Below are 60,948 nucleotides of genomic sequence, written 5' to 3'. Positions count from 1 at the left end.
TGCACTGGAACTTTCCTTTGGGCTAAACGTGCCTCAGCTGTCCCAGGCACCCGACACAGTTGGCGACTCCGCCTGACCTGGGAGCGCCCTGGGCCCTACGCACAGGGTCCCTCCTTCCTGACGACCCCCTCGTGGGAGTGCTGAGGCCAGTCAGCCCCCAGCTCTGGGGGGTCAGCGTCCCCTCGGAAGTGACTGCGAGTCAAGCTCCCCACCGACCCCCTCCCCCCAGGTCTCCCTCCAGCCAGGGACGCTTCGTGCGCGGTGCCGGTCGCCCCTCCTCAGGGGGGAGGAGACCCGGGCCGACTCCGCTCCACTGACCTGCCGCTGCCCATCCGGGACGTGGCCGAACAGCCGGTGGGTGTCGGGGAAGCCCTGAGGGCGAGCGCCCTCCCGCACCCTCACGACTCGGTGCTGCTCTGGGTGGAGCCCGCGGCCCAGGGGGCAAGAGGTGCGATGGGGGTGGGAAGGAGACGGGGCCATGGGAAGCCCATGCCGGGCCAGGGCGCAGAGGCAGGAGGCGGCGAGGGGGCCCGGCCCAGCTGCGAAGCCCGTGCCTCCACCCCGCCCAGGCCCGAGCGGCCCTCAGACCTCCCTGCTGGCCCCTGGGCTCGGGGTGGGTGACGGGTGCGCTGAAGAAGCCGTCCCGCTCGAGCCGTCCGGAGAGGCCGGCCCAGGGTTTGTGCCTGTTCCCGGCATGGGGCGAGCACCGGGGCCTGAGGGTGTGGAGCCATCTGGCCGCAGGTCACAGGCTTTGCCTGTCGGAAAGGAGGGCTGCGATGGGGCTGTGCCGACGGAAGGGGAGGGTGGAGCCGCCGATAGTCCCCGTTTGCCAGGCAGAACTTCATCGTGGACCCTGTTCTCAGCAGCCGTGCGCAGCAGGGACACCCAGGCCTGGTGAGTCTGCGCCCCACCCAGGGCCGCTGGGTTCCTGAGCAGCAGCCCGGCATCTCCTGCTGAGAAACCCCAGAGACTGTGCTCCGTCCCCCAAGCCCACCGCAGCGCTGCAGAGCCCAAGGGGACTGGGGCTTCACCCCAAACTTGAGGAAGCCACACCTGGGGGCCGCGGCACAAGCGCGGGGCCCACCATCCCCGCAGGAGCAGACCCCGCGGAGGGTCTATGTTTTGGAAGTAAATTTAGAGTAACAAGTTTTAAACACAGAATCTTAGAGCTGGGAAAATCCTTTGTGTCATTCATGTAGCTACATAAGATTTTTTTTTTAATGAGAGGATGGATTTCCTTGAGCAAGAGTGAATTTCCAGGAATGGGTCCCTGGATACCAAGGACTGTTTTGGGGAAGAAAGACGAATCTATTCTGTGAACGCCTTATAGAACTTATTCTATATTGTAGTTCTGTCTGGAAACACATGTACCGTTGATCTTTGTAGCAGCCCTTAACATCCTCAAGAGAAGCTCTCATTTCCCCATTAGTACTTGTTATAGACGGAATATTTGGGTCCCCCCAGCATTCACATGTTGACACCCTACCTCCAATGTGATGGTATTAGAAGGTGGGTCTTTTGGGATTTGATGAGGTCATCGGGATGGAGCCCTCATGATGAGATTCTTCCCCTTGTGAGAGTCATGAGAGAGCTGGCTTTTTCTCTCTGCTCTCTGCCCTGTGAGGACACAATGAGAAGTGGACGGTCTGCAACCCAGAAAAGAATCCTCACCAGAAGGTGATGATCCCGGCACCTAGATCTAGATCTCAGACTTCCAGCCTCCAGGACTGAGAAATACACTCTTGTTGTTTACAAGCCCACACCCCGCCCCGTTTATGGTACTTTGTGACAGCAGCCCAAACTGACTTAGCACTCTTTTCTTCAAGTAAATGGAAGAATTTGTGGAGCCCATCCATTTTATGATACAATTTCCCAAATAACCAAGATTCTCTCTATGCACTCTGATTTGTCAACTTTTTTATTTATCAAAATTGTTATAAAAAAAGTTTCCATATTTTTTCCTAATAAATTGTTTCCAATCCATGTTGTCACTATAATGGTTCTATGATATTAATAATTTGAGCCCTAATACCCTGCTTAAAATAATCATTTATTTGTCTTACGAATAAGTTCAGGGTTCAAATGCAAAAGTTTTAAAAGGATATACTGTGTAAAACATCTATGTCACCCCTCTGAAGGAAAGAAGGAGGGAAGAAAGGAAGGAAGGAAGGAAAAAACATTGAATTTGCCCTCAGTTTAGCTGCCACTTCCTAAGGGAAGCCCTTTCCAACTCCAGACCCCCAGGCATCACAAATAAGCTCTCATGGGACACTGTCCATACTTTTGCACGTCATGTTTCCTGAAAAGCTGATTCTGAGACAAGGACAGACTTTCGGGAAGTTTCTTGGGGTGTGTATTTTGGGATAAACATAGAATTACCGTATGACTCAGCAATTCCACTCCTAAATCATTAAAAACAAACACTCAAACAAATCTGCATACACACATGTTGATAGCAACACTATTCACAATAGAAAAATCATGGAAATAACCCAAATGTCCATCAATGGATGAACGAATAAACAAATTGTGGTATATACCTACAGTGGAATAGTAATTCAGTCATAAAAAGGAATGGAGCAATTAAATATCAAACAATTACACGGCCAAAAACATTCTTTAAAGAAATGAAATACTAATACATATTACAGTGTGGATGACTCTCACAAACATCATGCTAAGTGAAAGATGCCAGACACAAAGGTCACACATTGTATGATTCCATTTATCTGAAATATCGAGAATAAGTAAATCGATAGAGAAAGAAAGCAGATTGGTGGTCTTCAGGGCCTGGCAGAGAGAGCGAAGTAGTATCTTCTTAATGGGTACAGAGTTTCTGTTTGGGGTGATAAAAATGTCTGTGGGAAGAAAAAAATTTTTAATTGGAAAATGATTGATTAAAAACAGAAGTCTGTGGGGTATTTCTTGGTACTGCCTTTCTCAATTTCAACAGTAAATGGTCAAGTACACAGTAAATGGTCAAGTGCAGCAGCCATGGTTTGAGAAAGAAATGATGACCAGGGCTCAGAACACTCACTCAGGGACGAGGGTGAGGGTCACCCCACCAAGTAAGCCATCCATTTTAGCAGAGATAATATCCAAGGATGAGGGGACTTGAGAATGGATAGCACAGGAGGGAGACAATGACTATCAGTTGTGGCCTTGAGGCCACCTACAGTAACAGAGGCTATAGTTCGACCCACTGACCCTCCTTTCACTAGTAGTTCATCTCAACTCACCCTCTCCCCTAAAAACGATCCATGGAAACTATGAAAGAGTTGTTTCCAGAACTTATGCAAAGACGTTGATCCCAGTAAAGGCAACAAAAGCAAAAATAAACAAGTGGGGCTATATCCAACTAAAAAGCACAACAAAGGAAACCAACAACAAAATGAAAAGGCAACCTACCGAATGGGAGAAAATTTTTACATATCATATATCCTATAAGGTGTTAGTATTCAAATTATATGAAGAACTCATACCAAAAAAATAGAAAAAATATCCAACTAAGAAATGGGCAGAGAGTCTGAAAAGACTTTTTTACCAAGAAGGTACAGAGATGGCCAGCAGATAATTAAGAAGACACCTAAAATCACTAATCAGCAGAGAAATGCAAATCAAACCACAAAGAGATGTCACCTCATACCTGTTAGAATGGCTAATATCAAAAAGACAGGAACTAACAAGTGTTGGCAAGGGTGTGGAGAAAAGGGAAGCCTTGTGCACTGTTGGTAGGAATGTAAATTGTTGCAGCCACTATGGAAAACAGTATGGAGGTCCTCAAAAACTTAAAAATAAAAGTATCATACGATCCAGCAATTCCACTACTTGGTATTTGTATGAAGGAAACAGAAACGCTAATTCAAAATGAAATCTGTACCCCCATATTCATTGCAGCATTATTTACAATAGCCAAGACTTGGAAACCCTTGTGTTCATGGATGGATAAATGGATAAAAGACATTTGGCATATATATATGCCAAATTATTTATATATATATATATATATATATAAAATTCAGCCATGAGAAGGAGGCAAATCCTGCCATTTGTGACATGAATGGACCGTGAGGGCGTTATGCTAGGTAAAATATGTCAGACAGAGAAAGAAAAATCCTGTATGATCTCACTTTATATGGAATTTAAAAAAAAGCTCATAGATACATAGACTGGTGGTTACCAGAGGCAGGGAGTGGAGGGTGGGTGAAATGGGTAAAGGTGGTCAATATGTACAAACTGGCAGTTATAAAATAAACAAGTCCTGGGGATGTGGCTATAGTTAATAATACCATATTGCATATTTAAAAGTTGCTAAGAGAGTAGATCTTAAAAGTCCTCATCACAAGAAAAAAAGATTTCTACCATGTATGGTAATGGATGTTAACTAGACATACTGTGGTGATCATTTTTTAAATTGAAGTATAGTGGATTTACAGTATTATACTGTAATAACAATATATTAGAACACAGTGATTCAATATTTTTATAGATTATACTCCATTTAAAGTTATTATAAAACATTGGTTATCCTTATAGCTCATTTATTTTATGCATAGTAGTTTGTGCCTCTTAATCCCCTCCCTTACCCCTATCTTGCCCCTACCCCCTTTCCTCTACCCACTGGTAACCACTGCTTTGACGTCTATATCTGTGAGTTCATTTCCTTTCTGTTACATTTATTCTTTATTTTTTAGGTTCCACATAGGAGTGATAACATACCGTATTTGTCTTTCTGTGTTTGACTTATTTCAGTAAGCATAATAGTGTTGCAGCAAAAATAGAAATGAAGTTTTTCCTCTCCTGAAAATAAGGAAAGTAAAGGGGACAGTGAACAGGCTAGAGAAGACACATAAACTGGCCTGAAAGGGTTAATCGATCCTAGTTTTATTTAAACTGTTACTAATCTGTAGTGTCTGTAACTAGGTTTATCTTTCGCAAAGCTAAATTACATTCTGTTCCTATCACTCCCTAGCTGTCTATGTAAATGACATCCTGCATCTGGTGCTTAAGCTCCCTGCCCTCTCTTGTAGCCAATCACCCTGTGTAGCTGTTTGCATTTCAGGAAACAGATGGCAGGCAGATAAAGCCGAGGCAAATGAACCCAATTACCAGTCCGCCGGACCCAATTACCGGACTGCCTGACGCCAGCGATGCCGGTTTTGAAATAATGCAAGAAGAAGAAGAATGCAGGACTTTTACCACTTTGCTCCTTATTGTGACTCCCTGGACTGCGGTGGCCGCCCGAGGGGCGGGGATGCCAGCTGGGATCTCCAGGCGTGTGTGGGCAACGTGTCTGCAGCCAGCGTCCCCGAGGCCGCGCTCGGCCCATAATCACTCAGTGAAGCTGCGCCGCGACAGCGCGGCCGACTTTTTCTGGCACTGTGAGGACCTGTGCGCATTGCAGGATTCTGTGCCTCTGCCCGCCTTGCGCGCCTCCCTGCGGGAGGGCCTGCTGGACTTCAACGCCGACCGCCTCCGCGGGGTGGACTGGGCGCCGCCCCTGAGCACCCTCTGCCTCCGATCTGTATCCAGAGTTTCTTCCAGCCACGGCTTGGCGAGACAGGTTTGTAGTTCCCGCTTCCAGGGGCTCTCGTGTGGGCGCTGCGAAGCGGGGTTTTAGATGGTGCAAGGTGGAGGTGGGCACTAGAACCGGTGCCCAGTGCCTGGGTGTGCGTGCACTAGATGGGGCGTGCGGCCTAGGACTCCTGCCGGCTCGGTGACCCCGGCCGAGTGCCTTAAGGCTTCTAGGTCTCAGTGTTCTCATCTGTAGCATGGGCTGAACAGGACTCACTCTCTGTGGTGGTTACAAGGTCGCATTCTGTTAATGCTTGTAGACTCTACAATGTAGAACACTTAGCGCAGTTTGGAGCATCGTTACTTGTTCCACAGATGTTACCTGGTCTGTTGAACGACTTTGCCTGGTACACGCCAAAGCGTTTAGGAAATGGATATATCCCAGCTTCATTTCCTTTCCATTAAAACAGGGCTCAGGAAAAAAAAAAATCTTTTTTTCAATAGTCGTATCATATAGTGGAAAGAGCACCGGTGTGAAGGCAGCTTAGGGTTTGAATTCCAGGGCTTATGCTCTCTGTGGCCTGGGCAGGTTACTTTTGAACTGCAATCCCCACACTTGTAAAATGACATGAAAAACCACTCTTTCTGTGGGTTCTTAGAATTAATTAAGCAGGTTATGTGTGTAAAGTATCCTGGCACTTGAATGAGTTGTCAGAACCAAGGGCTGCTGGAGACGATGCTTCTGCCCTAGGTAATCTTCCCTTCTACTGGGCAGCAGGTAAACACAAGCACAGTAGTCAGTGCTGTGGAAGAAGTGAGATCTGGTGCTACAGAGCACAGAATCTTTTTTTTTTTAATTTAATTTTTATTTTATATTGGAGTATAGTTGATTTACAATATTGTGTTAGTTTCAGGTGTACACAAAGTGATTCAAAGTGATTCCGTTATACATATATCCATTCTTTTTCAGATTCTTTTCCCATACAGGTTGTTACAGGATATGGAGTAGAGTTCCTTGTGCTATGCAGTAGGTCCTTGTTGATTATCTATTTTATATAGAGTCGTGAGTATATGTTAATCCCAAACTCCTAATGTATCCCTCCCCCCACCTTTCCCCGTTGCAGAGCACAGAATCTTGGAAGGGAAAGTTCAGGGTAGGCTTCTTGGAGGGGGTGCCATCCTTTCTAAGGATATGTAGAAGCTCCAGGGGTGGCAGGAGGGAGCAATGTGTGTCAAAGTTTGAGAAATATAAGAAAATATGGCAATACTAAGGTACAGGACTGGAACTCCGGGTTTGGGAAAGAAATGAGAGTTGATACTGGAAACCTAGTGGGGTCCAACAGAAAGGGGCCTTGTTTGTCCTGTCAGAAGTTTAGATGTTTATCCTGAAGGCTGTGGGAAACCCTAAAGAACAGTGAGATGGACTTCTGGTTTAGAGACTCACTCGGACCTCCATGTGGAAAGCACTTGATTGGGTGCAGGGTGAATTGTAATCTAAGGGTCCCACTTAAGTTATAAAATGTTGGACTGGATTTTGCAGATCCGAGAGAGAATGGGTGGGGCCTGGTGACCAGTTAGAAAATGGAGGGCAGCAAGTGTGGGTGACAGTTTACAGCTGCATCTTTTTGTGAGATACAGAGCACAGTACGAAGGGATTGGCGGAGGGGAGAGGATCTTACTTCATCTTCAGTGCTTTAGAGGGGCCTGGTAGACAGATCTGGGCCCAAGGTACAGATCTGGGCCTTTTGGGAGGACAGGTGTTTGAAGGCATGGGAGAGACTTAGGTTACCCACAAGAAGATCCAAAGAATCATAGGTCTGAGGGCTTTTTAAATGGGTATATTGAGGATGTTTATAAGCTGAAAGAAAGTAGCCAGCAGAGAAAGGGTGTGAAGATCTAGGAGAGGAAATGATTGTTATTTGTTTTCAAAAAGCTGAATACTTATCGTGTGCCTGGCCCTCTTCTAGGATCTGGGGTTCTCGCCATGTGTTATCTCTTCTGCAAGGACAGTTCAACTCATCCCCGGATGAAGAGAAGTCAGATTATTCTTTGCATCCCATTCAGGTGTAAGAACTGTTCTGTACCTCTGAAGGGACTTTACTTAAGCAGGGTAATAAGTTAGAAATCAAAAGAAATTAGAGCTGGAAGGGACCTTAAAGGCCACTGTACTTAATTTTGCCTAATATTTAACCTTGATTGTAAGAAAAATTTATGGCAGAGCCCATTCTCTTCAGAATTCCTTCACTGAACTTTCTTTATGTTTTTCATCCAGTGGATCTAGCTTGTAGATTTTGGCCTCCTCCTAAATTTGCTTCTTCATCCACATTACATTTTGCCCGGACTATGGCAGAAGCTCCTGGGTGGTTTTGCGGCCCCTGGACTCAGTTCCTCTAAGTTCATCTGCCTACTCGGGTTGAGTGATCTTCTAACATGAAAAGATACGCCTAAAATAATGCTGCTAATGACTTGCCCACACAAAGTTAGTGCATACTAGCCGCCCAGTGTGTGCTCTGCACAGAGGCGTGTAGTCTGAACTGTGCTCTGCCAAGCCTCCTGGGGCTCTTTGGCCCTGAGGAAGGAGAGCTTTTTGTGATCACTCCCTTTATCTAATTGGTCCTTCAGCAGCGGGGCACCTTTTTCTAATCAGCGGAGGCACCCTTACTCAGCCAGTGGTAGCCCCAGGGCTCATCACCTGTGGGATACAAGCCATGCTGTCTCCCAGGCTTGATTCGACCAACATCTCTATTTTCTGTCCCTTCTCACACTTGGACCCCTGGCGTTTAGTTATCCCCACCTGCAGTATTTACAGTGCGCAGCAGGTGTCAGGCTTGAGTGTCTTTGCACCTCCTCCTCCAACTCTGCATAGCCTCATCTTTCTCGATTGTACTTCAGGGTTATCATGAAGCCGTCACTTAGATATAACTTTTTGCCTCCATAGGAACCTCTGTGCATAAAGGTTATGGTTCTTTATCTCATGTGATTGAAATTTTGAGTTTATACATGTCCCTCCTTAATGAGGCTTTAAGGGCAGTGGTCGTTTCTAATCCTTAGCACACAGCAGATGCTGTTTTTTCTTTTTAGATGCTTTTTAACGGTGATAAAATGTATGGTTTAAATCACTCATTTTACAATAATTTTGCTGTAGGTTCTGACAGAAATAAAGTTTCCAGAAGTCGTGTTCCTGCAATAAGAAATAAAGATGTGACCTTCCAGTTGTGTAAAGCTCTTAAATGCTGTGTAAGTGCGTCGGGTGTGCTAAGGAACCTGGAGCTAAATGGGCTAGTTCTGAGAGAGACTAAACTACGTTAACAAAGGTAAGCCTTCATTGTCTCCTGCCAACATTTGATAGTTGCGTTTGTGTCAAACTAAATGGTTAAAATTTTAAACTGTTCCTCCCCATTAAAGGGACTGAATAAATCGGCCACTTTGGGGCACCTGTGTCTTGCGAATTGTCCAATTGGAGATGGAGGTTTAGAAAGTGAGTTTCAGTCTTGTTTAAGCCTCTACCCATCAGACTGGTCTCGTGATTTCCTACACACCATGTTACTTGCTGTCTACCTTTTCTTGGTGTTGTTCATGCCTGGATTGTCTCCTGTACGTGCTCAAACCTTGGTCCATTCTCATTTGTACCGTGGAGGTTTATCTTGCTGGATACTGTCAGAATTAATTTTACTTAAGTTTGTGTTAAGCTGCAAAGCGCACATTTTGTATATTTTCTGTTTTTTGTGTTTGTTTATATTTTTATGGTTTCTCTTCAAGAAATATTATGAGAAGGGAAATAGCAAGATGTAAAGAGCAAAAAAGTCATCATTCTCTTTAAATTGTTAGAACATCTATCTACAATCATAATTATAATGCACTGTGGTATGTGTTAAAATAGGAAATATATGTAATGTCCCGTAGGAGCAGCAAAGTCAGTGGTGTTAGTGGGGGTGTGTCATGGAAATAATCACAAAGCAGGTGACTGTTGGTTGGGGTCCTGGAACATTAGTGTGTGTTCCCTGTGTCCAGTAGTGGCCTGGAGGGGTCAGGAAGCCTGCCTTTCAATTTGAGGGAAGAGAGGGTTTGAGGTCCTCTCTCTCATATTGCTCTAATATACTACATAGCACCTCATAACATACTGGGTTTATAGTTGACATTTAAATCACTGATTGATCATCAAGGTTGGGATGTATGATTGGAAATGAAAATAGGAAGAGTCTTATGCTTTTTAGGTTTTTCCTTTTTTTCCTATGTCTCAAAAGGTACGTAGTACTTTACTGAGTGGTTGGGAATAAAGTTTCCAGTATTCAGTGTATTCAGTTTTAGTATCTAAAAAGAATTAAACTGTTTCTGTAAAGTGGAATAACACTTTGTTACTGACAAGTTTTAGAATGCATCTGTTCATCAATTACCTGTTTGGGAAGATTGTAGTTAATGATTTTAAGAATGTGGCTATAAACTTCCAATTGACCTAAGAAAAGCAAATAAGTTAAGACTGACAAATGTATAGGCTTTTCATCTTATTGTGCGTGTAGTTTTTTTTTTTTTTTTCCTTTCAGTTATTTGTCAAGGTATAAGGAACTCTATCACTCTTAAGACAGTAGACTTCACGGGCTATAATCTGAAATGGCAGGGAGCAGATCACAAGGTCAAGATCTTAAAGGTGATTTTATGTTTAAACTTCCATGAAAACATATGTGATTGAAGCACATTAACATATTGATACAATTGGCAGTTAATTTTTGTCTTTTAATACATGTGAGTGCAGCTTTCATTTTGTTGAAAGAATATGACCAGTTTTCAGTTTGGGATTCTACCATTTAGTAAAGATAGTCCACTTAATTTTAGAAATAAGAGATTTAATATATAATACATAATAATACTTTTATGTATTTTTAGTTACTGAAAACTTTGATTGTGATACTGTGAAGAGAGTATGCCATTATAGTCTTCAAGACTTAAATGAATCAAGTGTTTATTAGCTGCTGTAGTTTATAAAGTCATAAAAATCACTACATCAGCAATTTGTAAATACAGTTTTTAAAATAATGCCTTAACAACTTTACAGTGGTTATAATGACTGTATTTAGGCCTAAAGTTATTTAATAATTTGACATGAAGCCTTTTTAATAGTTTGATGGTGCAGATCAGGGATAGGTAAACTATGGCTGGTGGGCCAGATCCAGCCCGTCGCCTGGTTTTGTAAAGAAAGTGTTTTTGGAACATAGTCGCACCCATTGTTTACATGGTAGTTGTGGCTACTTCCACCCTACACCAGCGGGGCAGAGTAGTTACACCAGAAACTGTAAAACCCAGAAAGCTGGAAATGTTTAGATTTAGATTTGAAAAATTGAAAAATTATTTGAGCCTATACAGGGCAAGTCCATTAACCCCTGGGGTAGAAAACAGTCAAGAACTTGGGTGCCAAAGCCAAATGGCCTAGGTTCAAATTCCCTTTCTCCCTTTTCATAGCATTTGAACATGGGCAAATCACTTAACGTCTATGCCTCATTATGAGGTTTAAATGAACTCATTTGTATAAATAGTGCCTGGCACATACTAAGCACTGTGTAAGTGATTGGTGTTATTTCTGCTTGGAGCTTTTATAAGTTATTGTTAATAGAAAAATGACACTAATGATTTTCCTTTTAGAGTATCAAAGGCACTTTGAGTCTTTTATTTTTTCAAGAATGTAATAAGACTTTTTCCATTTAAAGTCAGTTTTCCCTGTTACCCAAATTTATTTTATGAATATAAAGAATTGAATGTCTTTAAGACAAGACTTGTGGTTAAATGTCAAACCATTATTTTCCCAAGGCACATCAAACTGGCTCTGCATAGTCCAGGCCTCTAAAGTTTGTGTGCATACCCTAGGTAGCATGTGAGATCCATTTTGTAATTATAGTTTTTAAAATAATGCTTGGGACTTCCCTGGCGGTCCAGCAGTTAAGACTCTGCGCTCCCAATGAAGGGGGCCTGGGTTCGATCCCTGCTCAAGGAACTAGATCCCACGTGCCTGCCGTAACTAAGAGCCCACATGCCACAACTAAAAGATCCGGCATGCTGCAACTAAAGACCCGGCACAGCCAAACAAACAAATAAACAAATAAATACATATTTTTTAAAAATAAATAAAATAATGCCTTAGGAGTTAGGAAAAGAAAATATTAGAACCTATTTAGCTTTGTATCATTTAAAAAATATCTGTGTAGTTTATAATGTACATACATTATATGTATAGAACTTCATATATATAATTTGTTAAAAAATAAGATGTATATTAAAAAGTTTTCTTATGGGTTGCCCAGTCAGGTGTTTGGAGACCACTGGAGGACAGAATGATGAAATTTAGAGCCTCAGCAATGATAGAATTTAGAACCAGTTCCCTGACTTAGAAGATAAGAAAAATAATTCATAGACTGTAATTGAGTTGTCCAACTTTACATAACTGTTCAAAAGCAGGTCATCCAGTGGCTGGAATCTAATCACTGACCAACTAGAATCTGGGTCACTGGACTCATAAACCAGAACTGACTGTTTAATTTCTCAGTTTGATTCTCCTGGCATATATGCTTGATATGTGTGTGTGTAAATCTCTGACATAATAAGCCATACTCAGTAGGCACACCCTGTTTCCTTATTCAAGCACCGTAATTTCATCCCATTAAATCTTTGAAGTATCAGACTACCAGAAGGCATGAAGAAACCTGGGCTGAGAGTCTTTGTTCCAGGAGACCTGATCTTGACTGTATGGCTGATTTGAGGCGCATCACTCTGAATTGCAGCACGCTCATTGGTGACCTGGGTGCAAGTGCTTTGGCAGAATCTCTTAGTGAAGATTTGTGGCTCAGAGGTAAATTCTAAAATTGAAAATATTGAATTTTTAATATGATATATGCTTAGCTTTTGGCATGATACTATTGTGATAGGATTTTTTTAAAGCCTCATTTTACTGATAGCTTTTATTTTGCTTTTAAACTTTCTCTAAGAGTTGCATATATTCTTTACAGAAAATACAGAGTAACAAGAGAACAATTACCTATAATCTTAATACCCAGACATAATCACTGTTCATTTTGGTGCATACACTTTCAGTCTTTTATTTTTCTATAAATATATTTGTACACTTAGGGATTACAAAAATAGAATTGTAGTATACTTGCTATTTCATATTCCTGCTTTTTTCACTTAATGATGTATCATGTAGTATTCCATCATATTGATGTCCCATAGTTTAATCAATTCTTTGCAATTAGATTTAGACAGTTTGCTTTTCCCTGTCAGAAACAATGTGAATACGTTTTATATACGTCTCTGTGTCCATTGGGATTACTTCTGTAGAATAAGGTCCTAGAAGTGGAATGACTAAGTGTGACATATTTTTAAGACTTTTTTTTTTAATACTGCAAGTTCTTATTAGTCATCAATTTTATACACATCAGTGTATACATGTCAATCCCAATCGCCCAATTCAGCACAGCACCATCCCCACCCCACCGCGGTTTTCCCCCCTTGGTGTCCATACGTTTGTTCTCTACATCTGTGTCTCAACTTCTGCCCTGCAAACTGGTTTATCTGTACCATTTTTCTAGGTTCCACATGCATGTGTTAATATACGATATTTGTTTTTCTCTTTCTGACTTACTTCACTCTGTATGACAGTCTGTAGATCCATCCACGTCTCAACAAATGACTCGATTTCGTTCCGTTGTATGGCTGAGTAATATTCCATTGTATATATGTACCACATCTTCTTTATCCATTCGTCTCTCAATGGGCATTTAGGTTGCTTCCATGCCCTGGCTATTGTAAATAGCACTGCAATGAACATTGGGGTGCATGTGTCTTTTTGAATTATGGTTTTCTCTGGGTATATGCGCAGTAGTGGGATTGCTGGATCATATGGTAATTCTATATTTAGTTTTTTAAGGAACCTCCATACTGTTCTCCATAGTGGCTGTATCAATTTACATCCCCACCAACAGTGCAAGACGGTTCCCTTTCGTCCACACCCTCTCCAGCATTTGTTGTTTGTAGATTTTCTGATGATGCCCATTCTAACTGGTGTGAGGTGATACCTCATTGTAGTTTTGATTTGCATTTCTCTAATAATTAGTGATGTTGAGCCGCTTTTCATGTGCTTCTTGGCCATCTGTATGTCTTCTTTGGAGAAATGTCTATTTAGGTCTTCTGCCCATTTTTGGATTGGGTTGTTTGTTTCTTTAATATTGAGCTGCATAAGCTGTTTATCTATTTTGGAGATTAATCCTTTGTCCGTTGATTCATTTGCGAATATTTTCTCCCATTCTGAGGGTCGTCTTTTCGTCTTGTTTATGGTTTCCTTTGCTGTGCAAAAGCTTTGAAGTTTCATTAGGTCCCATTTGTTTATTTTTGTTTTTATTTCCATTACTCTAGGAGGTGGATCAAAAAAGATCTTGCTGTGATTTATGTCAAAGAGTGTTCTTCCTATGTTTTCCTCTAAGAGTTTTATAGTGTCCGGTCTTACATTTAGGTCTCGAATCCATTTGGAGTTTATTTTTGTGTATGGTGTTAGGGAGTGTTCTAATTTCATTCTTTTACATGTAGCTGTCCAGTTTTCCCAACACCACTTATTGAAGAGACTGTCTTTTCTCCATTGTCTATCTTTGCCTCCTTTGTCATAGATTAGTTGACCATAGGTGTGTGGGTTTATCTCTGGGCTTTCTATCTTGTTTCATTGATCTATGTTTCTGTTTTTGTGCCAGTACAATATTGTCTTGACTACTGTAGCTTTGTAGTATAGTCTGAAGTCAGGGAGTCTGATTCCTCCAGCTCTGTTTTTTTCCCTCAAGACTGCTTTGGCTCTTCGGGGTCTTTTGTGTCTCCATACAAATCTTAAGATTATTTGTTTTAGTTCTGTAAAAAATGCCATTGGTCATTTGATAGGGATTGCATTGAATCTGTAGATTGCTTTGGGTAGTATAGTCATTTTCACGATATTGATTCTTCCAATCCAAGAATTTGGTGTATCTCTCCATCTGTTGGTATCATCTTTAATTTGTTTCATCAGTGTCTTATAGTTTTCTGCATACAGATCTTTTGTCTCCTTAGGTAGGTTTATTCCTAGGTATTTTATTCTTTTGGTTGCAGTGGTAAATGAGAGTGTTTCCATTATTGCTCTTTCAGATTTTTCATCATTAGTGTATAGGAATGCAAGAGATTTCTGTGCATTAATTTTGTATCCTGCAACTTTACCAAATTCATTGATTAGCTCTAGTAGTTTTCTGGTGGCATCTTTAGGATTCTCTATGTATAGTATCATGTCATCTGCAAACAGTGACAGTTTTACTTCTTCTTTTCCAATTTGTATTCCTTTTATTTCTTTTTCTTCTCTGATTGCCGTGGCTAGGACTTCCAAAACTATGTTGAATAATAGTGGTGAGAGTGGACATCCTTGTCTCGTTCCTGATCTTAGAGGAAATGCTTTCAGTTTTTCATCATTGAGAATGATGTTTGCTGTGGGTTTGTCGTATATGTCCTTTATTATGTTGAGGTAGGTTCCCTCTATACCCACTTTCTGGAGAGTTTTTATCATAAATGGGTGTTGAATTTTGGCAGAAGCTTTTTCTGAATCTATTGAGATGATCATATGGTTTTTATTCTTCAATTTGTTAATATGGTGTATCCCATTGATTGATTTGCGTATATTGAAGAATCCTTGCATCCCTGGCATAAATCCCATTTGATCATGGTGTATGATCCTTTTAATGTGTTGTTGGATTCTGTTTGCTAGTATTTTGTTGAGGATTTTTGCATCTATATTCATCAGTGATATTGGTCTGTAATTTTCTTTTTTTGTAGTATCTTTGTCTGGTTTTGATATCAGGGTGATGGTGGCCTCATAGAATGAGTTTGGGAGTGTTCCTTCCTCTGCAATTTTTTGGAAGAGTTTGAGAAGGATGGGTGTTAGCCCTTCTCTAAATGTTTGATAGAATTCACCTGTGAAGCCATCTGGTCCTGCACTTTTGTTTGTTGGAAGATTTTTAATCACAGTTTCAATTTCATTCCTTGTGATTGGTCTGTTCATATTTTCTGTTTCTTCCTGGTTCAGTCTTGGAAGGTTATACCTTTCTAAGAATTTGTCCATTTCTTCCAGGTTGTCCATTTTATTGGCATAAAGTTGCTTGTAGTAGTCTCTTAGGATGCTCTGTATTTCTGCAGTGTCTATTGTAACTTCTCCTTTTTCATTTCTAATTTTATTGATTTGAGTCCTCTCCCTCTTTTTCTTGATGAGTCTGGCTAATGGTTTATCAATTTTGTTTATCTTCTCAAAGAACCAGCTTTTAGTTTTATTGATCTTTGCTATTGTTTTCTTTGTTTCTATTTCACTTATTTCTGCTCTGATCTTTATGATTTCTTTCCTCCTGCTAACTTTGGGTTTTGTTTGTTCTTCTTTCTCTAGTTCCTTTAGGTGGAAGGTTAGATTGTTTACTTGAGATTTTTCTTGTTTCTTGAGGTAGGCTTGTATAGCTATAAACTTCCCTCTTAGAACTGCTTTTGCTGCATCCCGTAGGTTTTGGATCGTCGTGTTTTCATTGTCATTTGTCTCTAGGTATTTTTTGATTTCCTCTTTGATTTCTGCAGTGATCTCTTGGTTATTTAGTAAAGTATTGTTTAGCCTCCATGTGTTTGTGTGTGTTACGTTTTTTTTCCCCTGTAATTGATTTCTAATCTTATAGTGCTGTAGTCAGAAAAGATGCTTGATATGATTTCAATTTTCTTAACTTTACTGAGGCTTGATTTGTGACCCAAGATGTGATCTATCCTGGAGAGTGTTCCGTGCGCACTTGAGTAGAAAGTTTAATCTGCAGTTTTTGGATGGAATCTCCTATAAATATCAGTTAAATCTATCTGGTCTATTGTGTCATTTAGAGCTTCTGTTTCCTTATTTATTTTCATTTTGGATGATCTGTCCATTGGTGTAAGTGAGGTGTTAAAGTCCCCCACTATTATTGTGTTACTGTCGATTTCCTCTGTTATAGCTTTTAGCAGTTGCCTTATGTATTGAGGTGCTCCTATGTTGGGTGCATATATATTTATAATTGTTATATCTTCTTCTTGGATTGATCCCTCGATCATTATGTAGTGTCCTTCCTTGTCTCTTGTAACATTCTTTATTTTAAAGTCTATTTTATGTGATATGGGTATAGCTACTCCAGCTTTCTTTTGATTTCCATTTGCATGGACTATCTTTTTCCATCCCCTCACTTTCAGTCTGTATGTGTCCCTAGGTCTGAAGTGGGTCTCTTGTAAACAGCATATTTTTGTGTCTTGTTTTTGTATCCATTCAGCAAGCCTGTGTCTTTTGGTTGGAGCATTTAATCCATTCACGTTTAAGGTAATTATCGATATGCATGTTCCTATGACCATTTTCTTAATTGTTTTGGGTTTGTTTTTGTAGATCCTTTTCTTCTCTTGTGTTTGCCACTTAGAGAAGTTCCTGTAGCGTTTGTTGTAGAGCTGGTTTGGTGGTGCTGAATTCTCTTAGCTTTTGCTTGTCTGTAAAGCTTTTGATTTCTGCATCGAATCTGAATGAGATCCTTGCCCGGTAGAGTAATCTTGGTTGTAGGTTCCTCCCTTTCATCACTTTAAGTATATCATGCCACTCCCTTCTGGCTTGTAGAGTTTCTGCTGAGAAATCAGCTGTTAACCTTAAGGGAGTTCCCTTGTATGTTTTTTGTCGTTTTTCCCTCGCTGCTTTCAGTAATTTTTCTTTGTCTTTAATTTTTGCCAGTTTGATTACTATGTGTCTCAGCGTTTTAATCCTTGGGTTTATCCTGTATGGGACTTGCTGCGCTTCCTGGACTTGGGTGGCTATTTCCTTTCCCATGCTAGGGAAGTTTTCGACTATAATCTCTTCAAATATTTTCTCTGGTCCTTTCTGTCTCTCTTCTCCTTCTGGGACCCCTAATGCGAATGTTGTTGCATTTAATGTTGTCCCAGAGATCTCTTAGGCTGTCTTCATTTCTTTTCATTCTTTTTTCTTTAGTCTGTTCTGCAGCAGTGAATTCCACCCTTCTGTCTTCCAGGTCAGTTATCCGTTCTTCTGCCTCAGTTATTCTGCTATTGATTCCTTCTAGTATTGGTTTCATTTCAGTTATTGTATTGTTCAGCTCTGTTTGTTTGTTCTTTAATTCTTCTAGGTCTTTGTTAAACATTTCTTGCATCTTCTCGATCTTTGCCTCTATTGTTTTTCCGAGGTCCTGGATCATCTTCACTATCATTATTCTGAATTCTTTTTCTGGAAGTTTGCCTATCTCCATTTCATTGTGTTGTTTTTCAGGGGTTTTAGCTTGTTCCTTCATCTGGTACCTAGCCCTCTGCCTTTTCATCTTTTCTATCTTTCTGTGAATGTGGTTTTTGTTCCACAGGCTGCAGGATTGTAGTTCTTCTTGCTTCTGCCTTTTTAAGACTTTTGATGCACATTGCCAAATTACCATCCAGAAATGCTATGCCAATTTGTAGTCCACCGCAACAGTGGATGTGAAGCCTGCCTCACACAAACACTGGCTTGTAGCACTTTTAAAAAAGTGTAAAACTACAAAAGTGAGTACCTCTCCCTTTTTCATGCAAGTGGGATTACTCCAAATGTCATAACTTTTTTCAGTTAATTTAGTGTGAGCATCTTAGCAAGTCAGTAAATTTGCATCTACTGCATGATTTTTTGTGACTGTTCAATGTTCCATTATATGAATATGCCACAGTACACATAGCTTATCCATTCTTGTATATAAGCTATGTCCAGTTTTTCAGTTCCAAATAGTATTCTGATATGTATCCTTGCCTATATCTCTGACTATTTCTTTTGGTTAAATACTTAGAAAGAGAGTTGTTGGATCAAAAGGGTGTACACATTTTAAAGGCTTGGCTTAATCTGATAGGAGAATAACCACATTTTGTTTTATTTTGTATTCATTTGATTTACTGGTGGGTTTACTGGCTGTTTGTATTAATTTGGCTACTTGGTTAATTATACCCTGTGTCCATTCTTCTGTAGTGAGAGTTTGTAACGGTTGTATCCTATCCTGTCAAATCCATATTTCTGACTTTTGATTTCTGTGTGTCGTGGGGTGTTGAAAGACTCCAGTTATTTTAATGTGATGGTCCACACAACACTTTAAAAAATGACTCATGATAGTTGCCTTTCATGTAATATGTTTTAATACCTGTGCTTTTGTGATGATCCCTTTTGTTTAAATGAGTAGGTTGTTCCACCTCAGAACTACTAAAATTAATGATCATTTGTTCTAGTTTTTGTCTGACCTTTTACTGAGAGAGTTCTTGACCATCATACTTTCATGATAGGTTTTTAGTATGTATTGTGTATTCACACATTGTTAGAATTTGTTATTATTTGTATCCTCTTAGACTTGTCTTTTTTGTACTAAACTAACAGTTATTACATTTCTTCTCTTTCGTTTTCCCCTTTTAACTAGTTTCAAGTGTGATTTGAAGCTCATGATCATGATCAAAAGAATGCAGTGCATTTCTGAGCTCCACCAGTTTTTGCTTGTGAGGTTTACATGCCACTGCCGCCCTTCCTAATTATGAACTGAGATTCATTTTGTGATGTTTTTTGCTCATAGGTTATATACAATTATGTTTCAGTTCTATAATTGTAAAATATGTTGGATGATTTATTGGTACTAAAGGCAGGGTTATCATTGCACATCCAAAAAGAGGTTTTAGATTGGATTATGCATTGTGTGTGTGCATATACGTTTCTGTTTTTTTCCATACCCAAAATTACAAACCTGCCATGGCTGGTCTTGTGCAGGGCTCTTCCACACGTGAGAAAATGAGTGTTGTCTATATGTGAAATCCGTATAGACTTCGCAAGTGACCTTTTGTCTTTCATCGAAAACACTTGACCTGCAGCAGTGTGGCCTCAGCAGTGAAGGAGTAAAGGCTTTACTAAAGGCCCTTGAAACCAACAGAACTCTGGTCATTCTGGATATAAGAAAAAATCCACTTGTTGGTATGTGGTCACTTTTTTTTTTTTTTAATTGATGAACACATAGCAAAACAAAAAGAGTTTGTCCACGTATTGACAGTTTTTAAAACTTAATGTGTTTAACTTTCCTCATCGTATACAGTTGTCCCTTGAACAACGTGGGGGTCAGGGGTGCCGACCCCTACGCAGTTGAAAATCTGGGTATAAGTTTATAGTCAGTGGTTCTGCATCTGTGGATTCAACCAACCTTGGATCGTGTAGGACGATAGTACATAGTTATTGAAAAATATCCGTGTGTCAATGGACCCACGAGGTTCAAACCCATGTTGTTCAAGCGTCAACTGTACTTTTCTAATGTTGCACTTCCCTTATGTTTTTAGCAGATAATGTACTAATTAAAGGGAGTTATACCTTTAAATTGTTCTTATCTCTACTCTGAATAGAGGTGAGCCTAGATACTAAGCCTGCTTCCACCAAGAGCATTATTTCCTTCTCGTGCAACCTGTGACTTCTTGCAAGGAGTACTTTATTCATTTGTCAGTTTCACAAGTAATTTTTTTAATACCTTCTGTGTGCCAGATACGGCTCAGGCACTAGGGATAAAGCAGTGACCCAGACAGGCAAAAGTCTTGCCCTCATGGAGCTTACATTCTAGTGAAGGAGTTCAGATAGAAATGAGTAAACAGATAAGTAATATAATTTTAGATAGTAGGAAGTGCAAAGATATCTTAATGTAAGGAGAGTGGGGGGGGGGAGCAGGTAGGACTCCATTGGATAGGTTTGTTAGGGGACAGCTTCACTGGAGAAGTGGCATTTGAATAGAGACCTGAATGAAGAGAGGAGCAAGCCATGGAAGATCTGGGGTAAGCACATTTCAGGACAAGGAGGCAATGCGTATGCAGGCATGTAGGCGGGTGGAGTATTTAAGGAAAAGCAAGGAGGCCAACGTGGCCAGAGTACTGAGTGAAGAAGAGTGTGGTATGACATGAGTTCAAGGAGCTAGCCAGGGGTCTGCTCTTGTAAAGTCTTGAAGGCCAGAGTAAAGATGTGGATTATTCTAAATGAGTAGAGGGTTTTGAACTGGAAAAAGGCATGATCCAAATAGTATCTGAATAAGATGACCTGGTATAGAGAATAGACTCGGGGTTGGGGGGGGGATAAAGAAGAGAAACAGGGAGACCAGTTAGTAGACTGTCACAGTGGTCCAAATAAGAGATGTTTATGGCTTAGCTTAGGTTGGAAGTTTGGAGCAAGTGAAAAGTGGTTGAATTCAGGTTGTGTTTTGAGAGTGTAGCTAACAAGAATTGTGGATAGATTAGATGTGAGGTATGAAGGAAATAGTAACAAGGAGACAAGTCATTGATGATTATGTGTGCAACTGGGTAGTATCACTTAGAAAAAGGGGGCTGATGGGAGGAGCAGCTTTTGAGGGAATATCAGGACTTTGGTTTGATATCTTAGATGCCCTTTAGGTATCTAAGTGTCTGGACAGTGCTCAGACTGTACTTTCTATCCAGAGGTATCCAAAGCCACTTTAGATGCAAAATGTTTAAAGTTGACCTTTGCTGCTGCCAAAATAGTAGCCACTGGGGGCAGTCTGCAAGATGGCATCGTAGGTTTCTGAGGAAGAAATTAGAATACACAAAGGGGGAAATAAGTGTATAATTACATAATGAAGATTTCATGTTTAATTTTATGGGAAAAGCAATAATTAGTTGGCTTTTGGTTTTAAATGGAAATAGCCACTCATTGGGAAATAATTACTCTAATTTCAATTTATTTTACTTTAGATCATTCTGTGATGAAAGCAGTTATCAAAAAAGGTCTCCAGAATGGAAGGAGTGCCAAGTCAGAGGTATATAACGTGTTTTAGTTCTCTCAGAAGAATTTCTCTTTAATGGCTTGTTGTTTTTCTTTCTTTCTTAAAAGAAAATTATCAAGGTACTTTCTGCCATCTTAAAACTAAGTTTTTAGTCAAATCAAATGGCTTTTCTGTTTTTGAAAATATTGTGTGATGCTTTAATTTAGGTTCCCAGAAATGCAGATTGAAAACCTTTTATTAACTTAAAGTATCTTAATTTCCAATTAAGATCAAACCCTCATAAGTTACCTGTAACTGAAATGGCATATTTATCATTTCTGTCTCAGTACTAGTGGATAACTTCTCCATCGTGAAGGAACCATCCAAAGCTGCTAGACAGCAAAAGAAAACTATAATTTTGGGAAGTGGTTGAAAAGGAAAAGTTACTATTAGAATTGGTAACTCTTTCTTGTTTTTAATGCTACTAGAACTTACACCCCTTATGTTTTCCGGTGTGCTAAAATTAAAACAGCCAATATTAACCGCATGCATATTAGGAGGCCTAGAATTATTTTGATACTTATGAGAATTTATAGAATATAGATATAATAAATGAATTTAAAGAGATGTTAATATTAACCATATTAACCAACACTATTGTTTGAATTTCATAAAAAGTTCGTTATTTTGAAAATATTTCCTGGTTGATGATTACTTCTGATACTTTGCAATTGAAACTTGGGGTGCACTTTGATGATAATTTTAGTAGTGGTGCTTTTGAGGGATGATTTTTTTTTTTTATATGAAGAATTACCTTTTGTGCTATACGAAACAAAATTTCTTCCCAGTTCCAACGTTCCCATTGTTCCCTGCTTCTTTTTTAGGAATTCTTACCTAAATTTTTGAATCAGATAATATCTTGTTTCTCTCAATGATAAAAAAAACTTGAAATATGTATTACCCTTATAAAAGACTTCTACAGACAAGTTTATTGACCTAGATGGGACATTTTAGAAAAACATTTTCTAAATGTTTACTGTAATGTATATTTAAATTTCCAAATGATAGTTAACCAAGGATTTTACAACTAAGCCTAGAATTTTGTTACCAAATGTAATAAAAAGCTTTTAAAACCCTCTAACAATCAATGGTATAAGTTTCACATTCTCCTGAATATATAAATTTGGTATACTTCACTTCTACTGATAACGTTTGTATTGTTTCTAAGAGACCTTAACTTTTAATTTTCTGGAACATATTATCGTTAGTCACAAATAGTCTTTTTTTTTTTTTTTTTTGGTGATAAGAATGAATAGCAGGAGCAGCATTTGTTAAACCAAATCTAATATGAAACTGACTCTTTCTTGTGAGTAAATTTGAATTTTGAAATAGTAAAACAATAAGGTTTAATATAAAGCAAAATAAATTTTTTATGTTTATGATCTGCCAATTTCCCAGAAAAAGTTTTCTGGTGACTTTAGTTATATACCAGATATATTAAAATCACCAATGGACAGCACATATTTTACTCAGGTGCCATCTGAAAGTTTTAAAAATTTGTTGACATAATATCACTGAACTGTCCACTTTAAAATGGTTGAAATGATAAATTTTCTGTTTTGTGTATTTTACCACAATTTTTTTAAAATGTGTTGTTTCAAGATTTTTAGGTTTTATAAAGGTATTGTATTAGCATAACAATGAAAAATTTAAAAGACCATGTCTAATCTCATTATCCTATCAAGCATTGTTTACATTTTTATTTTCTCTTCCTGTTGTCTATAAACATAATTCCACATAGCTTCAATATAATTTGCCATTCTTATCTTTTCATACTAAATTTACATTTTATGATTCGTAGCTATACTTTTTAACATTGGATTCAGAAGATTTCATTGAGTTGGTCCAGTTTTTAAATTGGTGAAACATTGGAAATAACCTAAAATAAACTATTGTAAACATCTTCATAAATACAACTTTTCTTTTTCTTCTTAAAGATGTATGTTTTTGATTCTCCATTAATCAACTTGCTTGGACAATAGTGTATTAAATAGAAGTTGTTAAGAGTGTTTATGAAGTCAAAAAAAAAGCTTATGATTTATCTGCCAATTGTTATTTCAAGACAGTGATATTTTAATAATCAAATAGTACATACAAAGAAGTTAAGATTTGTGGTATTACACTAATTACATATTATCATTAAAAATTTATATGATATGTAAAGCATTCTTACAATAGCTAAGTTGCCTTTTGCTATAATATTAGAAATGGAAATATATATAAATAAAACATGTATATGTAAAACATATTAGGAATTCTGTAATATTAGTACCTGGTGGTATATAATACGGCATCATGGAATGAGAATAAAACAATTAAAAATTTTTTTTTATTTAGCGTGATTAAAAAAAGTGGACATGTAACTGAAGTATACAAGCTCATTGAGCTATTTTAAGAGTAATTTTATTTCTTGGGCTATTTTTTGTATTTGCCTCAGTTATTTGGAGACATAGAGGTAAGCCAAATCAATAGCTGGGTATATACTTAGATCCAGGTGAGTATAGGGGTAACATAATGGTGTGAATTGTGTCACATTTATATTGTAATTATGTATGCCTAAAAAAGATGGGAACTTTTATTAGAAATTTTTTTTATCTCCTAACACGAAAAGTGTAATTAAAAGAAATTTTAATACAAATGTATTTGCATTAGTTTCTGAAAGTAAAGGAAGGGTATACACATACAAACCACATGCATACAGACATTTTTTTGGGAGGGTAATTAAGTTAAAAAACAAAATAAAATAGCACAAAATGAACTGAGCTCCTATATATTTTTAAGAGGCATGTTAAATGACACAGGATCATGTGGTGATTATCAATAAGCTACACTCTATGAAATAGTTATCCTATATTACCACATACACTCCATCCTAATGCTGCTAAAATGTAGTAGAAAGCAGCAGCATAGCACAGGGAGATCAGCTCGTTGCTTTGCGATGACATAGAGGGGTGGGATAGGGAGGGTGGGAGGGAGGTTCAAGAGGGGGGGGATATGGGGACATGTGTATGCATATGGCTGATTCGCTTTGTTGTGCAACAGAAACTAACGCAGAATTGTGAAGCAATTATACTCCAATAAAGATCTATTAAAATAAATAAATTAAATAACATGAAATATAGTAGATTTGAAGGATAAATATAACCATTTTAACCTATGATGTTTGTTTTCAGTAAATTCAAATTAAATATTTAAATGTGAATTTTAATATATGGCTTGTTCTAAATAAAATATTAACACATAGGTCTAGTTTTTGCAACCAAATATTTCATATAAAGATACTTGCCTCTTTACTACTGAAATATAGGATAAGTCTCCACATTTCACTCTTTTATCCAGTGGGTTTCAGTTGTTTTTCTGTGTGTTTTCTATATGAAATCAAAGGAGCAGTGAAGGTTGACAGGCTTATAGGAGAGTAACATTGACTCACCTACCACCCAGCAACTTGCAGTCTTATAACTTTTATTGTTTTTACATAGAAAAATTCATCTTAAATTGAAATTTTGGTCTAATTCTGAAGATTCTGTTTGGCAGAAGTCATGGGTATACCTGTGTTTCGCTATCCTTGAGATTCAGAAATGCCAAAGGTGTTCTAAGATTCAATAAACTTGAGTGTTTCTGTATGATACATAAAATGTATCATACTTTGGGATATTTAAAAAATTTATTTTTCCATTTCTGCACATCTCAATACTTTTCTTTTAGTTAAAATAACTTGTTACTGTAGAGAACTTATATTTTTAAAAAATGCTGGCTTATGTAAAACCTTTTTACAAAACGATCCTTTTTTTAATGGCCTTGGCATCATTGTACAGTGCCTGTTTGATTCCTTTCAAACTGTACACGTTTGAGAGTTGCTCTGTAGACCTTTGGTGCATCTTGATTCCTTCTTTCGTGCTTTGTCAAACATAGAACTGGCTACAAAGAAACCTGTAAGTAACGGAAGGAAACACTCTGCTGGTAAAGAATGTTATGGTCCTGAACCTCTACCACCTGGTGTATCTGGTTTCCTGCCGTGGCGTACTGCAGAACGTGCAAAAAGCAACAGGTAATATGTTTGCATTCCCTGTCTTTACAGTCGTTCAGATTTCTTTATTTTGGAACTTCTATTACGTGGGCGGTCTCTGGTGCTTTCTACAGAGATAAAAAGATAACTCACACATGGCTTCTGCCTAATGAGCCCTCTAAGGAAGAAAAACAAAAAGTAATTGGGAGTTTCAAGTTGTTTCTCAAGTGTCACAACAGAGGTAACCCCGTGGGAGTCATGAGGAGACTAAAATTATCTCCAATTGTGCAGGTGAGAAAAGTTTCACTAAAGGCAGGTGTAGTTGAGCCAAGCCCTACAGCACAGAAGTAGGAATTTGGATATGTACGAATGGGAAAAAGATATTTTAGACATGGGAAGTAGTTTAATGCAGAATGGATGAGAAATCTGCATTAGACCTATTCTAAATCAACTGGCTTATTAACTCAGTAAATCAGATTTAGTGAGTCAAGCTAGCTTTAGCTGATTACTTATCCAAGGGATAGCTGTTCATAGTAATTTTTGTCATAGAACAGTAAATAAAATTGTTGAATTATAGCTTTAGACTTGCTAAGTGAAATAGATTGCTCTAGATGATTTTCAAGTGACTTACTTGGTAGTATTCATGAAATTGGAGGTTAACAATTGCTTAAGAAAACAAAGAGAATTGATTTTAAATAGTACTTGAAGGAGTTACTGTGTAAAGTATCTGTTCAGTAGCTCATGTTAAATGGATGTTTATAATCCCTGTTGGACAACCAACTAATTTTTTGCAAATGGTAACGTGAATTGCTGTTGCATAAACTATAGTGTTGAATCCCCAGTCTTGGCACTTGAGTTTAACAACTCTGTGGTTTCCTATCTTCTTGGTGAGACACTTAATCTCAGGTCCATCCTCCTCACACAGAGTGGTAAATTAGAGAACGATTAATATCACCATTTAAAGAAGTGAGACTGAACTCTCAACCATCCTGAACATAGGAACTGAAGGGGCCTCTTAGCAGTTCAGAGAGTTATCACCAAGCCAGTCGGCTGAATTCTGTTCAGTTTTCTCTGTAGCAGAGCCCTCCACGTCCTTCTTTTGAGCTTATTTATTTTTATACACAATTCTGTATGGATACTGTACGTAATACTAAATAGTTGTATTAACTGGATTTAACTGGTGATGTATTTACATCAAGATCTAACTTGGTTTTGTTGATATCCTTTTAGGGGCTTTCCATTCATCAAACTCGTGATGTATGTAATCAGGTGCAGGTACGTAGCTATCATATTTATGACATGTAGGGGTCGAATTGGGAAAGGTGGGTGGTCATTCTTTTTGCTTTTTAAACTGACAGAGCCTTACAAGAAGCATTTCCCTCTCTGAAGTAAATCCATGTAAAACTTGTCTGGTTGCTCTCCCAATGCAACTGTGTAGTTGTGTGGATTTCGCACACAACTGGCAGCCTTGTGGTTATGTCTGTAAACAAGGAAGCGTGTTCTTCAGTCCGCAAATCAGCTGTTACCCAGTGAAACGAACTTGACTGCCATTTCTGACCCCTCACATGGAGCTGTCATACTCAAGAACGTTCATAGGTTTTCAAGAAATGTTGTTTGCAGGCTATATGTACAATTTCCTGATCTGAAAGCCAATATAAAGCAACATCTCCCAAACCTCTGCTCTGTCACCAAGGCCACACACATTCCCTCGCTTATGGCCTCATGGCAAGCTAATACTGTCAGTATCAGATTCTCCTTCCCAGTGGTCTTGGGAGACTGCATAGTTGCTCTGTGAAAGGCACCACTGCTGAGACTGAGAGAAGAGCACCTTGGGTGTCAGTCCTGCCCTTGCATGCCCAGAGGGAGGGGTGTGTGCCTCGTTCTCCTGTTGGGAATTTCCTATGCTGCAGGTTTGCTGCTTGTTGTGAAAATGATGTCCTAGTGACTTGTCTTCTGCATAGTTATATAATCCCAGCACACTTCTGTATGATCTGTAGACTTTTATGGGGTTGTGGCCAGGTCAGTTTTTAAATGTTTGGAAATGTCCTATGGAACAACATCGCAGTGGCAGTGACGCTTGACAGGAGAATTGTATTACTGTTACCCTAGTTTTGTCCTACGGGTGACGAGAAGATGAAATTTTTGATGGGTCAATTTTAGTTGTGTATGTGTATGTGATTTATTTTTTAAAATTCTAACGTCTGTTATTCACAGCTTAGATATGTTGACTTTCTGATTATTCATCAGTCCCTTTACTGATGTATTTTCCTCCGAAAAACTACATTTTCTTCCAGACTGTTTTTGTCTGATGGTAAAGAATACATTTTTCATTTGCAGTATAAAGTTGATCTGAGAAAAAATGTTTACCTTGGCTCTTCACTTGGCTTCTGTGAAAGAAACTTAATAAAATAATATGGGCAATTCCCATTACTAATCCTAACCATGTACAACAGAGGTCTGTACAGTAACATAGCAAAAATAAGTTACTGTACTTTTACTTAGTCATTGCCTGTTTTAGACTAAGGAGCAGTGAGAGATATTTATAAATAATGATACCTCAGATCACTTTTGTTAAATGTCCTCTAATATTTGGATATTTGGTATCTGGCTTGTGTTATCTTTTATACAATCTTGTCTTCTTTCTTTGCACTTCAGTTTAACAACTCGGTGGTTTCCTATCTTCTTCTTGTGACACTCAGGTCCATCAGAATTTCCTGTGACTGTGACAGTAGAGAGTCCTTCCTCCTCAGAAATCGAAGAGGTCGAAGATTCCTCAGAAAGTGTTCAGGAAGAGCCAGAGAAAATCAGTTTGAAACAAGAAGCATTGCAGGAAAGTTATCACTTTAAAGCTATAGAGGAGATTATTTTTCAAATGGAAGCCTGATTGCAACACTGCACAGCTTGAGTGAGGGTTCTGTTTTCTCCTCCCATCTGCATTGTATCCCCTTGAATGGTTCCTTAAGCTTAGACCAAGGTGAATGGTGGACATTTGAACTCTAAGAAATAAAAATCAAAACATGTCGTTAGTAATATAGTTTCCTTTCCTTAGAACCTTAGGATATTCGATTTAGGGAGAACCTTAGTGATCATAAGATAAAGAAATTGAGTTCTGAATGAATATAGTCAGCTGATTCAGTGCTCTTGTTTTGCAAATGAGAAAATTGACAGTTCTAGTTGAACTCTCTTTTTATAAGAGGAAAATATGGCCTCATTTTAAATAAAAGTAAGGTTGAAAAAAGTTTTGATGTTAATATTCTCCTTTCCTAAAATAAAAAACATCAAGAAGCTACATTATATTCCCTAATAAACCTGACATCTAATGTGATTCCATACTTTTGTTTGTATGGACAGAAAAGAAAAATTGATTTTCATAAGAAACTTTTGCACCTCAAAAATAATATATTTGTTTTATTTCAACTTTAATGCAGAGCTGAACATTTCTAGTAAATAAGGGAATACCATTTGGGGGAACCTTGTCTTTGTGCTACGAAGTCCATGTTTAATTTTTTAAAATTATTTAATATGATTCTCTTTTCGTATGAAACATGAAACTTGACAGGTTTCAGAACTAATTATCCCATTACTGTAGGACTATGGTAATTACTCTTTGATTTTCAAAAGAGAAAGTTAGATTTTTATGTTTTTAATTAAAATTAATGATAATATAGAGAAATTTTAAGAAAACTTAGAAAATTATGAAATGTAACAGTAGGAGAAATCTATAGTTCATGTAGAGTTACCCCCTTTCGTTTTATAAATGAGCACCTACAATTTGTAGCACATAAGTGGTTTCTTAGTAAATTGCAGAGTACAACAAGACCCTAGAGCATCTAAGCCGCATTCCTTGTCATTTTAGATGTGTTGTATTCATTTCCTTCATGAGTAGAACAGGAGATTGTATTTCTAAAAGCAGTGATAGACTGGGGAAGACCAAGAACTTTAAACACTGGGACCACAGAATAGCAGATTCAGAATGCACTGAGAACCCTTGCAGCTCTTCTCCGTTTTGACAAGACACTACAAGGATGGTATCAAAGTGTTTAAGTACATAAGCCAACAACAGTCAAGAGATTTCAACATAGTTTTGAAAGACAGAAGACAAGTGGAAGAGTGTGAAACTGAAGCAGTAGAACAGAGGAAAAGCATCACCTAGAATATGCACAGGGACCACCTGCAACTGAGGAGGATTCTGACCCCACCTGCAGAAGTAGCTTCATGCTTTGATGCACATGTAGGAGAGAGGGTGGAGTTAGTTAAAAGTGTGACTGAAATAGGGGAGCTCATTGAAGGGTTGTGTTTGGAGGAGTGGACTCCCAGCCCCACCCTCACGCTCCTGAAATGAGATGATTTCATTTTGAAAACAGTGAAACTGGGGAGAACTAGGGCAGCTAGTGTGAGTTTTTACACCCTAGAAAAGAGTGTTTTGGGGGGATCCTATTACAGTCACTCCCCACTTCTTCCTGCATAAGAAGCCAATCAATCGTTGACTTCAGGGAGCTTTCTGCGCTCATTCTTAAATAGAAAATAACTGTCATTTGCCTGATAGTTGAGTAAAGCTTACAACATGAGAGAGGGGGGAAAAAGAGTGAAAACACATCCTGGTAGGACCGGGGACAATTTAGGGAACAAAATAATTTAAGCAAAAACCCTAATTAGTATCCTGAGAGAGGTTTAAAAAGAGCTAGCAACTATAAAATAAGACTAGGGTGTTAATTAAAAAGAGAATGGTCAGAAAGCAAGAGAGGTGTCTTGGAAATGAAAATATGGTTGCTGAAACAAATTCAGTAGAAATTTTAAAAATTTCTCAGTATATAAAAAAGAACGACACAATGGAAAATGTGATAGCAATATGTTAGAGAGGCTGCATCTGGGAGATCCAACATGTTACTATTAGAAACTCCAGACCCAGACAAAAAATGGAGGGAAGCTGTCAAAGGGCAACAAAATTCCCCACAGCTGAAAGTAGACATCAGGCCTCAGATTGAAAATAGTTACTCAAGTTTTGAGCAAGATGAACAAGAATAGACTCGTACCTAGGCACCCTTCACTGTGAAACTTTAAAATACTGAAAAAATAAATTAAAATAGAATAAAATACTGAGAGGATACATCCATTCCAGAGAGAAAAATACTGGTCACCTAAAAAAAAAAGTTAAAATCTGACTTTATCATAGTTGTCATCAGAACCATGGATGCTGGAAGGCATTAGAAAGATACCTCCAAACTTTTCCAGCACATAATTTTCACCCTAGGGTTTTGTATCCAGCCAAACTATCAGTCATAAGTGGAGGCTGAATGAGATATTTTGTACACAAAGAAATTTGAAAAATTTACCTCCTGTGCTACACCTTAAGCTATTTATAGAAATAATCCAGCAAAATAAGGCAATAAACCAAGAAAGAAGGTAATAGGGGATTCAGTGCAGAGAGCAGCTAGTCTAGATTGGAGAGGCTTCTATTGATTGTGTGATTGAGAGCTTAGAAACACCTTGAGGCATATTGTACTTACTAGGTATTAGGCACTGTTGGAAGGGAAGAGGGAGAGGAAGAGGAGAAGGAACTTGAACTCCAGAGGAGAAAAGGCTATACTGACATAAACATGAAGCAAACTAAACTATGGTTGATTTTTCACCTACTATTGGTGAGGAAGAGAAGAATCCACTTAAACTTGACACTATAGATGCCCCCGTTTTCAGTGACACACAGGGGTAATGACCACCTATCTAATTTGTTGTCCAAACCAGAACTTGTCCAAACTCCTTACACTTCAATAGTGTAAGGAGGCGCTCTAATGCTGTAACATCAGGACAACAGGTATAAACTGGAACAGCCCACAGCGGCTTGGGGTGTGTGGTCACCCGCACAAGGGCAGTGACACTGACACAGTATGGAATGAGGTGTAGTCTGTACACAGAGTCACAGTACATCTGCAGTGGGCAATATTAATTTAATTGTAATAATGGCAATACTGTCTTGGTTTGCAGCTTTTATTGTCAACTTGCCTGTAATAACAAATAACTAACCTAAACTATACTTAGTATGTATTAGTATTAACTTGGTATGTACTGAAATGTATTGTGTACTAGTATGTACTTAGTATATATTAGGCTCTAAGTGTTTTTGCATATATTAACTCATTTAATCCTCTGAATAGCCTTATGAGGTTGGTGCTAATATCATTCCCACTTCTGAGAAAAGGATGCTAAGACAGGGAAGGAACTTGCCCAGGCTGTACCGAATTTAGGGTTGGATAGAGGCTTTGAGTTTAGGCTCTCTGCCTGTTCTCTTAAACCTTACTCCGTACTGACTCTCAAATAACAGAAGACTTAAATGCACATAGAACAGAATATAAATTTCAACCTTGACAACGTAAAAGCTAGGTTTGGAAGGTAGACAGGAGGTAGAAAAAAGGGAAGATGGTATGAATGTCCTCATTTTACAAAGCGTGATGTTGAGAGAGTTTATAGTGGATCAACAGTGTAGGTTTTTAAGTATATCACTACAAGTCAAAGAGATCATGAGCAGTGGAATAACTAATGATGACATAACTTTACTGAGCAGTGTGGACATAGGAAAGAGTGTAAAGGAACTAAACCCTTACTTAGTAAATTAGAAAGTGAACAGATAATGCCTCAAATTTAGTCAGAAAATAGTCATGTAAGAGTATTACTTGGAAATGGAGAAGAATTCAAAATAACAATAGTTGGACCTCCCTGGTGGCGCAGTGGTTAAGAATCTGCCTGCCAAGGCAGGGGACATGGGTTCGAGCCCTGGTCCAGGAAGATCCCACATGCCACGGAGCAACAAAGCCCGTGCGCCACAAGTACGGAGCCTGCGCTCTAGAGCCTGCGAGCCACAACTACTGAGCCCACGTGCCACAGCTACCGAAACCCACGTGCCTAGATCCTGTGCTCCACGACAAGAGAAGCCACTGCAATGAAGTGTAGCCCCCGCTCGCCGCAACTAGAGAAAGCCTGCACACAGCAACGAAGACCCAACACAGCCAAAAATAAATAAATAATAATTTAAAAAATAAGAATAAAAAATAACAATAGTTGACGTCAACCTCATAAAAAAGGAAATCCAAACAGCCAGTAAACACAGAAAAGTGTACAACTTCATTAAGTAATAAGAGAAAAGTGAGCCAAAACCAATGAAAGTACATGCCAATCAGATTGACAAATACATAAATAAAGTCTGGTAGTATCAGGTACTGTAGACCTGGAGTACTATGGGAATCTTCTACCCTGCTTATACTGGAGTATAAATCAACACAACTACTTTGGAAAGCATTTAGCACTCTCCATCAACTGAAGGTATATAAATAGCCTGTGACCCAGCAGCCCTCACCGCTGCCCTGTGTAAATGCACCAGAATAACCGGTACAGCAGGATTCCTGTCCATGATTTGCATTAGCACAAACTGAAAACAACCCAAATGTCCATTAAGAGTCAAAAATTAAATAAATTATGTGTATTCGTACAGTGGGAAAACTATCAAGCAATAAAATTGAATGAACTAGAGCTACAGGCTGCAATGTGGATGAATTTTTTAAACCAATGTTGAGTGAAAGAAATAAGATAGAAAAGACTTCATATACTATGATCCTCTACATAAAGTTAGATGTTGACAAAACTAAACTCTTTTGTTAGGGATGCATGCAGGTTAAAGGAAATGATTGTTGAGAAATGAGGATGGTGTTTAACTGGGAAGAGGGAAGGAGCTTGTGATGAGAAAACGATATGGGGGGTTTTTGAGATGCTGACAAGTATCAGTACTTTCAGATTCGAGTAGTGGTTATGTAAGTATTCTCTTTTTATTTGTCACATTGACAGTTTTGTCCTGTGCACTTCTCAGTACACATATCGTATTTTACAATTAAAAACCTGCATATAGAATCGGTTGCTTCTTGAGTGCTGGATGTGGGAGTGGGATGAGACTATTTTATTTTAAGCCCTTCACTGCTGCTTGCGTTCACATGTTCATTCATTCAGCATTAATTGAACATATGCTGTGTACCAAGCACTCTTCTAATTTTATATGTGATTTAACTCATGTAATAGTCACAAGAGCTCTGTGATATGGGAGCTTATCTCCGTTTTATAGATGAGGAAGTTGAGGCCTAGAGTTATAGAACTTGTCCAAGGTTATATAGCTGATGGGTAGTGCCAGACCCATTTGCCTCAGAGAATCTGAATTTTTACAATATAATCTAAAAGAGAAATTTAATTACTAATTATAAGCAAAAAAGTTGCACATTAAAGAAGATGACAAGTTTTCATCTATCCAGTTAGAGAAAAACACACAGTCTGTCTTTCACACACGTACATCTTGTATTGGCAGGGATTTTCCTTATTAAGCAATTATTTATTGACCGTCTGCGTTCTGCTAGGCACAGGTGCTGGGGATAAACACTTAATAAAATACACCCCCTATCTTCAAATAACTTGCACTCTAGGTGAGGAAGTAAGCCAACAGTTATAGTAGAGGTTATATACCAAGTGATACATCGCTGATGGCAGTATAAAATCTCAGAACTCTTTTGGAAAGAAGTTTGGAGATAGGTACCTCAGAGCCTTAAAAATATTCATTTGCTTTGATCTCAAACTCATTTTTATGCATTTATTGTAAGAATGTTATTCTCAATATGGAAAAAAGCCTTCATGCATAAAAACGGTTATTTTGTCTTATAATATTGAAAAGTTGGAAAGAATTTAAATGTGTAAAATGGTTAACCAGTAAACCCACTCAGTGGAATATATTGTAGCCCACAGAAAAAAATCAAGGTTATGAATCCCCTGATTATATGAGAAATGATTGATTTCAATGTTAAATGGAGAAAAGTTGAACATAAAATTTGATATCCAATATGATGGGAGCTTTGTCCCAGAAAAATCACCCTAGCCAGTGTACAGAAGGGAGGAAGGAGAGCAGATGACAGGAAGGAAAATTATTCCAAAGCCTTATCATTAGTCTTAAGTAATAGAATATCAAGCAATTTTACTTTCTAACTTTTTTGGTTCCATATTTCCATGTAAGGGACATGAATTATTAATACTTTGTAGGAGGAGGGTACACTTTTTCACAAAAATTTCACACTGTGTTCTAATTCCCTCCATTAGAGGGAGAAACTATTTCATGTAATTGCACTTTGATGTGCTATTTAGAACCAGTCAGGAATTTTAGTCTACTTTCCTCTGACTGTGGTGAGGGTTTTTCGTTTGTTTGCTCATTTGCTTAGAATTTCTTTGAAATCAGTTTTAGAAGATTGATTAAACCATTATACTAAAAGTAGAGGAATTTTGCAATTTTTTTCCCTTTTTCCCCATTGAAAACTTGACTGGCTTTAGTAATGAAACATTAAAGAATTTGAAGTTCTTAGACTCTCAATTTTTTAAACATGTTCTGAATATAAAAATATATGTTCATTAAGCAAATCTTCGAAAACAGTGAACAACTTATTGAAGGAAATAAAAGCCACCTCTGCATGTACACACACCTAATCTGCTCTTTTGTCTTAAAAAAGTATCAAAAATATTTTGCCATGTCACTAAATACTCTTCTACATCAGAGAATTTGATTAAGCTTATGCATCATCTCCCAGGAGAAACGCACAGATATATTTTGAATGTAGAACTCCTGAAGCCCATTCATTAACGCTGGTTGAGACCTCTTGTCATTCTTTTCTTAGTGGCTTCACAGCAGGTTCTTTCATAAGGTGAGCTATTTTTATTGAAACCAATCCCAATTTGGAGGCTCTTAGCTTTCTTCTAGGGTTTGGTTATAAACAATCTTATGACATCATGTTGGTAGATAAATTTTTGCCCACATCTTTGATTTTCTTAGGGTAAACTCCTGACGTAGGATTGTTGTTAGGTACCAAAAGCTACTCTCCAGAAAGTGATACCAGTTCCTCTCCCAATGATGGCATATAATAGAGTTCCTCATTCTTTAAGTGATTGTTCAAAGCAGTTAAAATGTATAAATATACCTTACTGTTTTCATAAGTATGGATATTCTGATTGTTTTTCTCTGCATAAGAAACCACCCCAAAACAGTGGCCCAAAACAATGACAATCATTTATTTTGTCCATGAACCTGGAGGTTGAGTAGAATATTAATGCTTTTACTACACTCTCACTGACTGAAAACAATACCTATTTGACTAGCTCACATTTCTGCAGGTCAGAAGTCCAGGCACAGCGTGACTGGGTTTCCTGCTCAGATACACACTGGAACATGTAGGTTCCCTCCTGAGAGTGTTAAAGCACGTGAAATTTAAGTGTAAACATTGAGCCCCAAACATTGCATGTTCACCATAGTTTGTGTGGGTCACAGAGCTGAAATCAAGATGTCAGTCTGGCTGTGTTAGCATCCAGAGGCTCTGGGAAAGAATGCCTCCAAGCTTCTTCGGCTTGTTGGCATAATTCAGATTCTGCAGTTGCAGGACAGAGGTCCCCATTTCCTTGCTGGCTGTCAGTCGGGGGACAGTCTCAGCTCCTAGAGGCCTCTCACTTGCCTTCCCTGCCACAGCATTGGACTTCTTCAGAGCCAACAATGGAGAGTCTCCCTCTTGTCCCTTTTGTACTTCAATTCAGGAAGAGTTCAAGTCCTTTTCATGGGGTGCCCGAGTAGGTCACATCCACCTAGAATAATCTCCCTATCTTAAAAAATCAACTGATTTTGAATCTTAATTCCGTCTGCAAAATCCCTTCACTACAGCACCTAGATTTAGGGTTTGATTGGATAAGTGGAAGTTTTGTGTACTTTAGTAAGTAGGAGTCTTAGGGGCTCTGTTAGAATTCAGCCTATTGCAAGCAGTGTCCCCACTTCAAGGACCGAAGTGCCTTAGTTCCTAAAACTCCTAAGAGAGTTTATCAGTGTTCATTTTGTTTGATTGACCTTGGTGAATGGGAAGACTACCACCTCCGTGAACAGGAATGGCACCCAGCTTCCTGAGTCCACAGTGTGGCTCTGCTACTTAGTGGTGTCACCTTGGCTGTGCTGCTCTACTTACTCTACTTCTCTGCCTCTGTTTCCCTCATCTGTAAAATAACATGGAGCTAGTGATTGTTCTTTCCTCGTAGGTTTTTTTTTTTTTAAATAAATTAATTTTATTTATTTATTTTTGGCTGCGCTGGGTGTTTGATACTGCTCACGGGCTTTCTCTACTTGCGTCGAGCAGGGGCTACTCTTTGTAGTGGTGTGCGGGCTTCTCATTGCGGTGGTTTATCTTGTTGCGGAGCACGGGCTCTATGTGTGCAAGCTTCAGTGGTTGTGACACGGGAGTTCTAGAGTGTAGGCTCAGTGGTCGTGGCGCACGGGCTTAGTTGCTCCGTGGCACGTGGGATCTTCCCGGACCGGGGCTCGAACCCGTGTCCCCTGCACTGGCAGGCGGATTCTTAACCACTGTGCCACCAGGGAAGCCCCCTCTTAGGGTTTTGATGAGTAGATTATTTAATGCCCAGGGAACTCCAGGAACAGTGCTTGACTGTAAATTGCTTTAAAAGTGATTACTTTTTAAAAAAATGCTTTTGAATCTACAATTATGCAATTCAGGTATATTAAGCATGTTCATTAATAGGACTTCCTACTATAAAGAGACCCACAAATAAAAATAGAAGTTTTCTTTCTTGGTCTTAACTATTTATTTCTGACTTGCTATGTTATACGCATATGCCTTTTATGGTGGGCTGCCACAAATTTATGTTGGAAAAAGTGGAATTTAAATAAATCTTTACTATGCTAATTTGATAGATTTTGATAATTCATTTCACTAGCATGGTATGATATTACCAGTAGCAGACTAAAACCTGAGTTCACTTCTGGCTCTGCCCCTAAATCCTGAAGAGTCCTATAGCTGGAAAGGCTTTTGGATATTATACTATGAATTAGTTATAATATTTACTCTGTTTGTTTAGGAAAAACTGGAGGAGTGCCTAAAGCAGTTAAAGGAGGAAAGAGTAATAAGACTTAAGGCTGATAAATGAGTCAATGAGGCAAACAATTTCTTATACTTTTGAGAGTGTTTTCGTTTTATTTTGATTTGATTTTAAGCCATATACACATAGTTTGTAAACTTTAAAACTGTAATATGTTGCAAATTGGTTGTATCATATGGACTTTTGCATTTACTGTTATTTAGTGATCATATGATCTATATTCCAGAAAGCATGTTTTTAAAAATGTGAAAATCTCGTTTTGTGTGTGTGTGTGTGTGTGTGTGTGTGTGCTTTCATATGACACTAGCTTATTTTCTGTTCATGATTCTTTGATTCAAGAAAGCACTTTTTGTGCATATACTGTATATACAGTAGCATAAAAGACATGATGAGACTCTCCTGGCAATGAATTAGGAAAGTGAATCATTTAAATAAATTTAAGATATTGGAAAACCTGTACGAATGCAATGCAAGATAAAAATATATACTATAAGAATTACATTAGGTAATGTGCATGAAAGCAGGGCATAATCTAAGAAGTTCCATCTTATCATAGGTTGAACATAGGGAGGAATTTTTCAAAGTGCATCCATTGAATTGGCAGACACTCATTCAATAAATGTTGAGCACCTGCTTATATAAGGCAAAAGGGGCATCATGAACATAACAGCCTTTCTGAGAAATACTAGAGTTGAGCTTATAGGGGGTTTTAAGTGCATAGGTGATGAGTGGAAAGGGAAGAGTGCACGGGAGTGAATATTTTCAAGAAGCCAAAGAAAATATTGGTGATCTTACATTTAATAAATTGGGTTGGGTATGATTTAGGACTTTTAAACGTAAGCATTAGATATTTTGCTCACTAAAGTTAATTCTTAACATTCAGCAGAGTTGTAATATGTTTTGTTCAAATCAGATTCTATGATTCACTTTCTAATTTAAGGGAAACTTAAAGCAGGTAATTCTCTAATGTGGAATGAGGCTCCATTATGAATTTATTTTAACCAGTTAGAAATGGGATCTTTTGTGAAAGATCATTAATAAAACGGTAACTTTGGTTTATTTATATACCACCTAAGTGTTATATAGGAAACTTTGTTGGGTGCCTGGGGGTTTTGGTTATTATGTGATATGGTCTCTGTCTTTACTGGTGGAGAGTTAGGTTAATTACAGATTAATTACATTTTGAGTGTTTTAGTTTTGTTCCTTGAAACTAGACAAAACTACTTTTGATGACAATGAGAAAAAATCATGTCAGACATTTTCAGTCTTCTTTTATAGCTGGAACATGAAAATGCCCAGTTAAGAAATATAAATTTCTCTTTGTCTGAAGGCCTTCATGCCCACTCATTGACAAGCATGATCCTGGATGATGAAGGTGTTTTGGGCAGCACTGAGAATTCTTTTCAGAAGTTCCATGCTTTCTTGGATCTCCTTAAAGATGCTGGGTTAGTTCATTTCTCTTCATGGCGTTCTTCTCTTTGCGACTATAACGGTAGTTTGCTGAGGAACTGGAGCAATTTTCATCACTTACATGGCCATATTTAGCCAAATTTAGTGTAATTATAGGTAATATAGTTGACGTTTTAAAATGAGGAATTAAATTTTTTAAGAAATGCAAATAGGGGAGCCTGCTTTGGTAGAGTGGGGAGCCCATTATAAAAGAGTAACCTGTAGACAGAGTAATTAGTAGGTATAGTTTTTTGTAAAGACTAAATTGAAGGCAGTTTTCATTGAAAATATTCAGGAATGGATAAGAATTTTCCTATCTTTCATTTATTTTGCTTGTTTGATAAGTTTGAATTAAAGTTATTTTTGTCTTAGACATAAAAATTATTATTAATCTTCAGGGAAGATATAGGTCAGTGGTTCTCAACTGGGAGCAATTTTGCTGAAAGAGGGAAGTAGAGATTGATAGTTGATGGAGTGGTGTTTTGTCAGTGAATGAATTGGTGTTGGGAAGGAAGGAACAAACACATTCTTGGAAACTGGAGGAAAGGTGGTAAAGAAGTGTGGGAATGGAGGTGTGACAGGCAGTGGACGAGGTGCGTGGTACTTGTTGAAGCTGCTAGTGAGACAGTGGGATGTCTCCTAGAGGATGAATCTGGAAAGGGCTGAGAATTTGGGGGAGAGAGAGGCTTGTAGTCTGGAGTAGGATGTTGGCTTTTAAGATTTTAGAAGTATTTCATGATTGTAGGTCTGGGGAAATCTAAACTGCTCTTATGTGATTATAATAACCTTTGTCTTTTCTCCTTTCCTCCTCTGGTCCAGGCTTGGGCAGCTGGCCACAATGGCTGGTATAGATCAGTCAGATTTTCATTTACTAGGTCGTCCCCAGATGAATTCTACTGTTAGTAGTCCACCTAAAGAAGAAAAGAAGGCACTTGAAGAAGAAAAATCAGAATCAAAGCAGAGTGCCCCAGTACAAACACAGAATCTCCAAGTAAGTGGACAGGACAGCACTTAATGATTCTAAGAGTGATTAGCAAAAAGGAAATGACCAAGTCAGAGAGAAACTAATAATGGTCAGTCTCTAATAGTTCACATGCTCGGGAGCTAGAAGACTGTGGAGTCCTCTCCAAATCTGAGATTAGTAAATGTGGGCCCATTTCATGATACTGTATTGTTGTACATAAGAAAACTGGAAGTTCTGTAGAAAATTTATGAGTTAAAGCAAACTCTCCTTAATGAAGAAAGAAAACATTACAGAAAATATTCCAAATTTTAAATTGAATAAATGTCTATTCTATTCATATTTTATCTAGGTTTCTATTTGTATGCAGTCAGCTTACAATGAAGGAACACTAATGAAGGTACACGTATTGACAGAATTTTTAAAATAAGTAATCTTGACATAGCTAATACGTAAGATATTATAGTGACTCACCTGGTCATGGGAATGGGAGGGGAAACATGTCAGCTTTTCCTCTAGCCTTACTTGGAGCACCCTTCGCCCACCTCAGCCAATCTCAGACTGGTCTTGGGAACTGACAGCTTGAGAACACAGTCTGGTCACAAACTATATACTGTTTACATGCGCCTGGAGGATAGAAAAGAAATTAATTTTCTTACAGAGTAGGGTTTCATTTTTAGTGAGGGAAAGGAAATGGGTAATAACTACCCCAATCACCAAAGTCTGAAAATGTAGCGGACATAGCCTTGGATATATAGCTAGGTTAAGTTGAGAATCACTTGGCAAGATAGAATTAGAAAAAAACTGGCTCTGAAATCTTCTGAATAATCAATTACTGTGTTAATAATAAGATCACAGAATAACATTGAAGTTTTGAACTCTACTTTTTAATGGTTGGCTTTGTTCATCACTGAATTTTTGCCTTGTCTTTTGTCTTTCCCTCCAGTTTCAGAAAATTACAGGTGATGCTGGGCTTCCTTTGCCTCTCGACTCCTTCCATGTCCCAGTCTCTACTCAGGAGGCCTTGGAAACTTCAAAAGACAACCTGGGGGTCCCAGTCACAGAGCAGCGGCAGGAGTCTTTTGAAGATTTCATTGCTAGAACATGTTCTCCTTCAGCAGATGTCATTTCTGGAACTGGAAGTCAAAGAAAAGAAGAGGAATTATCTAGAAATAGCAGGTCTTCTTCAGAGAAAATGAGCAAAGCAGGTGAATATACCAAAAAATACTCTGCTAAGAAACAACCTGGGAAGGACCTGCATTCCTGCTCTGACTCACCTGTAAAGCAGAAAATCAAAGGAATTGGGCAAAATAATTCTTTGCTTAATGAACCAATTAGAAGTGAGTCTTCAAAAAAACACATTTTTGTTAAGAAAGAGAGTAGAATAGTGACTGTTTCATCAAAGACAACTAAAAGTAAACTCAATCTACTAGAACATTCTGAAAGTGATACTCTTGGATCTGATTGTGAATTTCAAGAAAGCATCCATACTCCATCACACCTAACATAGGTCTAAATCTTTTAAAATCTTTTAAAATTATGTTTTTGCCTTCAAATTTTAATAAATTACTTATGTTTTTATTATAGCATATGGTGTTTTAAAATACTTGACTGGAAGCCATTAGAGAAAGATTTATCTATACTTTTTATTAAATTGAAAGTTTTGGTGTATTTTTCCTTGTGACACTTTGCACCATTCATTCAGCTGGTGTTTACTGAGGGCTTCATATGTACCATACTTTTCTGGGTGCTATTGCTTTCAACAGTGAACAAAATAAAGCCTTTACTCTCCTGGACCTAATACTCTGTGGTGGGAGAAAACATAAACAACAAAACAGTGTAAGGGGTAAAAAGAGATGGGAATAATAAATGGAATAGTTTTACCATTTGGTTAAATGTCAAACTATTATAAATTGTATGGCCAGGAGCCATGGACATATTTTAATTCACAATAACCAGAGAGCATCAAACATTTACCAAGGCACTTAACCGTGTTTATGGATTACAGCAACACTATGAGGTAGGGAACTATTACCATCCCCATTTTATAGATGAGGAGTCTGAGGAGACATTATGTGAGTTACCCAGAATTACACAGCTATAAGTAAGTGGTAAACTGGGATGTGACCAGAACCCATGCTCTTTTTTTTTAATGTATGGACTTTTTATTTACTTATTTATTTATTTATGGCTGTGTTGGGTCTTCGTTGCTGCACACGGGCTTTCTCTAGTTGCAGCAAGCGGGGGCCACTCTTCATCGCGGTGCGCGGGCTTCTCACTATCGCGGCCTCTCTTGTTGCGGAGCACAGGCTCCAGACGCGCAGGCTCAGTAATTGTGGCTCACGGGCCCAGTTGCTCTGCAGCATGTGGGATCTTCCCAGACCAGGGATCAAACCTGTGTCCCCTGCATTGGCAGGCAGATTCTCAACAACTGCGCCACCAGGGAAGCCCTAATGTATGGACTTTATTATGTTTCATTTGTTTCTGATTTATGTGATTTTTTTTAAAAAGATTTTTTTTGATGTTGACTATTTTTAAAGTCTTTATTGAATTTGCTACAGTATTGCTTCTGTTTTTTGTTTTGGTTTTTTGGCCGCAAGGCATGTGGGATCTTAGCTCCCCGACCAGAGATCGAACCCTCACCCCCTCCATTGGAAGGCGAAGTCTTAACCGCTGGACCACCAGGGAAGTCCCCCTTATGTGATTATTTTTATGGCACTTTTTTAAAATTTTATTTTTTATTAACATATAGTAGAATTACAGTGCTGTGTTAATTACTGCTGTACAGGAAAGTGACTCAGTTATACATTTATATACATTCTTTTTCATATTCTTTTCCATTACGGTTTATCACAGGATACTGAATATAGTTCCCTGTGCTATACAGTAGGACCTTTTTGGTTTTCTTTAAATACATCCACTTTTTTAAAATAAATGTATTTATTTAATTTTTTATTTTTGGCTGCATTGGGTCTTCGTTGCTACATGTGGGTTTTCTCTAGTTGCCGTGAGCAGGGGCTACTCTTCTTTGCGGTGCGCGGGTTTCTCATTGTGGTGGCTTCTCTTGTTGCGGAGCACGGGCTCTAGGTGCATGGACTTCAGTAGTTGTGGCACACGGGCTTCAGTAATTGTGACTCACAGGCTCTAGAGCACAGGCTCAGTAGTTGTGGCGCACAGGCTTAGTTGGTCTGTGGCATGTGGGATCTTCCCGGACCAGGGCTCGAACCCGTGTCCCCTGTATTGGCCGGCATATTCTTAACCACTGCACCACCAGGGAAGTCACATGTAGGACCTTTTTGTTTATCCATCCTGTATATACACCAGTTTGCATCTGCTAATCCTAAACTCCCAATCCAACCCTCTCCCACGCCCTCCCCCTTGGCAACCACCAGTCTATTCTCTATGTCCTTGGTTATGTTTCTGTTTCACGGATAGGCAGAACCCAGGCTCTTAATTACTTTGTTATCATGTTTCCTTGTTAAGAGAAGAAGGGTTTAAGGAAGGCACCGGGACAGAAGCCAGTGAGCAGTGAGCAGTAGAAGTACAAAACAGTGGGGCTGTCAGAAAGCACACCTGTCTCCTTCCCCCATCTGAGCAGAATTTTTAAACAGCAGAGTATGTAAGAGTATGTGATGACACATCTCTGGATTAAATTATGTCTCCCTGGTAAAACATGCACAGATAAGTCTTTAGTTCAATCAGACTGAAAGGTGAGATCAGAGAAAAGCTAGAGTGTCAGATATCTTCTAAAAGGTCCTGCCTGATTGTTACTAAGAGGACTGCTAGAGTACTAGTTAGTTCATAAGTCATGGATTGAGTGTTAGAGGAGCGAAACAATGAGCAAGATGTAGCGTTTAGCAGTGGAGTGAGAGGGGAAGACGCACAGCAGATGTCTCATCCTGCACGTGACATGCTGTGACGGGCATATTCAGGGCGTTTCGTCAGTGTTTGTGGAAGAAGAGGGGGAGCTGTGAGGCAAAGAAAAGTCATCGAAAGAGGCAGTCCCTAAGCTAAGTCTTAAAGGACTCGTGAAAAACTGGTGAGTCAGCCGGTGAAGGGCAAGGACACTCAAGGCAGAGAGGACAGCGGAAGTCCAGAGCCGTGAGTGCGCGAGGGGTGTGTTACGGGGCCACAGGCACAGGCTCTGGAGCATCAGTGCAGTGTCACCAGGCAGTGGCAAGCGCCCCTAAAGGAGGCAGCGAGAAGGAGGAGAGCGGGTCTTAGCCATCCATGTGCGTGGAGCTGTTTTCCTCAGAAAATAGCTAAGAATGGAAAGGACAAGTTCAGGTGGCATTTTAGACCACTGACGTCAGTATGGATGAGGAATTTGAAGAAGCCTGGAGACAATTATGCCCCACTCTTCTGAGGAGCAGTTTTTTATTTTCGAGTGGGACTTTCATGCTGCCACCTCCTCTCCTGTCCCTACTGAAAGGTTTATAGGCCGGCAGAAGGGAGAACCTAGCTTAAGTAAAGGTACTCAGGTTTCTTTACTGCACAGCTTCTCGGGGCTGCTGTAGGCTAATGTTCATTCTGGATCATCACAGCAGGTGTATGGTACACAGCCATCCTCAAAGTTATTTGACTCTAGAGTCCTTTTTTAATAGAAGTGTGTAACAACTGGTTCCAGCAAACAGCAATTTGGTAACTTCTAGACCAGGTAATAGAAAGGGGTCTGAAATAAGGTATAGATGAAGGGAGGAAAGAAGTTCTAATTTTATTTAGGAAATTACAAGCAAGACTTGATCTTGGGAAGTAAGGAAGAAGTAGGAGGCGGAGGCTGAACCCCCATCTGTGTGACTAAGGTTGGGTGGTGGTATCATTGAGTTTGGAAATAGGGGATAAAGAACTGAATTGGGGAAAAGACTTTAGTTCTGGACATGTAGAATTTTAAAGCACCTGTAGAATTCAGGAGACAAACTGGTAGATAACTGGAACTGCACGTGAAGACATGGAAAGATAAAAATTTGAATGTCATCAGCACTTAGCAGTCATTAAAATCATGAAAATGGATGAGATTTCAGAGAATTGTGAGTACTGACAACGTTTAAGTAATAAGCAGAGAAAGAATTCTGAGAAGGAGAGAGGTGATAGAGTTTCAAGAAGGAGGAAGTAGATGACAGTGTCATCCTTCAGAGAATGTAAGTGTCCATTGGATTTGGGCAGTTAGGTCCCCAGTGACCTTAGAGCAGTTCAGTGAAGTGGTGGACAAGAAAGCCAGATTGCAATAAATTGAGGGTGTAGGGCTGCCTGTGGGGGCCAGGTGGGGCTAGTGAAGACAGTGGGAATAGGCTGCTCTGAAGGAGTTTGGATGAAAAGAGAAAATAATGAGCAAAAAATAATTTTTTAGAATGAGAAGGACTTATATTTTATATGTTGAAATGAAGGAACCGATAAAGGAGATCCTTAAGATGTAGATAATAATTTAGAGAACTGGGGAAACATGGACATATGAATAAGAAAAAAACCTTGCACAGTATATAAAACTCACTTGTATCCTTTGAGTTGGATGGATACTGGTAAGTTTGTGAGGAAATAAAGGTAAGAAGAGATAGAAGTTAAATGAGTTTATACTGATAGCCTCAGTTTTCTTTGACACAGATTTTTCAGAGACACATATATACACATACATAATTACAGTTTTAAAATTCTTTCATAGTTACATGTTTTATTAATCACGTCTGAGAAAAGTCCTTGATTTTCATTTTGTACAGCATTATCTTGTAAGGACAAGATACAGTGACAACTTCCAAGCTTTTTCATATCAGAGCTGAAACTGAAAGTATCTCCACAATTGAATTTTCACTTCTTATTTGTAATCAGTTTATCCTTAGGAGGATACTTCATAGTGTTTGATCACAGATGAGTTTGGGCATTGCTATCACTCAATAATGTTAAGGATCTGTCAGGTTCTCTCCTATACTATATATTAATTTTTTCTCCATTTAGCAAATATTTATTGGCGGCCTGTGGGAATAAGATACACCTAGGTCCTCTTTCCTTGGTATATTCAGAAAAGCCTCTGAAACTAAATTTCCAAGTCAGGCCATACTAAGGCCTGGCATAATAAGTTTTCATCGTTAACAGTTTTTTTGTGTTTGTAGGGTTTTTTTTATTTTTAATGAAGCAAGGATAAGACACTGTCTTAACTCAGTAGTTGTCCATTGATGAATAAGTCAAAGAAGACATAGATGAAGCATGGTATTTTGAATATCCTTTCCACAGAATAGGGCCATCCTGAAACTCTGGTGAGATGCTTATCATTTTCAGATTTTGGAGTGGCAGAGAAAACCCTATTACACCTTGAATTATCTCTAGAAACATGAATTCAGCCAAATAAAAACAGTGCCTCTGCCTACTGAGGTTGTCAGTTTCCATCTTAACAAAAGTGAACATTTCTCCTTTAGATTAAAATCAAGAAAATCCCCTCTGTCCAGGATGCAATACTGGGGTACAAGAAAGAGGAAAACTGAAGGTATTCCCTCTTTACACCTGAACAGTGAATTCATTCTGATATCAAATATTTGTTATGATTCTGCTATGACCAGGTGCTTCATTGTGTTTAGAGATCAAGTTACTGTTCATTCTTAGTAAGTAAGAAAAATCCATGTTTTAGGACTCTGAATAGTAACTTTATATATTTTATATATATATTAAAAATAAATATATATATTATATATAATATATATTCCACCTATTCAACAAAATTGTAATTTTCATCATCTCTTACGAATGATGAACTGTATTTACTCTTTGGAAAGGGCTTATAGAGAATTAAAGTCTTCATATACTTTTTATATAAGACCATGGAAACCAAATTCTCAACTGGGAGCAAACTTAGGTTTTGCTATGAAGGTTTATGCTTGCCTGGCCTTAGAGTGGTAGGCCAGGAACTCAAGGTGGAGTTTTTTTCCTCTAAGTTACTTTCATTGATGCCACCCTGAAAAAATTTGGAGGGAGTATTTTTTGAAATAGCTTTATCTCAGTAACCCTTTAAAAATGCTTCAGGGTATGGGGAACATAACTGTCAAAATGTTCAAGCAACTCTTGTTGATTTAAGTGTAATTGATCAGGAGCAATACAGGAAAGAGCTGGGGACAAAAGACAAAAGGCCCGAGGCTATTTCATGTATAGTTTTTGGCTTATTGTACATAACAGAGAAAGTCTCATACACTCACACAGCCAAGGTCCCCTACTGTTCTCTCATTTTAACATAAATAAAAGAGAGCTAGTTTCTCAATAGCAGCATTCTATCCTTAAGTGGGTACACAGTGATATTCTAATGGTCTCTGGAGCAGGGAATAATTCCGTGGCAGCTCTGACCTCCAGTCACCGGGTTCTCTGTAACCAAGGACTATAATCATTATTTCGATTTCTATTTAGCATCTCAAAATTGAAAGGATTCCATGGACAACAAAACAGTAAGTGATTCATGAAGTGTTTTAGTATGGATAAAATAATAAACTATAAAAATACAAATAATCAGTAAAGCTTTTTCTTTCTGGGGAACTATATTCAGAAATTAATGCAAGCATCTAAGGTGCGCATGTGTGTTTTTTCACCCATGATCATGTTTGTGTGTGTGTGTGTGTGTGTGTGTGTGCATGCATTCCACTGCTACAGGAGACATGCAAAATAATATCAGATTTGCTACTATATGAAGTACTGGTTTCTCCCAAGAACTGTGTGCTCGCAGGGTTTATTCAGGAAGGTGAGTGCCCTACCACCACATCGCAGTCATATCTCATCACCTTTGGCAGGAATAATTTACACTTTAACCTTACATGCAGGCGTATTAAATTAGTATTACTCATCAGAACTTGCTTATTAATAAAACAAGCTGAATTAGCCACTGCAGAATCATATTTGGAAATTCAATGACAATTTTACATTTTTAATAAAGGCTCAGAAATATTATTGCAGAGCAGGTGGTACAGAAAACTGTGGTCAAATTTGACATTCATTAATAATTGAAGTGTGGAACGTGACAGGTGAAAATTGATATTGATTTCTTTCCTCTGATATTTGGAAGAGTTCTAAAAGGTAAATAAAATGAAATAACAAGACATATCAAGTCTCACTGATTTCTTTGATCACCTCCTCCCCACATATCACTCCTTCGCCTACCATATTTTGAATAATTCAATGCCCATAGTCTTTTCAGTTCAGTGCATTATAAAACACACTCAAGCTGGGTTTCAATCATATTAGACTGAAAGCTGAACTTTTTATGAAGGATTATTTAAAACAAAATGCATCTTGAGCCCAACAGCCTTTGAAACCAAACAATCCTGGGAGTTCAGTAAGGAAATGTCAACACTGTGGAGAACTTTTGGATTCAGAAAATTCAGTAATCCTATTTGATGTATGTTAACCATATCAATGTTAACAACCTTCTGCTTGATTTCAGCACTGATTTGAGAGCTGAGTTACTACTGGTCTTGTATTTTAACTAGTGTGAAAGCACTGAGAGAGTTGTTCTTGGGTTGAACTTGACCTGCCTCTGGGAATGCTCTCTGTTCTATCCATCTTGAAAAGCTTTATTCAAGTGCATTTCTCTGCCTTCCTTCTTCTCATCTGCACCCCTTGGGAAAACAAAAGATGCTCAAATATAGATGTTAACACTGCAGATGCTCTGTTTGGCAATGGTGTCTTTCAGCTTCCCAATAAAAAATTATATTGCTGACCACCCATTTGACTGAAAAGTGACTCATTTTACTGACAGATATCTGTATTGAGATGCCAAAAGAAATAGGTCATTTCAAATTTCCTTTTTAATTTGAAGTCATAGCTTTGTGTTGCAACACTGCTTGTTCAAAAGTTAGATCATGAAGTTTCCTTCCTATGACCTCCAAATAATTAATCAAAATGTTCTTCAATCGGCTATATAAAAAGCAAGCAGAATATTCCTAATTATCAATCTTTCTCTTGAGCCATATAGTTCTTGTAATTTCAAGGAAGAGAAACTCAAATGTAAAGTGTTACAATAGCCAAGCATACCAGCACTGTTATCTAACCATTCAGCAATTTTCTCTGCCAAGTCACTTAGACTACTGAGAATGTCTTTTTAATTAATTTTTAAGGTTCTCCTCTTTTGAGTTAAAAAATGGTCACAATTTTATAAGTAAAATTAAAGAAAAAACACAAAATAGACCATCTGAGATATTTCCATTAGGCATTATATATATATATAAATATATATACATATATATACATAATTTTAACATATATACATGTATAAATGCACTGGGATAAATCTCCATCTTCTGTGTCAGTCGGACATAGGTCCATTTTCTTAGGAATAGGGAACTCCTTTCACAATGGAAGTGAGGAAATTGGCTGGACCATCCTTCTTGAATATAATTCCATGAAGCCACCATTGAAGGTTGTCTGGATCTTGGTTCCTTCTAGCAATCCACTACTCCAACAGTGTGTAGTTCATCAAATTCAGGTCTTTCTGAGGCCAGGCTAGAAATACAAAGTGAGGTGGACGACTAAGGTAACTGACCAAAAAGGAGGAGGAAGCGAGCAAAACAATTTCCCAATTTCATTTTTTCCCATATTCTCTGTGCTTTACAAGGGAAAAAAATATTTGTGTCTGAGTTCCTTTCATTCTTAGCCATTGTTGGTTCAAAGTCTGAGAAAAAAAAAAGGTAGGAACAAAAATATGGAGTCCAGAATTCCGTTAGCTCTCTTGCGTGCAATATCACAACTTAAAAGGCCTTCCAAAATGAAGGGATAAACTTTTAAAAATATAGCCCAATCTTTTCAATCTAAACAAGTAAACACTAAAAATATATTTTAGAAATCCAGCAAACACACTAACCACAGTCAAAGCAAAGAAAGGCTTATGGCTTACCAAATGACAGTGGCTGTCTACAAGAGAGATAAAGAGTACTCCAAAATTCTATCTGACCTGGCAGAGCTCAGCACAGCTACTATTCTTCTTTCCTAAAATCAAGGCATAAAGAAATTGAATAAAACTTGCCAAAATGTCACCCGCTGCCTCCAAAAGCAGATTAAAGAAGGGAGTGTCCAGAAATCAGGATGAAGAAAACTACTTAGAGAAGCCCCTTCTCCTATCAGTGGACCACCAGGGTTTATCTGGGTAATAAAATGATAATAGGCCTTTTTGTCATCTTCTTTTTATAATTTATACATTTAAATTTCAGTTAACATTTTAAAAATATCCAATCAGAATGACAGGCATTTTCAGAAGTATCAGTTTTTTTAATCCTCACCCTTTTACAAATGTGAAAACTGAGGCTCAGTATAGCTGTCAAGAAATTTTCCTAAATCATTGAAGCTGTAAATTTGGGACCTAAGTCTAAATCAGTTTCTCATTTTATCTTGGCTAACTTCTTAAAATTCTGTTCAGGGACATGGGGAGGGGGAAGGGTAAGCTGGGACGAAGTGAGAGAGTGGCATGGACATATATACAGTACCAATGTAAACTAGATAGCTAGTGGGAAGTAGCCAAATAGCACAGGGAGATCAGCTCGGGGCTTTGTGACCACCTAGAGGGGTGGGATAGGGAGGGTGGGAGGGAGATGCAAAAAGGAGGGGATATGGGGATATATATATATACGTATAGCTGATGCACTGTTATACAGCAGAGACTAACACAACATGGTAAAGCAATTATACTCCAATAAACATGTTAAAAATATATATATATATGAAAGCTATACTATAAAATAGATACAGTGATAATATATCTGAGAGGTAGAATTTTGGCTGCTTTTTAATCTATTTTTGGATTATTTGATTACATGATTTCTCTATAAAGAATATGAATCCCTTGTGTAATAAAAGTTACTCAAAACCAAAACAAAAAAAAAAACCAATTCTGTTTAGGAAGAGAGGATAGAATGAAGGTTTGAGCATAGAAATCATCTAGAAATCACTGAAGATACTGGGCCTGTAGTGCAGTTTTATTTGTAGTGGGTTTGGCTTACATTCTTATATTTAGCTTTATTTCTATACAACTATCAAAGAAGGAGAAAGAAGTTGGGTAATATTTGCATTTGCAACTAATCAAAGCAGAATTGCTTCTAGATTTAACAAAAAGATCGTTTTGTGATCTCAGATTAACATCTTTATTCTTAAATGGAGCATAAATAACATTTATTGGCTAAGATTATTTGCAATAAACAAGACTGTTTACCGTTTACCACCTAGCAGATGACTATTTGTAAGTCTCACTGAGTGTGCTAAAAGCTTATACTGAGCTCTCATTTTACCAGAGTGAATTTAAATTAACTTCAGCAGCCAGAATTAATGAAACCATGTAAATGATGCAAAGATATTCCACAGGGTATTCTGTTTTAGTTAGAGATAGAAAATGTGAGTCATTAGAGGTTTTTTAAAATGTTGCATTCTATTACTATCTCAGATTTTAAATCTAGGAATATAGATGAAAACTAAAAAATGTTAGCCACCTTAGTTCAGTTTTTAATGTATATCAGCTCTGAATTTATATTGAGTGAATAGTAAAGAGTCTGAATGAAGAACATAATCTGGAGGCATTCAGGTACAAGTCATAAATTTTATTAGAAGTTGAGTATCTGTTAATTAGCAGACAGCTATATAACTTAAGTATAAAGCCACTACAATTCAAACATTGTAGCATTACTACATGAATGAACACATATACAAATTAAACAGAAAAGAATATCCACAAATAGTTCTAAGTATGTCTGGGAAGTTTGATTGTGATAAAGTCAAGTTATAATCTGTAAAATTGATGCCTAGAAAAGTACACACCCATTGAAAACTAAAGTCTGTACCTCACAGTACATACCAAAATAAATTACACCAGTTGCACATGTAAGAAGCTTGCAAGTTGCCATTTTACCCTAACAAGATGCGTCTTTTACAAATGTTTTCTCCTGCTCTGTGGCTTGTCTTTTCACTATCTTAGTGATTTTCACAGAGCAGAAATTTTCTATTTTAATGAAGTCTAGCTTATCAATTCTTTCTTTCATGGATTGTGCCTTTGGTGTTATATTTTAAAAGTCATTGCCATACCCAAGGTCATCTAGGTTTTCTCCTATGTTATCTTCTGGGAGTTTTACAGTTTTGTGTTTTACATTTAGGTCTGTGGTTCATTTTGACTTAATTTTTATGAAGGATATAAAGTCTGTGTCTAGTTTTTTTTTGGTTTTGTTTTTTTTTTTACTATGGACATCCAGTTGTTTCAGCACTATTTGATGAAAAGACTATCTCTGCTCCATTGTATTGCCTTTGTTCTTTTGCCAAAGATCAGTTGACTGTATTTATGTGGGTCTATTTTGGGGCTCTTTATTCTGTTCCATTGATCTATTTGTTCTTTCACCAATACAACCCTGTCTTGATTACTGCACCTTCATAATAAGTCTTCAAGCTGGGTAGTGTCATTCCTTCAACTTTGTCCTTCTTCATTGAGGTCACAGCTAATCTGGGTCTCTTGCCTCTTCATATGGACTTTAGAATCAGGTTGCCAATATCCATAAAATAACTTGCTGGGATTTTGATTGGGATCGCACTGAATTTCTATAGATTAAGTCGGAAAGAACTGACATTTTGATAATACCGAGTCTTCCTATTCATGAACATGCAATATCTCTCCACTTATTTAGTTATTCTTTGACTTCATTCATCACGGTTTTGTAGTTTTCCTCCTATAGAGGTTGTACTTATTTTATTAGATTTATACTGAAGTATTACATTTTTGGCAATGCTAATGTAAATAGTGTGGGGTTTTTTTAAACCTATTCCACTTGCTCATTATTGGTATATAGGAAAGCAATTGCCTTTTGTATATTAACCTTGGATCCTGCAACCTTCCTATAATCACTAATTAGTTACAGGAGTTTTGTGTCAACTCTTTAAGATTTTCTACATAGATGATCATGTCACCTGTGAACAAAGACAACTTTATGTCTTCCTTCTCAATCTGTATACCGTTTATTTCCTTTTCTTGCCTTATTGCATTAGCAAGGACTTGCAGCACAATACTGAAAAGTTATAATAAAGGAGGACATCCTTGCCTTGCGCTTAACCTTAGTGGGAAAGCATTGAGTTTCTCTCCAGTAAGTATGATGTTAGCTATTGGTTTTTTTGTAGATCGTATTTATCAAGTTAAGAAAGTCCCTCTCTATTCCTAGTTTACTGAGAGTTCTTCTCATGAGTGCACGCTGGATTTTGTCAAATGCTTCTTCTGAATGTATTTATATGTTTTTTTTTTTCCTTTTTTGTCTTGGATGGATTATATTAATTAATTTTCAAATGTTGAACCAGCCTTACATACCTGACACAAATCCCGTTTGGTCATGGTATATAATTGTTTTTATACTTTTTTGGCTTCAATTTGCTAACATTTTGTTGAGAATCTCTGACACAATTTTTATCACATTTCTACTATAAAAGGTTTGGGATTCTAACGAATTTAAGCTATTAATTAGTCTTATCAAATTGTGCTTTTTATTCAAAGATACACCATAGCAGAACCCTGAGGGAATGGATGATGAATGGTAAGGCCTGAATTTACACTTCTTTTATTCTTTATACCCTGATCCCGTCTCTCAACAAGTGTTTATGGCTGATGTTTACTTTTTTGGAAATTAGACATAGCTCACTCCATTCATTCATTCAACAGATTCTACAGCAGAAGGGAGGCTTCTAAGGAGATAGGGTGTATTAGTGGGGCTGCAGGTTGTTACAGGGAATCCAAGCAAGGCCTTATAATGGAGACGGTGATATTTCAGAAAAGACCTAAAAAAGTGAGTGGATGAGTACTGTAGATAGTAAAGAGAACAGCAATTCAGGTAAAGGGAAGAGCAAGTGAAAATGTCTGCCTACTATACTTGTTGAACATCAAGGACTAAAGAGTATAAGGTGTTTGGAAAAGAGTGAGCAAGGAGTAGAGGTGGAGGAGATGAGATCAAATATATAATGTGGAGGGTAATCATGTAGCAACTTTCCAGCATTTTAAGAACTTCAGCTTCAACTATGATGAAAGGGAAGACACTGAAGTCACATAATTCTTCTGACTTAGATTCTCAAAGGGTTCTCCGGCCACTGTGTTAAGGACACATTTCAGAGGGATAATAATTAAGATGACAGACAATGAAATCTTAATCCTGAGTGGTAATAGTGGAAAAATCAAGAAATTGTCAAATTCTGGTTCTATCTCAAAGATAGGGTTGACACATTTTGCTTCTGTATTGGATGTGAAAGGAGAGAGAAAGAAAATTCAAAGATGAATCACATTTTGTAACTGAGCACCAGGAAGAATGGAGCTGCCTTTTTCTGTTTTGGAAAGTATACAGGGAAAGCATGAGTGACTAAGTGTGTATTTGATTGCAAGGTATATTAAGTTTGGGATGTCTATTAAATGGCAAAACAGAGATATTCCGTTAGTAAGCAGTCTTGTTAGGTGGACCCAGTCCGTAAAGGACAACCATCAACCTACCTAATCTGCTCAATTTGAAGACCCATAAAGGACTTTGGGGCATTAGTGTGAAGAGGGCTTCCTTTTGCGTTTGTGTGTATGTGTGTTATTTGCTTTGACACTGTGGTTAGGCTAAAGTAGCACTATTCTGGGCTTTCATCTTTGGCAACTTTTTTCTCACCAAGAAGCTTTTTTATTGGGTTGACGCCAAATGAGTATTTGCCTGATTCTTCATGTCCTGATTCTTTAACTATTTTCCTAGTTTGGACAGCCACAAATTTGGTTAGTATTTGTTCATTTCACCCTTCAACGTGGACACACTTGAAGCGAAGTGAACTCCCACCACACTGATGGTAGACTCCATCTGAGCATGCTCAAAAGGGCACAGAAGGTTGTCCACGGGGAGGGTACTATCAGAGGCTGATTGACAGTATCTGTGTTGTAGACCAACTTAAGGGCAAACACATATGGTTCTTACGCTTTCCTGCTCCTGATAATAGGCAATGGCAGGTTCTGGATCACAATGTTTGAACCCAGCAGGAATAGTTTTGCACTCTATGTGGCATGACTATGATAAGGGGTCTATATCTTATCTAGCATGTATCTTCTTTTTTATGCTACACAAATACAAGGTTGTCACTTTCTGAGACAATTAACTTTCTCTGGCTGGGACAGATTCAAAGCAGATGCCAAGTTAGAAACATTTCTGAATTAGGTGATTTGGGTTCCATGCCCAGATTAAAAAAACAAAAACAAAACTGTTTTTCTTCTTGGTTTCACATTTAAACAATATGAGTTAGTCTAAACTATATGACCAAAAAATAGAACTACTAAAATAACAGGCCCTTATCATTATTATTTTGATATAATAAATAATAGAGGGATATTGTTTTACTAATAATTACCAGCATTTAGTAACGACAAGCCAAACATTAAGCCTTTAGGAAATTTGTGAACTCCTTCATTTCTTACAATAACTCTGTCAGATTGGTACCAGTATTTATCACCATTGATGAAGAAACAGGAAGACACTGAGGCACAGAGAGGTTAAATGTAACGTCCATAATTGCCCTAGCTGCTATGCTAGTCTGCTTCATCAACAACTATCACCACTATCACATTTCTTTAATTGGACTTTAGATTCAGATAAACAATTTTTCCTGGTTGCAAGGAAATCATTTAACAAGCCCAGATTGCAATGCTTGAAATGCAAGTCTGAGCCCAAATCTGAGAACCCTAAACCATGTGATCACTAAAAATACTGAGTATCAATTCTGAGCTTTCTAATATGACTTTGCATTTAAAATAACAGGTCCTATTAGGAATAAGTGTACAAATGGCATTCTATGAGGGAAGATATCCAACAGGTGTTTTAAATTCCTTTAGTGGCAGTGAAAAAGTATGAAGGCATTTCCTGCAATACTAAATGAGCTGATTTGCTTTTGGTGGGTAAACACTGAACTTTGTTTACAAAACTTAACCTGAAAGTATTTTCTAAGTAGCCTGCTATTACTCTACTCAAAGTTAGCCTTGTTATCTCCTTTAACAAACAAGAATGCTAAGACAGTCTCAGTTAGTATAGTACGGATAAATCATTTGCAGTCTTGGGGAAACTTGTACCTTAACGAGTGTCTTCAATTTGGGGAAGACATGAATTCACAATTGCCATTCTCTATTCATATTATTGCCATATAAACTAATTCCAGCAAAGAAAGCTATAGTTAGGTAGATCCTTTCATAAAGTGATGCAGTCACTCAGGAATACTTTATAACCTAAACCAACTGGACAGTCAGTAACCAATGAATTATCCTAATGCTGATTCATCTGACAGGTCCTTTATTCCAATGACTTTCACTGCTATCCTTCTCTTTTCTTTTTGGGATTAAGAACTATGCATAAAGTCTTACTTACTCTAAGGTTCACCTTGTACCTCTCTTGTCACACAACTTGTCACTTTCCCCATCATATGGCACCAAAGGCCAAAAAGAAATCTGAGTACTCTGCGGTTGTGGCACAGGTATTTCTAAAGAGATGAACACCTGTTCAAAAATCACTAATCCGAGAATAAATATATGGGGAAATGAACTGGGGACGTGACTGGAATCAACTGAAACTGTGAGAGGCCAGCAGGGCAGATATGTGTGTCTGTATGTGTCCTAAAGAATAATGTTCTCTATGAGAAAAAATGCTTTATTGCCCCAAAATTTAATCCAATTAATATCTGGGAATATATTTCAAGACCACTTGTATATATGTGTATATACATAATGTTAGCATTGTATATTATTTGTGTTATGTTCTCCCTTCTATTCATGGGAATATGTTGCCTTTAACTTTTAACCTTTCTTGTTGATTTTGTACATGGATGAAGGTTCACACAGTAAGATAAATTCAAGGATTTCTTTCTCCAATACTATTGATATGAATTCCTATTACTTAATTTCCTTTTGATAGATTTTCAGATGACAGTCCAAGATAGTTCTGCCAATGGAAATCACAGGACTACCAAATATGGAAAAGACTTTGGAACACTTACAGTGTGTTTTCATGGTCTGCATCAGAATTCTACAGAAGGCTTTTGGCTGAATTGGCAGTGAAATGAGAATGGAAAGTTAGTGTATCAGTTATTTTTCAGTGTGGTATTTTTTCTTTTCTACTATTCTACTATGTATTAGAAATTACGTAAAAATCAGGAGAAGAGAAATGGTTAAGAAAAAATATAATCTGTCACGTTAAAGGAATTCGGCACTTACCTAGACTCACAGGTAACATGAGAGAACATGAGAGCTGGCTTGTGAGAGCTAACCTTGTTCCAATTCCCTCACTGTCTTGATGAAAAGCTTTGAGGCTCAAAGAAGGAAGTGACCCTGCCAGAAGCATACCATGAATCAGTGATGAAAGGGAGACTCCTTGGCTTCTGTAGAGCCATGCCTCTGTGCACAAGGTATTAAAGAAGCATTAATTAAATGCCCCTTTACTTAACAACGTGGAGCTTAATCATAGGGTTTGGGCTTCTTCTCTCTTCTTTTCTTTTGCTTTCTCTTTTACATCCTTGGGGACCTTAGTTTTAAGTTGCTCTCTTGAACTGGATTTACAAGACATTTATTTTCATTAGCCCTTACTTTTTTGCATTGTAGGCTGAATTTTTAAGAAGTTGGGGAAGGATACTGAACTGCCAAAAGTTAACAGATTATTGGCAAAGAAATAAAAATAATTATAATGCCCATTTCCCTGGGTATTCCCTGTGTACTTTAGCGGTAAAAATAGTATTTGTAAAGTGATTTCAAAATGTGCAAATATTACCTGTGGTACATAACCTACTGGTTAAGAGCACTAACTCTGAAATTAATTTGCCTGGATCTTTTTTCCCCAGCTCCACCACTTATTAGTGGTGGGACTTCAGGACTGTTACTTCTTTGTGTTTCACTTCCTCGTTGAAAAACAAGGGCTTAATAACCTCACCCATTTTACAGAGCTGTGGCGTGGAGTTAATACACGTACAGTGGTTAGGAATCCATGCCACTCTTAAGTCTTTAAAATCAATCTTACTATTGTTGTTACTACTATTATTATTTTGTTAGCTGTCCTTGAAAAAGTTTGCCAGCAGTACTCACTTGCTTTTCTTTTTGTTGTATATTCTCTACATCCCACTTAAGCGTTCTACCAAACACGAAAAGGCTCTTTTCAGATATTTTACACCTCTTTACTTGTTTGTCACAGCAAAAGTAAAAGGAGTGTGGCTCCCCTTGATTGAACAAACCAGAACTTTGGTTTTCTCCCATTCATACACATTGGTGAACAGATGTGAAAAAAAGGACTCCATGGGGCTTTCAGTCTGGAGCCAAACATCCAGGTTCTGTGTAACTCGACACTATTATGCACACATGTTGGTCCTTTAGGACCCAAAAGAATCTCAACTAAGCCCATCATTATTTCAGGAATATGAAGAATGCTTTTTGTGAAGTAGTTGAACATAACAGAAATACAAGAAAAGGCAGAGGTGTTTCATATCACAACTTTTTGAAAAATGCTCAGAGCTCTAAGATGTAGCTGACAATTCCCCCATCAGCTAATGCTTTCAAAATTACCATAAATTTCACCATAAATACATTTTTTTCAGCAATGGCAATAACACCGTTACTATACTGCTCAATTCCTCACAGTGTCAGCATTAAGTACATTAAAAGGGTAAGTAAAAATATCTGTCTGATTGCTTCTGACATAACCCCGAGATCTCTTTTATTTCTGTACTCCATCAATTATAATGTGGAACATTAAGACAAATTATTTCTAAACACTAACAAGCAATGTAGCAACAAGTGGCAGACAATCAAGGGGAATTTTGCCATAGCACGGTGCTTATTTTGTTACAAGCAGGAATGCAAACCCAAAGGATGTAATTTAGAGGAAACTCTGTCCTGTCTATTCTCTAGGAACTAAAACAAGGAGACTGAGAGAAGATGATTCTGGGTAAATCAAACCGTTTTCTCCTAATTACGGCTGAATAATAGGGAGCAAACTCCCATGGAAGGCTGTGACCTGCTTGGAAGAAAGCTAGGAGGTTGCCCTGGCTAGGGTCTTTCATATACAGTTATTCAAGCTCAGACTTGATCATCTGTCAGGGATGCTACAGTAGGGAGAGTTTTGCCATAGCTGTGAGACTCAGCAAGATCACTTCCAACTCTAAAACCTACAATTTTAATTTAATCACCAACACCAGCCATCATTAAGAGCGACCTCAAATAACTCCAAATCTGTTCATCTACTCACATATTCTTTACACAGTCAACAGACCTCGAGTGATTACTACATGCCAGACACAGTTCTAAGATACAGAATAAGGGATAAGAAAGGTAACAACCTCTGTCACTGTGGGGCTTGAGTTCTTTGGGAAGAAGTTCATCTAAATACAAAGAGACACCAAAGATAATATTTGTTTTTATTATTATTCTGTGAAAGAAGTAAGGTAATCTGATAAACTGGGACTAAGTTAGGCTAGTAGGACAATCAAGGAAAAAATATTTTTAAGAGATGAGTGTCAAAGAATAGAAAGGAATCATTTATGTACAATTTTTCTGGAAATAATATTTCTAAAACATGGGAACAACAAATACAAGGGCCCTGAGGCAAGATGAAGCTTAACTACAATCGAGGAACAAAAAGAAGCTACAAGGTTATGTCAGGAGATAACCACACAAATTTATACCAGCTGGTCCCTAACTTCAAGTCTACGTGGATATATTCTTAAGGTGAGTTAGACATATATATCATCCAAAAAACGAAAAAAAGTTGACTCCAAAATTACCCTGGAAATTCTGAGTGAGACTCTTTACAAAGGCACAACCATATTAAAGATCACAGCCATCATTCTCCAAACTCCCCTCTGGCCATCACTAGCAGGCATTTGACAGGGGTGTTTAATATCCTCTCTAAAATATTGGGCAGGAAGAACAAACATCCTGGCATGTCTGCACCATGCACCTAGGGTCTCACAATTGAAAAGTAGCTGGATCTCACCCTGCTGATGGCTTTTCCGGGTTTTTTTTTTACCTTTTATTAAGAGTCCCATCTCTTTTAAGAACTGGGATATATTTTTTGAGGGAAATAAACTATAGGAAAATTCAACTGACAGAGATCATACTGTATTTGACTTTTCTGTTCTTTGCTACATTTATTTGTTGAGACAAACATCTGTTCTTAGCCTTTTTGTAATGGCTCTGTTAAATAGAACGGACACACAGTACACTGCACATACTTAAAGAACACAATTTAAGTTCTGAAATATGCATATACCCATGGAACTGTCAACACAATCAAGAAAGGGAACATATCCATCACTTGCAAGTGTTTTTATGCCTCATTCATAAAGCCCCTTTTTTCCCCTCACATTCCACCCCTCCACATCCCCAAGTGACCACTGATATGCTTTCTATCGTTAGAGATGTGTTTGCAGTTTTCTAGAAATTTATATAAATGGATTCACACAGTGAGGACTCTTTTATCTGGCTTCTTTCACTCAATGTAATTATTTTGACAGTAATTCATATTTTTGTGGGTATCAATAGTTTATCACTTTGCTTTGCTGAGTAGTGTTTCACTGTATGAGTATACCACAGTATATTTATTCATTCGCCTGTTGATGGGTGCCCGAGTTTGTTACAATTCTGTCTATTAAAAATAAAGATGCTATGACGATCCACGTACAAGTCTTTGTATGAACATATGCTTTCATTTTTCTTGCATAAATATCTAGGTGCAGAAAGGCTGGATCATACGGTAGGTGTATGTTCAACTTATAAAGAAACAGCCAAACTGTTGACTGAAGTGACTGTACTATTTTCCTTCCCACTAGCAGTGTAAAAGACTTCCAGTTCCTACACTGCCTCACCAATACTTGGTGTACTTGGACTTTTCTAATTTTAGCCATTCAATAGGCGTGTAGTGGTAACTCCTGGGGCTTTCATTTTCATTTAGCTAATAATTGATTACATTGAGCAACTTCGTGTGCTTATTTGCATCCGTACACTTCCTTGGAAGGATCTCTTTTTAAATATTGTTACCCATATTGTTAATTTAAAAATTTTTTCTAATTACTGAGTTTTGAGAGTTCTATACGTGTTAGAGACACAAGTCTTTTCAGGTATATAATTTGTAAGTATTTTCTTCCAACCTGTGGCTTTTCTTTTATTAATAATGGCTTCCAAAGATGAAACCCAATTTATCACTTTTTTTCTTTTATGGATCTTGTTTTTGGTGTCATCTCTAGGAAATCTTTGCTTAAACCAAGGTCAAAAAGATTTTGTCCAAGTT

General features: G+C 38.0%; 1 protein-coding gene across 1 annotated transcript; it reads left to right on the top strand.

Annotated features, from left to right (window-relative positions):
• Window positions 1-478: 478 nt before the first annotated feature.
• LOC137758351 (centrosomal protein of 78 kDa-like) lies at window positions 479-41,216 on the top strand. Its single transcript, XM_068534456.1, is given in 21 exon segments — window positions 479-894; window positions 990-1,128; window positions 5,063-5,507; window positions 5,510-5,563; window positions 8,660-8,809; window positions 8,812-8,828; window positions 8,920-8,992; window positions 10,056-10,159; window positions 12,175-12,349; window positions 19,400-19,513; window positions 21,280-21,344; window positions 21,638-21,656; window positions 21,659-21,748; window positions 25,263-25,398; window positions 26,587-26,603; window positions 26,606-26,635; window positions 28,056-28,193; window positions 37,283-37,353; window positions 38,575-38,741; window positions 39,565-39,736; window positions 40,653-41,216. Coding segments are annotated over 21 exon segments (3,156 nt in total).
• Window positions 41,217-60,948: the final 19,732 nt, after the last annotated feature.

The sequence above is a fragment of the Eschrichtius robustus genome, unplaced genomic scaffold (genome assembly GCF_028021215.1).
Source record: "Eschrichtius robustus isolate mEscRob2 unplaced genomic scaffold, mEscRob2.pri scaffold_81, whole genome shotgun sequence".
Lineage (NCBI taxonomy): Eukaryota > Metazoa > Chordata > Mammalia > Artiodactyla > Eschrichtiidae > Eschrichtius > Eschrichtius robustus.
The sequence above is the reverse complement of the archived record's forward strand: the minus strand, read 5'-3'. Positions and strand labels throughout refer to the sequence as shown.